At 39.8% G+C, this 60,948-nt stretch overlaps 1 protein-coding gene across 3 annotated transcripts; it reads left to right on the forward strand.

The window, feature by feature from the left end:
- The first annotated feature begins 13,741 nt into the window (after positions 1-13,741).
- Positions 13,742-60,687, forward strand: LOC125377720 (protein mono-ADP-ribosyltransferase PARP14-like). 3 transcript variants are annotated; one of them, XM_048391769.1, is made up of 27 exons: positions 13,742-13,960; positions 27,200-27,336; positions 27,822-28,923; positions 29,665-29,847; positions 30,002-30,313; positions 31,068-31,310; positions 33,354-33,593; positions 34,976-36,724; positions 36,910-37,186; positions 37,758-37,981; positions 38,655-38,734; positions 39,074-39,295; positions 39,919-40,134; positions 40,654-40,756; positions 40,887-41,024; positions 43,816-43,881; positions 46,966-47,148; positions 47,520-47,717; positions 49,372-49,539; positions 50,120-50,185; positions 50,704-50,886; positions 51,245-51,442; positions 51,995-52,149; positions 53,909-54,299; positions 55,241-55,401; positions 56,540-56,717; positions 58,238-60,687. In XM_048391769.1, the coding sequence occupies exons 1-27, from the start codon at positions 13,762-13,764 to the stop codon at positions 58,525-58,527; spliced, it is 7,662 nt and encodes a 2,553-aa protein (XP_048247726.1). In that variant the 5' UTR covers positions 13,742-13,761; the 3' UTR covers positions 58,528-60,687. The 3 variants fall into 3 exon arrangements, with proteins under 3 accessions (XP_048247726.1, XP_048247727.1, XP_048247728.1); XM_048391770.1 differs by having other exon boundaries at positions 49,378-49,539; XM_048391771.1 differs by having other exon boundaries at positions 49,399-49,539.
- The last annotated feature ends 261 nt before the right edge of the window (positions 60,688-60,948 follow it).

A 60,948-nucleotide genomic window follows, 5' to 3' on the forward strand; every position in this document is an offset into this window, starting at 1 on the left:
AATAAATAAAGCGACAAAACCCTTTCCATTTCCAATAGAAATCTCTACATAAAGCAGAGTCGATTGTACTATTCCGACTATATCATGAGCCTGTGTTTATGAATCACTAAGAAATAGTGATGATACCAGGTGTTCGCGAAATGGTGAGCGTATCCTGCCCCAACTGTGGCATCCGTCACAAACACATGCAGAGGCGTGTAAATTGTTCACCCGAAAAAATATGGGAACATAATTATACAAGGCAAAATAGGGAATTGCATCGGACATCATTTTTGGCACTGATGCGTCAAATTTGGAAATATCTTCCACATGTCTACCATAAAACTTTCTGAAACCTTTACTGAGGCCTTGAATGTTGTAACCTTGATCAAGCAACTTCTGAGCAAAGAGTTGTATGATGCGCTTTGAAATCTTGGTAGAAAGTGCATGCTCGATTGTATCTCAAAAGTTGCAAAATGTAAACGCTAAAGGCTGGAGCTGCTGGAATATTGCTCAACATGAATGGAAAGTTGATTTTTGGAAAGTTTAAGTCATCTCTCTTGTCATGCAGTCTTGTGGAGAGTGTTTTGTCACTCTTTATGCATAAATACCCCTATAATGAATGGCCAATGTGTATGAGATCAATAACCTGAAGCATAAGCCATATATATTATTTCCAGAGTATACAATAAGTTTTATGAAGATTTACTGATGTCTTGGTGGGATTTAATAAAAAACATTTGTATTCCTGCCGTTGGGATTTTTTTGCAAAATGTCTGGTTAAATGATAAAAACCACTAGGGGAAACGGTTGTCTACCAATAATGGTCTACAAAGGGCAACAGATTTATTAATGATTCATAAAAGGGACACATTCTCCCATATGTACAATTCACTTTGAAATACAACATTGAAATTAAATATCTTACCTATTTAAGTCTGATTCATTCTAAAACTGTCAGTTACAGGACACTCAGAAGCTGAAGAAACTTAGTTACCCTAATTAACCTTTAATTTTAATCTATTTCATTTGTTAACAACCTGAAAAGGTTCTCCATATTTCTATAAAATATTTATGGACAAACAAATTACCAGGAATCAACACTTTTAAAAATGGGAATGCCTGCTTAGAAGTGAAATCTACGAAGCAGATCGTAAACACAACTATCTTATGCTGTTCAGGTGTACAAAGTCATGTACATTTCAATGGTTTCACTATCAAATATTACATCATATTCTACCTTTATAAAGTGGAATACACTGTTTTGGTGAGTGTCAAAAGGTATCCAATATGGAAAACTGGCTCAATAAAGGGAAAACAAACAACGTGCGTAGGAGTACAACTTTGGTAAAATGGAAACATGGAGCCGCATCACTTCCTGCATGCATACCTGACACTATTGCGAACTAAACATGGAGACAGCTTAATTATTTGGGAAATCAAACCCAATGTCAAATGGTTGTCACAACATAGTCGACTTTCATTTCTTTTTGTGTTATTTACTTATCTTACATTAAAAGAAATAATTGATTTGCCAGCGATAGCACAAAGCTCGGCCAGCTGCTTCTGACATTGTGTTCACAGAGTGTGATACTTTAAAATATGATAACAACAAGGAGGAACAGGTTTGTAGTATAACCAGCAAATTCAAGAAAAAGTCTTTTTAGTTTAAGTTTTTATCACATAATGAATTTCATCGTTGTGGGAGAGCGGAAGGTCTGTGGTTCGATCCCCGTCCGCGTGATACCCAAAAGACGTTAAAAGATAATACTTGTTGTTACCCTGCCTGGGGCTCGGCATTAAAGGGATATAACAAGGACCGGTCATCAGGGAGTCGGTACACTGCGTCTGGGTGGGATATCCATGTTAAACGTCGGCTAGCATTATTAAACCGTTCACCTCACTCCATCGCTGTTGATCCGCCAGAGCTCGATGCGACTTTTGAAGTCATCTTACTTTTTGCGATTACGAAGTTGAGTTTGATAGGATTTCACGCATTCTTGACCGTATTATTCAAGTGAAATTACAACCTCATCAGCATAATAAATTTAGCCGCCTACTTTTACAAATATGTAAGAGTCTCAAGGGGAAGCAGTATATCCGAAATCATAGTTAAATATCTACCCATTTGCTCATGTATTCCACCTAAACTATATAAAGTACAGTAGAACATTATTCGTCGACACTGATTTTGAACAGTTAGTGACAAACATTATTCGTATAAGACCCCGTGAAGCCTAGGGTACATTGTGTGTATTACTAGAACTATTATTGATCCGGGATGTCCATTCTTGTTCAAAATTATCTTGCAATCTCCGAGTAAATATAACATCAGAAACTTTTTGTGCTATCCATACAAATCCAAATCCATACAAAAACAAAGCTTTTCTGAAAACTTACGCCTAGAATATATCCTCTTCATTGTCAGAAGTTTGCAACATAATGTAACAGTTCTTATCATACCTATTCTGTGGCAATCTCGTTAACCTAATCAAATACTTTATAATCCGGTTATATATGTACATATATATAGGGTATCGACCAAATTCTCAAAGGACTGCGTAGTTCGAGGCTTTCTATCCAATGTTTAGTCAGAATTTACAGAATTTAGTGTTAATGATTTCAATTGTTTCCAAGTTGCGCCACCTCAAATTTACGAGCCATATAAAAGTATTGGCTGAGTTTTGCAATCAAAGATTTTAAAGGCCGCCTGCATAGATATATCGGAAAAACGTATCTCAAATTGCTTAACACAGTGGGGGCCTTTTCTGCCTTCTTTGCCAAAGTATAAGATGCTTTTGAAAACTTATTTGAAAACCAGAAGAGATTAGACCTAAATATCTATAATATACTCAACAACAAAAGTTCCTATGACACCAATATTTTAGTGTATTTTTCAAGCAAGTAAAGTTTGGTTTCCAATGGTGTTGTACATGTATGGAATCAAGTCACAAAAACGCAACTGCAACAGAAAAGCATGCATTCCATGCAAAAGTTGACTTTTATGCAAGCCCCATGCATTTCACTACCCAAGAATGGGTATAAAAACATTAAGCGTTAACGGGATTCCATGTGCATTGTTTAGCATCGTGCTGACAACAACCACTCAGGAAAACAACAAAATTACGCAATTATTCAACATTACGAAATGACAGTGGTAGAGGAAAATCTCAATGAACAGCGCTACCGCGACGAGATAATCGGCCCTGTTGTTCTCCCGTTTTGCGTCGTCATGACCCAGGCATTACCTTTCAACATGACAACGCCCGGCCTCATATTGCTCGACTTGTTCAGGATTCTCTTCAACAAAACACGTGAATGTCATGCCCTGGCCGGCTCGCTCCCCTGATCTCTCACCAATTAAACACATGTGGCGCTCGGCATTAGGGGCTAAAACAAGGACTGGTCGGCTCGGAGTCAGTATACTGTGTCTGAGGCGGGTATTCATGTTAAACTGTGGCATGGTATCTCAGTGAGCTAGCACTATAAATCGGCATCAGTCCGAACTAGTACAAGCAGCCACACACACACACACACACACACAAACACACACACACACACACACACACACACACACACACACACACACACACACACACACACACACACACACACACACACACACATATGTATATATGTGTGTGTGTGTGTGTGTGTGTGTGTGTGTGTGTGTGTGTGTGTGTGTGTGTGTGTGCAATAATCTTTGACGCGACGTTAAACCAAATTTTACCTCACCTCACCACACCTCAGCTCTGGCATTTTTGTAATTCACTGAGGCAGTGATAATTTTATATGATCATAACATATTTCATAATTATGTTCCCATTGCACCAAAGGGTTATTTCAACAAATGTTTCAGAGTGATGAAACAGTTTTCTCAAAACATATTGATTAAGTATTACATTGATGATAAAGTGTCCAGTATGTACTGTTTATATTACTCTATACTAAAACCGAATGGGCATGCAGATCACTGTTTTATGACGTCATCGCCTATAGACCAGTCTCACCTCCAGTATCAGCAGGAAGTACTTTGGTAGAAAGTTAACGATTTGATCAAGTTAACCTTTTTCATATTTACAATCTTTTAAACTCGCTTCTGTACTCACGTGAGGGGCACCGGCCTTACCAGATGTGTTGTTCTGAAAAAAATACACCTTATATGTTAATGCTTATGGTTTTTAACCACTCTGCCAACCACATAACTTTAGTACGTTTATATTATGCAGACTCTGTTTAAAAATAATGTACAATAAACACAGACGATCAGTGTTGTTCAAATTAGTTGTATTGAACAAGAATACTCTCTCAAAATATACAATTCAATATCGTCACTGTATGTCATGTTGTCCGACCAGAGTGTGCACTTTGGTGTAATGTGGGAAATCCATTTCTGGTGTCCCCCGTGATAATGCTGGAATATTGCTAAAAGCGGCTTAAAACCACACTCATTCACTCACGTACGCAATGGTTGCAAATGGTTGAAGTGCCAGTAAAATCTTAAATACTGTTGTGGCTAGATTTTAACAGATCGGCGGCAGCGAATAATGTAGAGATATCCGCTCTTGTGTAAACATGAACGTGGCAGGCTTGAATATTCAAGAGGTTTCGGGATTGGACAGTTTCTAGAAGGCTGGCTGTATCTTTATGGGGGCAATAACAGGGCGATTCGAAGCCCTTTCAACGTGACTTGTTGCATATCTACTTGCCCGGTGCAGATTTGAAAAGTTGCAAACACCGACAGCTTTCTGACAGCTTCCAACACCATCAAGAACGACAGTGGCACAATTCTAGACATTTGTGAATGCATTTACATTAACTAGTCGTCGGGCGTGACTATCCGATCCATTTGGTCGCCTCTCACGACAAGTATAGCTTATTGGAGACCCACATTTTTACCCAAAAGGAGACAAGTGTAGGTTGAGAAGGCCTATACTCTTACATGGAATCCCCACAGGGAGTCAAGTATAGGTTGCGGGAGACCTATATTCTTACCTAGAATCCCCCAAAGGAGACAAGTATAGGTTGCGGGAGACCTATACTCTTACATGGAATCCCCACAGGGAGTCAAGTATAGGTTCCGGGAGACCTATACTCTTACAAGGAATCCCCACAGGGAGACAAGTATAGGTTCCGGGAGACCTATACTCTTACATGGATTCCCACAGGGAGTCAAGTATAGGTTGCGGGAGACGTATACTCTTACATGGAATCCCCACAGGGAGACAAGCATAGGTTGCGGGAGACCTATATTCTTACCTAGAATCGCCCACAGGTAGTCAAGTATAGGTTGAGGGAGACCTATACTCTTACATGGAATCCCCATAGGGAGACAAGCATTGGTTGCGGGAGACCTATACTCTTACATGGAATCCCCACAGGGAGTCAAGTATAGGTTCTGGGAGACCTATACTCTTAAATGGAATCCCCACAGGGAGTCAAATATAGGTTGCGGGAGACCTATACTCTTACATGGAATCCCCACAGGGAGACAAGCATAGGTTCCGGGAGACCTATATTCTTACCTAGAATCGCCCACAGGTAGTCAAGTATAGGTTGCGGGAGACCTACATGTATATTCTTACATGGAATCCCCATAGGGAGACAAGTATTGGTTGCGGGAGACCTATACTCTTACATGAAATCCCCACAGGGAGACAAGTATAGGTTGCAGGAGACCTCTACTCTTATCTAGAATCCTCAAAAGGAGACAAGCATAGGTTGCGGGAGACCTATACTCTAACCTGGAATCCCCACAGGGAGACAAGCATAGATTGAGGGCGACGTATACTCTTACCTAGAATCCCCACAGGGAGACAAGTATAGGTTGCGGGAGGCCTATATTCTTACTTAGAATCCCCCAAAGGAGACACGTATAGGTTCCGGAAGCCTGTATTCTTACCTAGAATCCCCCAAAGGAGACACGTATAGGTTGTGGGAGACCTAAACTCTTACCTAGAATCCCACAAAGGAGACATGTTTAGGTTGCTACAAATATATTCCTACCTGTATTCCCCACGGAGTAAAGTATTGGTTGCTTGAGACCTACAGTATTACATGGAATCCCCACGGAGAGACAAGTTTGTTAAACCCTGTCCCCAGCAATATACCAGCTACATGACGGCGGTCTGTATAGAATCGAGTCTGGACCAGACAATCTAGTGATTGACATCATGAGCATCGATCCACTCAATTGGGATACGATGACATGGATCAACCAGGTCAGCGAGCGTGACCACCCGATCCCGTTAGTTACGACAAGCATGGTAAACTTCACGGCAAGCATGGGTATATTCCGTGTTCTTGTTCCGTGTGTTCTTATCGCTGTTCTTGTTCCGTGTGTTCTTATCGCTGTTCTTGTTCCGTGTTCTTGTTCCTTGTGTCCTTTCGGTCGGGTAGCCTAGTGTTTTAAGTGCATGATTCCCGACATGCGTACAATGTGTGAAGCCCTTTTCTGGTGTCCCCCGCCGTGATATTGCAGGAATATTGCTAAAAGCGGCGTAAAACCATACTCACTCACTCACTCCTTTTGATGCAGGCTCCTCGGTCCGTCAAAACCATACCTCTGTTTCACACGTCAACGTCTAAGACATATTCCATCGTTGTGATCCTCCTGCATTAAGCTGGCACTTTGCAACTGGACGTTTACCTGAACACATTCTCTCTTTATGTCACCCGTGGAGATCCGGGTTAGAATAGGTCTTCAGCAGCCCCTGTTTGCCGTAAACGCGACGTTACCTGTCGTAAGACTTGACTAAAGGGATCGGGTGGCCACTCTCGCTGACTTGGCTGATGCATGTCATCGTTGATCGATGCTTATGATATCAATTACAGGATTGTCTTAATTATGTATAGACCGCCGTCAAATAGCTGGAATATTGATGAGTGCGGCGTTAAATAACAAACAAACAAATAAAACAAACTCCCTTTCTGGCAGATTGTCTGCCACAAAAAATACATCGTTAAAAGATGGCTTTTATATAATGTTTAGACTCATAGCTTTAATAAAAAAAATATCTGGTTTAGCATCTGTAACTGAAAAAAAATCCAGTCTCCATGGAAAATCTCAGGCACCCCACCTAAATCCCAAATATCAAATGGTCGGTCCATCAGGACTTGACAATATTGTATATATTTTGTGTATATCACCTCCAGCTCATTTAGTCAGTTGGGTCAGGAATAGATTGATTAATTGTGATGTCCTTTCACGCCGATCTGAACATCTAGGGTGTTAGCTTAATCATGTTAATACGGATAAACCCAAAGTTATGCATCTCTGGTGCGCAAACCTATCGATGCCACTTTGGTGGCATAATTATATTTTATAAATCGCAATTTCCCGTCATTTCAAATATTTGCTTTTGTGTTTGCTTTTTTAAATTTCCATTCGATACTTCCATTATACTTTCATAATTTCGATTATTCCCTCGTCATTTCAAGTGCATTTCAATAACTCGTTTATTTTTTCTCGTTACTTCGATTATTTTCTCTTTATTTCAAGTATTATAGAGAACAAAACTCGAAATTACGAAACAAATGATGGAAGTAACAAGAACAAAACTCGAAATTAAGAGAAATGATTGAAATAACGAGAATATGATTGAAAATAAAATTTGATAAATTTCGAAATAACGAGTAGAAGAAGAAGAAGTCTTTATTTGTACCAAGGCCACTTGTCCATATACAATACATACATTTGAAATAGTGTGGTACATGAAAAAAGGTAATGTCAGGTACAAATTTACAGGTTTACAGGCTTTTCATAATTACGTCTTCTTTCATAGCTGTAATACAGGTATTTACATAGTTTTCCAAGTAATTGTTTACACGAAGATGACAGTAGCGTTTTAAATTTATGCATATTTGGATTATTGCAAAATGTTGTTGGTAAATACAGATGTCTAATATCGTTGTAATATTCAAATTCTAAAGTAAAATGATATTCATTCTCTATACTGGTTTCACATATTTGGCAGAGTCGTAAACGTAAGTCAATATCAGCCCATCTCCCTTCGTTTACCTTAAGTCTTAGTAGCCCGGCTCTAAGCCTTATCAAAACATTTCGATATTTGATTTCAGTAATAATGGAAAGGCATTTTTCTGGTTCCAGGAGACTTTTAAATTCTTTATACAGAATGTACCTAGAACTAGCCTTGATAGTACTATTCCATGATTGGTAGAACATATTTTTCAAAACGTTTTTAAAACTATTCATGAATGATGGTTTGTCGCCATCAGCTTGACTGAGCCAAACTACTCCGAATCCGTGAGAAAATAATATGGAACGAATAGAAGAAGCATAGTTATGACGACCACACTTGTCGTTATATACAAGCATATTATAAGATTTTCTTGGTATCCTATCTTCGTCCATTTCAATCAGTTTTAGCCAATAGCATTTGGGGTTTGCAAACCAACGTTAAGAAACTTCTTACAAGCCATAATATGCACTTGTTCTATTTTTTCAAATCTGTCTACACCCCATATTTCCGCACCATATAAAAGAATAGGTTGAATCTGAGTATCAAATATTTTAAAGAAAACTGAAGTGTCAACAAAACCAATCTTCCGTAGATTGCGAAATATTTCCATTAAAGCTCGTTTACCCCTTGATGCTAGATCTGAAACACATTGGTTCATCTTTGATGTATATGTGAATACAAACCGAAGATATCTATAGGAGTTGGCGGTTGAAATACGTTTGCCTGTATAGAACCATTTCTCATGAACAGATAACCGCCCTCCTCGTCTAAATACAACAACACTCGTTTTATCTAAATTAACCGTTAATCCATGTGAATCTGCAAAGTTATCAAGAATATTAAGTTGGTTCTGTAAACCAGTTACTGTGTCAGAGACAAGAATAACATCGTTGGCAAACAATAATAATAATATTTCAAACAAGTCAGGAAATAATTGTACGCCGTGTTTCCCATGTGATGAAACATCATTTGACAGTTCATTGATGAAAAATAAAAATAATAGAGGGCTTAATATACAGCCTTGTTTAACTCCGTTAGGACAATCAAAATATTCTGTATAAATGTTATCATTACATCTCACACACGCTTTCACGGAGGCATAGATTCCCTTAAGTGCACTCATCATCTTTCCACCCAAGCCTACATCGTGCAGACACTCCCATAGTTTAAGATGATTTACTGAATCAAAGGCTTTTTTAAAATCCACAAAAGCAACGTATAATCTCCCTTTTCTTTTCGATAAACATTTGTTAACAATTGCATTCAACGTGAATATGTGGTCAGCAGGAGAATATCCCTGTCTAAAGCCTGCTTGTGTCTCGGGTAATTTACTTCTTATATTAGACCAGTTTGTAAGTCTAGAGTTTAAGACACTTGTGTAAACCTTACTAATTGTACACAATAGAGATATCCCTCTAAAGTTTTCTGGATTATTTTTGTTACCTTTCTTATGTAGTGGAAGGATAATAGCTTTCGTCCAGTTCTGAGGGAATAATCCAGAATAAATAACTTATTGAACAAATTTCGTAGGAAAGGAGTTATTACATTTTCACAACATTTTAACATTTCAATGACCACGTCATCAACACCAGGGGATTTGCCATTCTTTAAACGATTTATAGCCTTGTGGATTTCTGAGTCGGTAATCGGCGACTCCAAAACACGCTGGTCAATCTCATCAAGTATAAAATCTTCATCACATTGACATTCGACTTCAGCATGTAATACATCTGTACACTGAAAAACGTTTGTAAAATGATCAAACCAGCACTCTTTACTTATGTTATTCTTTGTTTCCCTACGACCTGATATACTCCGTAACTCTTTCCAAAATGTGGTTGAATCAGATAGAGATAGCTTTAGTTTTGTTCGTGTCATAAATTGATAGTTTGATTTTGCTGTTCTGCAAACATGTTTATACTTGTTTCTCATTTTACAAAAGATTAACTTATTTTCGTTAGATTTCTTCTCTTTGAATTTCCTCATGTATCGCCTCGCTTCCCGTTTTGCTCGTCTGCATTCACTATTATAAAACCCCGTATTTCGGGGTGAACTTTTAACACAAGGTACCTTCATACAGTCAGCGGCACAAAGAACAACATTAACAAATTTTTCGAGGGCAAGATTGAAATCAAAAGTTAAAAGATCGATGAGCTCGTTGAAGGATGGACATAGATTTGTTATACTTCCTATAAACACATCACGCTTACGAGGGTTCCATTTATATTGGTGTGTTCTGGTGGAAAGATAATCATCACTTGTAGATACTTTAGGGAGAAATATGTCCAAATGTAGACATACAGGCATATGTTTTGACTCAACTCTTGTATCCACAAACATGGATTGACAACAATTGTGAACATTAACTGAACCTATACAATAATCGATTACGCTACATCCTTGATCTGCTATGTAAGTGAAACTACCCTCTTTGTCTCCAGTTGTCCTGCCGTTGAAGATATATAAATCATGAGTGAAACACAGTTCCAGAAGCTTACGACCAAAAGCGTTTACAAAACTATCACATGACTGTCTCTTTTCTACTGGAACGGGTGGTTCATCGGGGAATGCTGCATTGTTGAGGCCACGTTGAGTTAGTGTCTCAGGTGGGTTGTTTCCCCCGCCTAGACGGGCATTCAGGTCCCCACAGATGATGACCTCACAGTCTAAGTCACTATGCTCAATCAACCACTGGTCAACCAATTCAATGGCGGTTGCCTTTTCAGCTGCAACGTAGAATGTTGCGCCGATGGGTGGAACATACATTCCAAATAATAACAGGTTTTTGCCAAGAGTTGAGAAATTATCAAATTTAATGCATACGACATTGTGTATATCTAATTCAATCTGTTGGCAGTGCAGGTCTATACGAGTCTTAACCAACAACGTTACACCGCCTGACAGTCTACCAGCCTTAGCTAGCCTATGAGCTTTTGCAATATATGTGTCATAAGCTGACAGCTGAGGTATGGATAATGCATAGTCAATAAATGTTTCAACTAGACATATAATTTCGAAGCCTTTTATGTAATCTAAAAAGTCTAGATCGTCTATTTTGGAAAGAAAACCTTCAATATTCAATGTAACTATTTTGAGGTTTGATATTGAAATGGAATGTTCTGCACCTGATAATTCAGAAGTGATGGTAGGGGCCGGGCCGTATCCCTAGCTACTGTTCGCGGTAGCACTGTGCTCGGAATTGCTGTTGGGGGCGGAGTGGACAGCTCTTAGAGGTTGGGCATTCCGGCAAACAGGAAGAGTAGTGGTTGGTTTAGCATGTACATATCTCCGTGTCGATTCGTGTCTGGATGTGACCGCGTCCGTGGTCTTGTGGTAGAGCGTCCGCCCGCAGAGCGGAAGGTCCGGGGTTCGATCCCGGGCCGCGTCATACAAAAAGACGTTAACAGATTGTACTTGTTGTTACCCCGTCTGGCGCTCGGCATTAAGGGGCTAAAACAAGGACTGGTCGGCTCGGAGTCAGTATACTGTGTCTGAGTGGGGTATTCATGGTAAACTGCGGCATGGTATCTCAGTGAGCTAGCACTATAAATCGGCATCATTCCGGACTAGTACGAGCAGCCACACACACACATACACGTGCATGCACGTCGCTATATAAGTGCAATAATCTTGGACGCGACGTTAAACCCAATTTCACCTCACCTCACCGTGTCTGGATGTGTTGTCATGGGTACCAGGTTTTGTGACCAGTCTACCATTTTTGTAGTACGCATCTAGGCCTTTGTCCCTCAGATCAGCTAGAGTCTGTCTCTGGTGCTTGGTTAGGTCGTTAGCAACGCCTATAGCAACACTCCTCAAGGTATGTCTGTGCTTCAGTACTATAATCTTCTCCTCCGTCAGAGAAAACTTAGCAATGAGAGGGCGGGGTTTATTGGGTTGCGGCTGTTTGACCCCTATCCGATGCGCCCGTATAATATCGGTGCGTTTCCAATCCTTTGTCTTCACATGCTCATTGAGCATAGTAATAACTTTATCCTTGCACATTTCGAAGGTCTCATCAGCTTCTTCAGGCACGCCATAAAATACTACGTTATCCCGACGACTGAAGGCCTCTAACCTGTCGATATCAGAGTCTTGACTAGATACCTTGTCTTCAAGTTGTTCAACTTTCTGATAGAGTGCATCTATATCACTGTAGATAGTCTCCTGTTCAAGTCCAACCCTTTCTACCTCTGAGCGCACTTCTGAAAGTGAGTTCTCAAGTGATGAACACTTGCTGCTAAGGTCGGTTAGTTGTGATTTAATTACACTCATCTCGGTAAACAGAGACTGTCTGAAATCCCGTAGTTCTGCGAGGATATCTGATTTGATCTCAGTCTTTACATTGTTCAAATCTTCCATAGTAACAGGCCCTGGGTTGGTCTCAACATCACCAGAGAGTAGTATATGGAGTCTCGTTACATATCCTGCGATGGGGAGACCGTCACAGTTGAGTAATGAAGTCGCAAAACATGGCCGACATGCATGACTTGTCACAGGGATAAACATAGTGACGTCACATACACTTTCGTGTTCATGTGGTAAATAACGATGAAGATCCTCAACGGCGTTAGAGAGAACTTGTTTGTTAGCTAGCAGAATTGCCGAAAGCATGAGGTGGAGTGTAAGCAAGACCATGCAGACTGATACACGCAGCGGTGTATCAGAGCACGACGTGTGAGGTGTGTACTCAGCGTCCATGGCGATATGTCTCACCTGTCGGGTCCCTGGAGGGTGGGTAAACTGCACGATCCTGGCTCTATAAGTCGCAAGATCGATCATCTTCTCTTCTCCAATCTTTCTAGGTATACCAATCTACTTCATGTACCAACTTTGCATTTTGGAAACAATTTGGTGATCAGTTATTTCATAATTATTTCATCTGCTCCAACGAATGCCAGCCAGCCAGATTCAGGGGAGATAAGTTTGCTTTTGTGTTTGCTTTTTTAAATTTCCATTCGATACTTCCATTATACTTTCATAATTTCGATTATTCCCTCGTCATTTCAAAACTCGAAATTACGAAACAAATGATGGAAGTAACAAGAACAAAACACGAAATTAAGAGAAATGATTAAGACATGATTGAAATAACGAGAATATGATTGAAAATAAAATTTGATAAATTTCGAAATAACGAGTAAATAATCCCCATTACGAGATTTCGTTATTTCTTTAGAATTTGAAATAACGAGAAAAAACTCGAAATTTCGAAAACAAAAAATAAAAAAACATGAAAATAATTTCGAAAACAATATACAATTATTGAAATAACGAGAAAAATATTCGAAAATGATGCTACCAAAGTGGCAACATTACGCTGTGTGGCTTTTATTAGCCACATCATCCACCAGACCCACACCCACACCCACCCACCCTCTCATACAGTTATGATAAATGTTGGCGTCCCACTCTTTCGCTGTGTTATGTTTTCATGACACCCCCCCACCCACCCCCCCACCCACCCCACACTCACCCCACCCCCACCCCGAAATCTCACCCCACCCCTTCTCATCCCCATTCCAAAACCTAACATAAATAATAACCAGTCCCTTACTCTCATACCTCCAATTACTACCACCCATTTTAGGTACACATACTTATGTGACAGAAAGGAAACTATACATAACAGACCGGTTTTCTTCATGGTGACATTCGCCCCAACTCGTCTGATTCTAGGTATCTATTTGCGTAGCCGCAACAATGCAACAAAACGAAAGAGAAAGTTACTTAAGGAATCCTACTTTCGTTTTGATAATATGACGACGTGTCATTTCAAAATGGCGCTTGTCTTGTAACAATGTCGAGGCGAGAGGAACTCACAACGCGATCTGTTTTAATTACAGGTCTCCCGGGCAATGTTAATGTCTTGGAGTTTGTGAATGCTTACTTATCTCAGATTGGTATCAAGACGTCAGCTGAAACTGTGGACTATGTCGGTGAACGCGAAGAGACCCAGGGCAAGCGCGGATATGTTGTGTTACTTAAATCAAGGATCGGTGAGTAGACTCTGATTGGGAGGTTATATGTAGCCGTAGTTGTTGTCACTGTGCATGTTGTGTGTATGATAAACTCAATACTGCCGATAACAGGAGTGATTAACAAGCCTCTAGCGACACGCCATTACTGACCCCTCATAACAGGTATGACTCAGTTGTTATTCGATTAACAGTGTGCTGCCATTCATATATTTATCTGATCACGCATTTTTTCTTTCCATTAATCAATATTCATGACAAGATTAAGTTAACATCCATAATCAAGTTACACAGTCTCGTTATAGGCACACACACGCACGCACGCACGCACGCACGCACACACACACGCACACAATACTTCAGTATTCACAATATTCCCAAAATCCAAAACAAATATATTCCACGATACAGAAAGCAAAAGGAGGATATGTCTGTCTTGCCTAATCAGAGTAATGGCATCGCCAATGACAACACAATGACACAGACATATGTATTTACTTTGTTCATAAATGTATATAATTCTTCTAATAATGAAAATGACGAATACCGAAGCAGTATACCTCTTCTAGTAGATATCTTTTGAAACACCCTATCGACAACCACGCAGCATCCCGTGCATCACGTGTGTATACTAAAACACGTACATAAACAATACAAAGTAACATCCCACCAGGTATGACCTAAGAGACACTAAATATAAAATGATATGTATAACGTCATAGATCAGAATAAGATAAATTAAGACATATACCCACACAATGTTTAATGTTTAATTCGCCCATACACACACACCATATCCCCCCTCTCTACATACACACACACACCACCAACACCACCACCACCACAACTAACAACCCCATCCCCAAACACACACACATACACACACACGCACGCACGCACGCACGCACGCGCGCACACGTCCACGCACACACAAGCGCCATTGGAACATTTGATGAATTAATGTACAAGGAGTTTAACATCTATTAAATATCTGCTGCATGTGTGTCAGTGCGGATGTCTTGTGTATGTAATGCATTTACGACCCGGTCGCTTAATTCATAAGATATACTATCTCCGGTAGCTATTTATAGACACAGCGACGCCACTCAAATGGGACACAGTGAAGCCCGGGTGTTTGTAAGGGGGAAGTGTTATATCACTTGATGTCAGGCATTGCTTCACACACGGGGTAGATCTCATTCGTGACCAACTCGTGTTATTCCGGGACAAGCCGAATAGCGACTCGTGTCCATTTATGCGACCGGGTTCCGTCTTACCGCAAACGGCATACCCAAAATAATTGTCAACTCGTTGCGTCATGGTTCACATATATTTTCACATATATCATATATATTTTCACATATATCATATATATTTTTAGATGCAATGTCAAAACTGATATGTAAAATCAAAAATTATTCCTGAGGGATTCTTTGACGAAGAACTTTAAGTCATACGCGCATTCTGATTGGTTTGTCGTATTTTCGCACATAACATTTATCGATAGGGGGACGAGTCTTCTTGCAGGTTACGGAAGTGGTGACGAATGGGGGTAGATCTATGAACGCCTCCATTCCTGATTGACATGTGTAATTCCCGTTCAATTGTGACCCGTCTGGAAGGATTTAATTTTGGCGAATGAACATCAGAACTACTTCAGACAAGAACGATAACTCTATTAGTAGTATAGGTAATGATGGTTCTGGACCACTTCCACTGGAGCCAGATTCATATACCTATACTGCTACTACAGGGGGGATTTTTTATGCCAAAATGATTATGCGATTCAACGATAGTCATGAGATTAAGTTAAATCGACTCTAGCTTACCACCACCTGGAGCCAATCATTGCTTTAGATGAGTCTAAATGGTAATAAAAATATTCTTTATTATTTTTATCGATAAAGTGAAATTCAACATTTTTATTAAGTTCTTCGTTCATTTTACTAGGAGACCAGACTATATAACTACACTCTTTTTGTAAATTGATAAGAAACAATTGATAACTGTATTTGGTTGGTTTGACATCACTGATATAATAAAAACCTTGTGGTAATTCTCTCCATTTAATAGCTTTCTCCATTATTATATATTTATGTAAGCATTTGTCTAAATGTGATCAAACGATAGTAAGCAATCTATTTTTAATCTCCAACCAGTTCTTTGGTTTTGGCACGGAATAATTGACGCGCTTGTTGCCTCCCCTGTTCTATGAACTTTTTTTTCTCATCCTCACTAATACCACTGGTCTTATGAGATTTTGATCGAATCTCCTGCCTCATTTCGTTGTATTTGGTGAGTTCCGACAGCACTAAACGAAACTCATCCTCGGACATCTTACAATCGGCCATTGCTGTCGAAATATGATCCTCAATGCTGTTCAACTTTGCTTCGGCGAGTATCCGAATACTATCGTGTTTTAATGCTTTCTTTTGTAACCTACGAGAAATGAATTTTATCGCTATTCCTGCCAGTCCCGAGACTCCAGCTGTTATTTCCAGATCGGTCCAGATCGGTCCAGATCGGTCAAGTGATAGGCTATAAAATAAAATTGTTATCGCTACCGATCAACAAAAACCAGGTATAAATTCAGATATTAACGTCGAATTAATAATGCAAACGATCACGGGAGAAAAGGGAATAGTCAAGCCGCAGTTATGTACTAAAACATCTTTTAATGCACAACCATCTACTAACGCACAAACACAAGTGTCACCGCATATTGAGGCTAAAAATCAACAATATATCGATGAAAAAAAAAACGCTTGTAGTGGGTGGAGTCTCGGTTGGTTTACTCATGATTTGGTGGTTAAATATTTCTTAGCAAACTGATTTGGTTAAATAGTTCTTAGCGAACACGTACAGCAGCCCTGCAATTGCTACAATCAACCCCCACAAGTTTTGACTAAGCCAAGTGGTGGTCTTAGCTAATAAATTCAATAGCCAGGAAACAACACTCCCTATTTTGCCGGGAAGTGCAGCCGCGGCTTTCTCAGCGAGCTTTCCCAGTGCTGAACCTAATGCTTTTAAATGCTTTTTTATCCACTCTTTTATAACATTTTTATCGTTAGGCGGTGTACCACCACCTGTACCACCACCTGTTAATACGAGAGTCAAAGTCGATATAATAAATCCCAACGCGGTTAAAATACTGGCAATTGTTATTCCCTGTTCTCTGAACAATGTTTTAATTTTATCGGCCAGTGTAGTATCATCGTTGAGGACTTGATCGATAGTTTCTCGAATACGACTGATTTGAGAACGAAGTGCCTTTCTATTACTGGAAGCCGCTTCGAGGCGGGCTGATCTTTAATCTTCTAAGTTACGCAATCTTTCCGCTACGCGGCGTCTACTGAACTCATCGCCCGCCTGTTCAAGTTTTGTTTTCTCTTGAGCTATATGCTTGTCGATTTCGGATATGTTGGCCATATTATTCATCAGTTCTCCCTGCATTGTTCGCATTGCCTTGTCAAGACCTCGTAATTCCCTAATACTAAACTCTGATACCTGTAACGTGGAATTATCGTTATAGGTATCTAAGATTTCTCCGAATCCGTTCGAGGCCACCATCGAGGCTGCTTCCAAATCATCTGTTTTACCGAGTTCAGTACGCACGGTTCGAAGAACCTTAGTAGTCTTCGCGGAAAGCCGCGAGTAGTCTACAAAACCTAATTTATCACGAACAAACATGGTGCCGTGTTTACCGGATATAGTAGACAAGGCTAGGGGTTTACGAGTACGAGAATTCATAAGATCAATATCCGGAGAGTCACGCAGTCGCAATATTCCTTTACTATCTATCGTAAACTTTGAATGGTCACGGCCTATTGGGTTAACATAATTTTTATCTTCTTTTAAGGCATCGTAATAATCATTGACGTTTGATTGTAAAAGTTCATCGTTAAGACTACTAAACCTGGTTTCATCAGTACCCTCTTCGGTTCGATTCGGATCATCAAAGGTACTTAGATCAAAGTCATTAATATCAAAATCAGTCATTTTTATATTAAACATATGGTACATGTTTTCAATATAACAATGTCCTCGCAATATGGACGCAAGTTAAACCCACAACGAAGACTTCGAGATCCATTAGGGGTCAAAGCAATTCGTCAGTCTGTAACTATAACTAATAACCCTAGTACCATCGATCAGAATCAAACGCTTCTGGTTCGCTTTCCTAATCTCGGCGCACACGATGTGTTAGTTCCGGGAACTGTCCGACTAGCATTTACGATTAGTTTGACTTCTACAGACGTTAACAGGGAGCCCGTTCAGAACATAGGTCGTGCTATCGTCAAGAAAATCGCCATTAAAATTAGCGGTAATGAGGTTATGAGTATCGACGATAGCGATGTATACTATTGTTACATGGATCTCTGGAGAACGGATAAAGAGCGGGAAAACTTACAGTACCAAGGTATTTGTAATAAGAACACATTGAGACTGCGCGTGGGCGCTGAAAATGGTGTTGATACCAACGAAAAAGATAAGGCCATTGCCGACGCATTAGGTAACCGATTCTATGTTCCCCTAGACTTTGAATTACTAGATTCCCACATGCCCTTTTATCAAGCATCCAAAGGCGATAGGTTAGAATACGAGCTAACTTTTAATGACTACGGCAGAGTAATCAGAGCTGCTGAAGATGCTAGCTATTCCATTGTCAATATCTCGCTGGAGTACGATATGATAACGGATCCTGAATTAACCAGACAAATTCGTAACCAGTATACGGGAAGTTTAGCCATTTTGTACGATCGCGTGCTGCGACATCGAAAGATCATGAGGGACAGAAAAGATACTATGTGGAATATCAATCTAAACGTTCCCACGAGATCATTGAAGGGTATTTTAATGTTGTTCGAGGACCCCTCCGATGCGTTTAAAAGAAATACCGAGAAGTTCTACAATCCCAAGATTGCAAAAGTAGAATTGACTATCGAAGGCGTTCCTAATCAACTATATAGCCAAGGAATGCTAGCGTATCACCAGTGGGATGAGATTAAAAAACTTCCTTCTATAAAACGTTCTCCGGAAGTTAACGCGGTCGTGAAAGATCTGTCTCTCGGGAGTGTATCGATGGGTGAATACCTCACCACGAAGTACGCGCTATGGCTCGACATGCGAACAACGGACGATGACCAACTACACGGCAGTGGGAGGAGAATAGAAAATGCCAGCGAGGGTGCCACCATACAGATAACGAAGCTTCAGGAATCAGCTGGTAAATTAAACATATATTTGTACGTGATTATGGATGCGCAACTTAATATACAGAATGGAAGATTCGTGCAAGCAATATTAATAATCTTTTACCTAAAGATCCGCACTGCGCTATCATATGCGGGCAAACCGGCTGCGGAAAAACAGCTTTTATTCTAGATATTTTAGAAAGTCATTATCGGGACGTTTTCGATCATATTATTATTCTGTGCCCAACTATAAGCGTTAATAAAACCTACCTATCGAGAGATTGGGTAATGAATGATGACGGGGTACACAGAGTCGATCCGGGCGATCGTTTACAAGACTGCCTCCGAGTATGTCACGAAAAATACAAAGGAGAATCAACCCTTTTCGTAATAGATGACTGCAGCGCGAGTAAAGAACTCACAAAAAAGAAAGATATGCTTTCGTATTTAGCATTCTCCGGTCGGCATACTCAACCTAGCGTTTGGGTACTTACTCAAAAATACAACTCTGTCCTGAAAGATCTCAGAGAGCAGACCAAATGGGTAGCGCTGTTTCATTGCAAAGATCGAGATTCGTTCGAGGAATGTTTACGCGAAAATGATGTCATTTATACCAAGGGCGAACGAGATAAAGTCAGAAAAGTGTTAGCGGCAACGAAGCACTGTAAACTCGTATTAAAAACCGATCAACCAGCTGCTTATGCAATTGCTTAGCAAATTATAGCAAAATTATAGCAAAAATGTAGCAAAAATGTAGCAAAATTATAGCAAATTGAACATTAGCGGTTCATATTACATAAAAGGTGGTTCGAAATCTTCATTCTTTTGCAACAGTTCATTATTACGGATTGTATTGGATATGTCATATTATATTATGTTAGACTTAAATATCTCCTTAGGTATTACATTATGGAATGCGACGAACTCATCGAACAAATGCTCAAAGAATCTGAGCCTGATGTAGATACACATCAACATGTAGATAAACATAGAGAAAGACTCGCGGCTTTGGTAGCCGGTGGAAAATGCTCTCAATATTTGGGAGAAAATTATACCATCGAAAAAATTGATAACATGACCGACGAAGAAATTAAAAAACTGTACGCGCATTACGAGTCTACGGAGTCTACGGAGCTACCATGACTAAAACGATATGGTTCCTATATTACAACAATACACAGTCGTAGCTAGTACGTTTCTCCCCATCCCGGCAGAACATCGCATGTATTTATGCGAATCTCTAGAGAAAGACCCATTCATGGAACACGCTATAAGCTCAGTGAGCTGTGAGTTTTATCATAGATTCGGAATGTTCTTAGCTCCGTTCACCACAGCTTTAATAACGGCTAGGTATTGTCAATTTAAACATACGTGCCCACTTAATAATAATAATGGAGACACAACAGATGACACCACAACAGATTGTGAACACACAACAACAAGTGAACGAGGAACAACAGATTGCGGAACAACGAGTGAATGAGGAACCACCACATGTGAATGAGGATGCACCACATGTGAATGAGAAAACAAAAAAACAACCCAGAGTGACAAAGAATCCTTTGAAAATAGCCGCAGGAAGAAAGGGAGGACTGGCGCGCAAAGCGAAATTAATAAATAATTTAAATATTAATCCGATTAAAACATGGACACTAGTAGGAGTTGCTGGTATAGCGGCTGTATGGTTCTTTTATAAGACCGGAGAAGAGAAAACGTCACCCCCGCCGCAACAAAAAGTTCAATTAGAGGTTAGCCCGCATATAATGCTATAAGAAGCATGACTACTCCAGTTACAGACGGTAAAATGTTGGTAAACGCGACGTATCATTCAGCGGTGGTCACCGGCTTGGCCATTGGCTATGCTCGTATGGCTAAAATGATTACTAAAGCCACACCTCCCAAACTAGATTTTAATGGATTTGATATAGGTATGATGATTCTGGATATTGGATTAGCAATGGCAACGAAGGATATGCTCATCAAACAAGGGCTTATCCCGGAAGACATAATGAAGTAATTAAACATTTGAATATATTATATTCATATAAAGATTTGAATATATTATATTCATATAAACATTTAAATATATTATATTCATATAAATATGGCAACAATTGCGATGATGGTCGGTGGAGCTGTTGTTAATGCTCTAGCTTTTTCGGGGAGTAATTATTTATTTTCCAGTATGAGGGAATCAAACGCTAAAGAAGTTGAAGAGGAGCGTAAACGACATAACGAAGCTTTAGAACAATACCAAGCAGCCCAGTTACAATATACACAGCAGAGAATGAAGAGATTAGACTTTATTCATGAACAATTGCTTAAGGAAGGACATTCAATTCAAACGTTTAAGGATGTTGAATCTGCCATGCACGAATACTTCCTCGTTTATGAGAAAAAACTCGACCCAATACCGAGACCAACAATGAGTCAGTTGTATACAACGTCAGAGGAACAAAAGAACCGAGAGGTCACATTTGTGATTATGGGGTTATCTGCTGTATTGATTTTCAGCTATTCAATAGTGTAGATGTGATTTACCTTTTAGACAAATGATATGATATGTGTATAACCATGAATCTATGCAAATATACACTCATGAGGAAATCGATTCAATGTCAGAAGCCATCGGTGGGTATTTACTGTGGCACTCACGCTTATAACATCAGAAAGGGTTTTAAAAATTACGTTTGTTCTGTATGTGGGATTGGAGTCAAATGTAGTTACAGTTTATGTAAGAGTCACGGTGCTGATAAGGTCAGGAAGCAGATTATTTATGCTAGGAAGAGAGATTACATCAATGTGAGGAATAGGTTGGGGAGAATACGTATTTATATATGAAAAACAACCATTTAGACAAATGAATCATTTTGTATATACCATTCAACCACAATGGTTTTTGTCAGAGAGTTGAAGGCTATGGCAAAGCAAAGTGGCCTACGTGGATATTCTCGTATGAGAAAAGCTGAATTGATTACCTTACTCGGTTTGGAATACAACAAACCCCAGACTGTTAGAGAACTCAAAGTTCGAGCGAGAAACAGTGGGCTGAGAGGTTATTCTCGAATGAGAAGAGCTGAATTGATAGCTTTACTAGATAATAATCAACATAATGATGATGATGATAATGATGATGTTGAGAATAAACAACAAGAATTAATATTTGTACCAACATCCGCCGGCGTTGGTAAATATCTAAGAGGTTGGAAGATGGATATTAATTCCAACATGGATGTTAACAATATTAAGCCCATCATATCGATTAAAATTAATGAGGAATTAGATGATTTACATAGTATAAAATACCAGCTGACGATTAAAATGTTATTGAGTAAAAGTAACACAGACGATAGCACCGAATATACCGAACCATATTTCCGAAGCAATCAAGAAGTTGTAACCGAATCCGATACTATAAACGCATCATTAGATACATCAATTCAGAGGATACAGGAAACTTTAGAACGCTGGACTAATAGAGGTTCGGGTTGGGGTGTGGATAAAATCGGTAGTTTATATTTAGATATAGCAAATTATATGCCCTTCAAAGGTGGATCTTATATAGATTTACCCCTGTATTATAAGAAGAAAAAAGACATAATTAACGTAAAAAATAAATCCGATGACTGTTTAAGAATGATGATAAGATCTGCATTGTTCCCCGTAGACAAGCATCCGGATAGACCTTCTAGCTATCCCCAAAACGATGGACTCAACTTCGATGGTATAGACGAACCTACACCAATATCACAAATTGATAAGGTGGAAAAGCAAAATAATTTAGCTATAAATGTTTTCGGACATTCTAAAGGAATTGTCGTACACAGGATAAGCTCCGCTCCGGAACATATTCCCAGAATCAATTCATTTCTGATCGAAAAAGATGGTAAATATCATTATACGGGGATAAAGAGTTTAAACAGGCTATTATACGATCAAACAAAACATGCTAGAAAGAAATATTTCTGTGAAAGATGCCTGCATGGGTACAGCAGACAAGATCTATTAGAAGCTCATAAAGAAGACTGTAGAGGCAGACCGCTATCAGGATCGATATGCCTAAAGAGGGGAAAAATATATTAAAATTTGAACATTATTGTAATCAAACGCCAGTACCGTACGTAATTTACGCCGACTTCGAAGCGCTTATCAAACCCATAGAAAATACCAACCATAATAATCAAGATAATAGTTTTACGTACCAAACTCAAGAACATATTCCTTGTGGGTTTGGATATATAGTTGTAAGGTATGATAGGAAAACAAACCCGCCTGTGATTTACAGAGGTCCCAATGCAGCGGGAAAGTTCCTAGAATATCTACAAAATGAAGAGAGAATAATCAGGGAAAATTTATCGTGTAAGAAACCCATGCGTATGACGAGGGAAGATTGGAGGGCCCATAAGAAGTCAACGAGTTGTCACGTTTGTAATAAACCCCTGGATGGGGATTCCGTAAGAGATCATTGTCACGTCACGGGTAATTATCGGGGAGCCGCTCATGACGAGTGTAACTTGAAACTAAAAATGAACTCTCAAACAATACCCATCCCCGTTGTGTTTCATAACCTTAGGGGATACGATTCACATCTCATTATGCAAGCTATCTCAAAGACCGACGGCGTTTAACGTGCATTCCTAACAATATGGAAAAATACATATCGTTCTCGTTGACTAAACCTATACATTATAGGGACAAGGATGGGAAATCTAGAATAAAGCAAAGTAATGGGCTTAGATTCATAGACTCCGTACAGTTTCTGTTATCTTCCCTGGACAATTTAGCCAATGCGAACAATCCCAATGACTTTGCGATAACAAATAAATATACTGATAAGATTACTCGTCATTTGTTGCTGAGAAAAGGTGTATATCCTTACGAATATATGGATGATTGGTCTAGATTCGAAGAAACTGAATTACCACCCCTCGAATCATTCTATAGTAACTTAACAGAATCTAGAATAACAGATGCCGATTATGGTACTATTCCAGTCCCGGACTATCGTGGGATGCATTGTTGAAGAAGACCGGCGTAGAACTTAAACTACTCACAGATTACGATATGCACTTATTTATTGAGAAAGGATTAAGAGGTGGTATATCGATGGCAGCTAAAAGGTATTCTAAGGCTAATAATAAATTAGTGGAAGGATACGATCCGAGTAAACCCGACACGCATATATTATATCTCGACGCTAACAATTTGTACGGATGGGCTATGAGTCAACCTTTACCCACGGGTGGTTTTGAATGGGTCAATGTGAATGATATCCATAATAATGATGCGAATAAAGGGTACATACTAGAAGTTGACTTGGAATATCCAAATTCCTTACATAAAGACCATAACAGTTATCCGCTAGCTCCCGAAAGATTAATGGTTAATAAAGACTGGATGTCGGAATATCAACACTCCTTGATGGGTAATAGTAGGTTAGCTAACGTAGAAAAACTCGTACCAAATTTGATGGATAAGACAAAATATATAGTTCACTACAGAAATCTCCAGTTGTATCTATCGTTAGGTATGAAACTTAAGAAAATACACAGAGTTCTAAAGTTTGATCAAAGCCCTTGGATGGAGCCCTATATAAGGTTGAACACAGATTTAAGAAAGATAGCTACTAGCGATTTCGAAAAGAATCTGTATAAGCTCATGAATAACTCAGTATTTGGTAAAACTATGGAGAATCTAAGGAAGTGTGTTGATGTTAAATTAGTCAGATCTAATGAGGAAGAAAGACTCAGGAAACTTATAGCCAGTCCGGCTTTTAACAGAAGCAAGATATTCGATAACGACTTAGCTGCGTTACATATGCAGAAGAGTAATATAAAATTCAACAGACCGGTGTACGTCGGTATGAGTATTCTCGACTTGTCAAAACACTTAATGTATGACTTTTATTACAACGAACTTAAGAAGCAATACGGCGATAGATGCGAAGTGTTATATACCGACACAGATTCTTTGTTGATGGAAATACAAACCGAGGATGTGTATAAAGATATGGCAGGAGAAAAAAAAATGTACAACACGAGCGATTATCCAAAAGATAATCCACTGCACAGCGTAGTAAATAAAAAGGTGTTAGGTAAGATGAAGGATGAATGTGCTGGGACCCCTATAGCGGAGTATGTAGGATTAAGACCTAAGATGTATTATATAAAGAAGTCCGATAATGGAGAGATAAGAAAAGCTAAGGGTGTTAAGAAGTATGTGGTAAAAAAGCATATCAAACACGAACAGTATAAAGAATCATTATTCAACCGTATAACGTTCAAACACGAGATGAACTCTTTAAGAAGTTACAATCACAGGATATATGGATTAGGAATGAACAAGACATCATTATCCCCCTTAGATACAAAGAGATGGATTGATAATGATGGTGTAACTACCTATGCTTATGGTTATGGTGGTAATACCGTACCGTCGGGAACTATGAACAACTCTTCTCGTACAAATGCCCTACCCGGTCCATCTTGAAGATAATAAAGAATAGGCTCTCCTTCTTTCGTAACCAATCGACTAATGTTATACGTCTTAAGGGACCATGTGGGATTGGTTGCGCGACGTAGGCCTCCTTCGAGTTCACTGGCCTGGTATAAATATCTTACCCTTACTCTATCCGGAAGTTTTTGTTCTTTGCCTCTCCTCGTTGCTGAAGATTCGGAAGTCACGGATTTCATTTTAATAGCATCGGATGGTTTCTTCCCTATTAATCTCGTCACTTCATTATTCAACGCTGATACAACGGCTGGTAATCGTGTCACCCATTCGGTTGATCTCAATCGTTCCGATTTCATTTCAATCCCATACTGATAGCCAAACAAACGTTCCGCTAATGTCCGGTTAAATCTTTCAACGATAGCTTGACTGCGGTGGGCCTCTCTTTCACCACGGACGATTTCGACATCGTGCTTTGTTAACAGTTTAGTTACCGATCCCATAAACTCGCGACTGGGATCTACTTGAAATAGCTTAGGCCATTTTAGCGGTCCGCGTTTATATATGCGGCTCAGTGCATTAGCTACTTCTGTTGAATCTTTTGAGGTTAATGGCTCAGCCTCTTTGTATCGACTAGCCACATCCACTACTGTTAAAGCGTATTTATACGTTTTGCGTTTTACCTTATCATGGGGAAGAAACAAGAGGTCAGCCTGATGAACTTCATTCGTTGTAAAAATATCAAACTTCTTCCTCGGTATATAACGCGGTGCCGGTAAATATATCTGCCACATCGCTTGTTTCTTTAACCAATCCTTGGCCACATCTTTAGATACCTTAGCCGCGGTGGCTAATTTTTTTATTGCTCCTATACCTTTCCAATATCCTCGTGGGCTATAGTAAATTTTATCCATTATTAATTAATATTGATGTTTCATTTAATACAACTCATGACTATCATTGAATCGCATCATCATTTACACAGAAAAATGCCCCCTGTAGTAGCAGTATAGGTATATGAATCTGGCTCCAGTGGAAGTGGTCCAGAACCATCATTACCTATAAAAATTTATACCATTGGCTCCAGGTGGTGGTGAGCTGGAGTCAATTTAACTTAATCTCATGACTATCGTTGAATCGCATAATCATTTTGGCATAAAAAATGCCACCTGTAGTAGCAGTATAGGTACATGAATTTTGCTCCAGTGGAAGTGGTCCAGAACCATCATCACCTATACTACTCTATTTCTGTTTTAGTCCAGTAGTATTCCCCTATTGCTGTTTTAAAAACAAATTAAACTGAATTAAGTTGGAAAGCCAAACAGATCGTCACACATAAAACTCAATGGAAAAGCAACTTGCTGTCAATTGAGCCGTAAACTGAATGCAAGCAAGCGCACGTGAGTGGATTTCATTCTCTCGCCCTGCATGGCCTTGTAACTGTCGAAATGATGCCATACATTTTTACGGATTTTTTTCATTTTTATCAAAGTACCCTTTCCCTTACATGCATTTACATGGTACAAGTCTTTCTGTAACATCTTGGTACAAGTGTATCAAAGTTGAATCACTGATTGGACGAAAAGTGACCTGTTCTCGTTGTCCCATCGCACAGATGCACGCAAGATACTGGCCGAGCACCTGATGTCAGAGTGTAGGTATGAGGGAGGCGTGTCGACAATATCGGCGGTGAGGTGTCCCGACGAGCTCATACCCGAACCTTGGCTGGAAGATCCTCCACGTTACAGCACGGTAATGATAACTCTTATATTTGAAAAAATAGAACTGTCATTTTTTCATGAAAAATACTTTGAGATCAGTGATTAAATGTGTAGCAATTTCAGTCGTAACGTTTGTACGTATGACAACAATATCCCTGATATTTTCAGGACAAAACAATATTTCATTGGGACAAAAAGTCAACATTTAGGAACATTGTTTGAAAAATATATGTGTTTAATTAACCATTATGTGTAGTGAAAAAGTTGATATCTTAATGAAGCTTTTATGTTATACTGGACCAGACACCTAATATCACGGAAGAAGGTCCACCATGTAACTCAAACAGCCCCCAACCCCTAGCAAAACACGATCCTGTGCCAAGCTCAGTTTCCGATTTTCTAATACCATCACATGCTCAAACAGCCCCAACATCCCAAAAACAAATTACGAAATCGCAACAATCCGAAGGGGACAGCCAATTATCAAACAATCAAGACCAATCTCCCTCTTCCCAGGTATCTCCAGGCCATGGATCAAATTCCCCATATCAGACACCTGGTATTGGGTATCTGGCGCATCTGCCAATTAGAGATCATCCGACTGCTGCCCAATCCTCACAGTTATCTCCAGAGACACCTAGAATTCCCCAAGGCCCACAACAGAATGACCAGGGACCCAGAAATCAAGGGCCACAGGACGCTCTTCAGAACATGATCCCAACCAGAGAACCTGGTGGATCACCAAGACTGCAACATATCGAATTCACACAGAACATCCAACAAGGACCTGCTCGACAGATGCACCTAGTAGGTCCTCCGCAGAACATCCAGACAGTCTTTCCTGAGACATATCCACATCCTGACACTGTACAGCCATGCAATTATGACCATTGGAATCTCCCGCAAAACCCGCAACACCCACAACACCCACAACACCCGCAACACCCACAACACCCACAACACCCGCAATACCCGCAACACCCACAACACCCGCAACACCCGCAACACCCACAACACCCGCAACACCCGCAACACCTACAACACCCACAACACCCACAACACCCGCAACACCCGCAACACCCACAACACCCGCAATACCCGCAACACCCGCAACACCCGCAACACCTACAACACCCGCAACACCCGCAATATCCTCAAGCAACTGGACACCCTCAATATGGCAATCCTGGGAGAATTCCACAACCAGATCCAAATAACTATTTCCCATTCCCACGTGGGACCTATCTACCACACCAACCACATCCAACACAGGGTCAGCACTACAAATTTCCAATACAAGGTGAACCATACCAAAATCCAACACCAGGTCAACCACACCAACATCCAAATAAACCCCAGGCATACCATCATCCACCACTCCAACCATACTATCAAGAACCCTATCCACCAGCTGAACAATATCCACCAGGAAGCTACCCAGGAGCTCAAAACTACCAACAAGGACGCCAAATGCCTTCTCCCCACCAATTGTTTGGGGCACATCTCCAAGAGCAGACATATCCTTCAACAATACCCAATCAACAACGATCTGCCTCTGAACACCCAGGTCCCCAACCTATCCAGGACTCACACAAACAGGATGAACTGAAGCGTAGAGGTATGGTATATCTGGCTCAATTATTTCGAGAGTTCCACTGGATATGTCTATGTTATACCAGATACAAAAGTTAAAAGATATTGATGTCACAGAATGAAATGAACACCATCTTCCACAATTTAGATATCTCGATCAAGGAACGCACAATACACATAAGAATCGAATGTAATATCTTTCCGATATATGCGCATATGTATTTTGGCAAGTCTCAATCAAGGTCAATTTAAGTCATATGTCGTCACAGTGCTAGACTGTGGAAAAATATACACGACGTCATCCATTGTTCATGACGTCACAAATCGATTACATTACGTAAGGCTGCCTTCATTTTTCTTCATTTTCTCTCATAAAATGTCAATGAATAATACACAGGAATCTACCTACCCTTAACTCAGAAGTACTGATGATCTGTCCCTCGTGAATGGATGGTGCAGGTCCTTCACGAAAGGCTCGGGATAAACATCATTCATTTACTCGAGACAGAGCATCAGTAATTCGTCGTAGCTTGTTGTCTAAAGAGTTCTGAGTTGTATACTGACATTGAAGTCCTTCCTTGGTTTAACGGGTATATGATTTGAGGCCTTCATAGCAATATAACTAAGTATTGTAAACCCCTGAAAAAAATTAATTGGCCACATGCTTACATGGTATTTTCCAGCTATTGTGACCCATCTGAAATTTTGGTTTTCGAAATATTTATAAATAAATTATTCATGCATATGTTAATCGTTTCATTAATAGCCACACCAGAGGACTGTCCCACTATCCTGGAAGTGAAAGGTATACTGCCCTCAATGACTGAGGATAGTGTGAAGCTGTATTTTGAAAACAGGCGGAGAAGTGGTGGAGGAGAGGGAGAGGTGGTTAAGGTGGATATGAAGAAGGGGAAGAACAAGGCTCTGGTCTTCTTCAAAGATCCTGAAAGTAGGTGTACACTTTTAAAAGTTCGTATTAACACTTGGTAGTAATAACACTCGGAACCCCATCTACATAAAACAATACTACAGTGACAGGCAAATTAGTCCCTTGGATTTTTATCGGTGTAATATGGAAATAAAGGAGGCCATCGTTTTTTTAGCTGCAGAACGTATCCTCAAAATGAAGTCCCATCTGATTAACAAACAACGTGTGGAGGTGTTGGCTTACACGGAACCCCCCTGCCATACGTCCGCTGCTGCTGCTGATGATGATGATGATGACGATGATGAAGACGAAGAAGATGATGACAAACAAGAAGAGAGCACTATTGAAGTCCGGGGATTTAAACCTAATACAAACCCTGAAACTCTGGAACTTTACTTTGAAAACACTAATAGAAGTGGAGGCGGAACGGTGACAGGAAGTGAAAGGAAGGATGATGTCATCTTCATTACGTTTGAGTCTCCAGAAGGTAATCTTGACTCCTATGTTTTTGTAATACATAATTGACGATGTTAAATGATTTTCGATGTTTGTTTACAGAGAATGAACTGAAGGTGAGGTGAAATGTGGTTTAATAGTACGCGCGTGCGTGCGTGCGTGCGTGCGTGCGCGTGTGTGTGTGTGTGTGTGTGTGTGTGTGAGTGAGTGTATTTGAGTGTATGTGTATACATTGTGTGTTTTGTGAATGTGAACGTCAGTCCATGTATGTTTTGTCATATGTGTTGCGTGTGCCTTGGCCTTAACGCAATGTCGACGTGTGTATGTCTGTGCGTGCGTGTGTGCGTGCCTGCTTGTACAAGCCCGGTTTAATAGTACGAGCCAGATGAGATACCATGGCTCAGAATAACATGGATACCCTAGTCACTCATAATATGCTGACTCCAGCCTTGTCCCAGTCCTTGTTTTATCCCCGTAATGCCCCGTCAGGCAGGGTAACAAAAAGTACCATCTTTCGTTGTAATGCGTCGGGGAAACGAACCACACACCTCTGAGGACAGACCAGAGATTCAATTGAAGTCATTCCCAGACACATGCATATTATCCAAGCAGAGTCTGTTATGGGTCTGTAATGTAAAGCATGAGCTTTAATAAAGTGTTCAATGCAATTATTACACTATTTTCAATTATTATAACATGATTAATTAGAGGTCACATACTAATGGTCTTATCTAATACAACAATTATATCATCTTGTTTTACAAATTCATTATTTCTGTGTTCAGTGGTCCAAAATGTACTGAAAAGGAAACACCAGGTCGATGGAGCAAATCTGACACTGAAGTTACATCGCCCAATACCTTGCTACAAGAACAGGTTTCTTGTGACTGGCGTGAGCAGCACAACTAACAAGGAGAAATTAATGCTCCTTATGGAAGAACGGGCACGTGGAAGCATCGTTACTGATGTCCTGTATGGGGAAGAGCCCGGGAAAGCATTGGTAACTTTTGAGGATCACAATTTCCCAGGTAAGAGATAACATTATACATATTGTAGCGCAGCTACGTATAATCTACAAGAACTACAGTACATGTAGTTAGTCATGTGGTGTGTCTGCTTGGATTGGCAAAGAAATGGAATTTGGGCAAGAAGTTTATCTTAAGCTTCAAATAGCCTCTTCTCTTCCAATGATTTACCCACCTGAATCAGAAATATAAAGAGTCCAGTGAAACCTTCTCATCTGTTTCATATCAAGATCTATGCTTAAAGATTCGGAGTAACAATATCTATCCAAGACTGTATGACAAGTAGGATGACTTCCACTTTCCAAAAGTCAAATAGCAGTTCCATCCCTTGAGGTCTACATTTCAGAAACTTTGAGGTACAATCAAGCAGGCTCTTCCTATGAAGATTTCAAAGAGCGTCATACAACGCTTGCTTAAAAGTCCTTTGATCTGGCTTACATTTCAATATTCACGGCTTGAGTAAAGCTTTCCAAACGTTTTAAAGTAAACACATGGAGGACAAGTATAATGTTCGATACCGTTTGCAAGGTTACTTTACCGTATGTTCCCGTGGTTATTTTTTAGATGAACAATCTATGAATGAATATTGCCTTTGCAATTTTTGTTCCACCGGTGCCACCTGTAGGGAATTATACGCTCACCTTTTCGCGAACAGGGGGCACGTGTGGCCCTGTCGTCTAAGGCGCCGAGATTCGCTGTGCAGAATTGCGTCCCTTGGGCACGCCAGAAACCTGTGATTGTGGGTTCGAATCCCGGTTCACCCCGATTATGTTTCTAGGTTTGTCAGCACCATACCCATGCTCGTGGGTTTCACCGAAGTGGTAAACGTCCGAGACCTGCATCACTTCGGGCTTTCCTCCCACATTAAGCTGACACGCCGCGATATAACTAATACTGCTGCGTTAAACCCAACTCACTCACTCAATATTCGCGAACGCCTTGTATCATCACTATTTGGTAGTGATTCATAAGCACATGCTTATAAGATAGTCGAAATCGTACAATCGACTCGAGATTTATTATGAATAAGGAAATGGTTTAATTTAGTTTATCCATGTCATTGTAACATTGAAGTGATTCATACAACAGATGCCCACCTAGTTGTGTTCAAATTAAGACGAAAGCTCATGTTTTCCCTTTTTCGTTATTACAACACTATTCTAACATCGTTACAAGTGTAACGGGTAACACTAATATCTGTACCTGAGGAGAAAATCTGTGAGGGGGTTTAACGTCGCGTTCACGATTATTACATCTTTATAACAACGTGTATGCACGTGTGTGTGCATTTGCGCGTGCGTGCGTGTGTGTGTTTGTACGAGTTCAGACTGATGTCAGTTGTATAGTGCTAGCCAACTGATATATCATGCCGCAGTTTAACATGGATACCCTACTCAGAAACAAGATACTTACTTCGAGCCGACCAGTTCTTGATTTAACTAGGCAGGGTAACAACAAACACCATATTGTGGTATGATGTGCCTTGCTGGTAGACACTGTCCACGAGACCAAGAGACATATTAAAGATGAAAATAGATAGATTATGAAACATTTAAATGAACTCAACGTCAAGCTATCTACGACCGCCTCCATGGTCTAGTGGTAGAGCGTCCACCCGGAGAGCGGAAGGTCCGGGGTTGAATCCCCGGCCGCGTCATACCAAAAGACGTTAAAAGATGGTACTTGTTGTTTCCATGCCTGGCGCTCGGCATTTAGGGGCTAAAACAAGGACTGGTCGGCTCGGAGTCAGTATACTGTGTCTGAGAGGGGTATTCATGTTAAACATGGTATCTCAGTCTGCTAGCACTATAAATCGGCACGGTATCTCAGTGTGCTAGCACTATAAATCGGCATCAGTCCGGACTAGTACAAGCAGCCACACACACACACGTGCATGCACGTCGCTATATAAGTGCAATAATCTTTGACGCGACGTTAAACCCAATTTCACCTCACCTCAATCTATGTACAAGTGTAAACAACATTCTATCGGTATCGTTTGATAGTAATTAACAATTATAGCTTCCTTATCATCTCACCTTTCAGACTTCGAAAGATTGCAAGAAGAGTGCAGGAGAAGGAAGTCTGGCGGACAACACATCATGGTTCATAAAGTACCTGTATGTGACAGTGTGGTTGTAAGGGGACTGAAGGCAGAGTCGACTGAAGACACTGTGCAATTATACTTTGAAAATATAAGATCTGGCAACACTGATGGAATCCCAGCTACAGCCTCCTTGCACAATGGTGATGGGTATTGCATTGTCAAGTTTGAGGATTATAGAGGTAATTTAAATTTCATCTGTTCGATGTAGTGAGTGAATTCGTATGGTTTAACGTAACTTTGGGAAGCATTTTAGTTATGTGTCTGCGTGTCAGCTTTATGTGGAGGAAGCCCGAAGTGATGCATGTCTTAGATATTTACCACTGGTGAAACCCTCAAAGGAATATAGAAATATAATCAAGCTGTCGGCTGGGCCACCCATGCCCAAAAAAATAGAAAACACATCGAGACATCACTACCAATATATCAGTACAGCCATACCGTGAGTGAGTGAGTGGGTGAGTGAGTATGGGTTTACGCCGTTTTTAGCAATATTCCTGCAGTATCACGGCCGGGGACATCAGAAATGGGCTTCACACGTGGTACCCATGTCGGGAATCGAACCTGGGTATTCGGCGTGCCATACCGCCTGGCATGGGTACAATGTAGCACGTGATGATGACTAGCTTAATTGAGAACTTCTCAACTTAATTATTGCCCTCAGCTGACTGTGCCAACCAGGGCCCCTTGCCTGGTGTGATATGATTGGCTTATTTTATATGAATTATGCATTTATGTGTTATGACTTTCAAACATCTCGTACATGTATTATATGAAATGTTGATAGTGAAGCGAATGCTTGGAGTCCTCTGAGTGTTTAAAGGATTGCAGTCCTATCCATATTTTGACTGTTTACAAAGCGTGAAGATCCGGGTAAGAATAGGTCTTCAGCAATCCATGCTTGCCGTAAAAGGCGACTATGCTTGTCGTAAAAGACGATTAACGGGATCGGGTGGTTAGGCTCGCTGACTTGGTTGATGCATGTCATAGTATCCCAATTTCGTCAATCACTGGATTGTCTGGTCCAGATTCGTTTATTTACAGACCGCCGTCATGTAGTTGGAATATTGCTGAGTGCAACTGTTTACTTTCTTGTATTCTCTGAGCAATAATGCCAACTTTGGCGTGAGACTCGATTTCTGATATACTGTGGAGTAAAACACTATTTATAATCTCTCTATGATTACGGCGTGTCAGCTCAAAGCCGGACGTGGTGTAGGTCGGGTGCACCTGGATTCGAACCCATAATCATGTTTCTGAGGTGCCAAAGGGACGCAAAACTGCGCAGCGAGTTGCGGAGCCTGAAACGATTGCGACACCCGTGCTCCCATATGGTATAGGTAGAATTGGTAGGGGTAATAAAATATGCATGTTCTGACACCTTTCCAACAACATGGGCCATGGCGGGATTATATCAGCAACAACCCCATACCCGATACCCTGCTGTGTCATCAAAGTTCGATGCAACAGAACTTTTGCTGCATCATCAATAAAATCATATATATTTCATTTATTGATCTAACTTCAGTCTGAAATCAGATGAATATGTGTTTTCTGGTTTCAGCCATAGATAAAATCCTTCCAAAGCAACACACGATTGGTGGTGCAAAACTGACTGTGACGCTTTACATGGAATGTCTTGGACTAGGCAGTGAGGATACGGATGGATCTTGGTACACACAACCAAAAACATTTACTGTTCAAGACCTTGACGAAACCAAATGTAGGTTTCTGCAAAACTCAAAGACCGATGAGGAGGAGCTGAAACGGGGACTGAAAGAGCGACATGCCGAAATCATATGGCTCTCTGTCTTTTCTGCAACGATGACATGCACGCTCAACAAGGATGCCCCAAATGCTGTCAAGTTAGCAAAATCTTGGAAAAAAGACACAGAGGACTATCTGAAAGGTTTTATTGATCAATTTAAAACTGAAGAATTTACAACCCTTGAACAGATGTGGGGGGATGTGAAGAAGAATTTGACCGATATCCCCAAGTCAAAGTCTGTTCTCGTTGATATGTCTGATGCAGAACATAAGGTGATAGTAGTCGGTCATGCCAGAGAAGTACAGCAAGTCGGTACCAAAGTGAAGGAAACTGTAGAAGGCGTAGAGAACGAATTCAAAAGAAAACAGAAGGAGATTACTGAGCCCATCAAATATTTGAAGCCACTTCAGCTCCAGCTCCTTGTGATGGATGGCTATGTAGCAGATATTGGGAAGCGGTATCCTGCAGATTTGAAAGTGACCGTCAATGTCGAACAAAACGAGATGATTTTCAAAGGTCAAGTGAACGAAATCAACGAGTGTAAAGTTTTAATGTATGAGAGATGTACGAGTTACAGTTCACACAGACTTACACTTTCCCAGGGACTGGTTTCCTTTCTAGATCAAAAGGACGTGAAGGCTATGGTCATGAACAAACTGAAGGATAAGAAGATCACTGGAGTATGGGATATTGAGAGCAAAAATGAAACTGTAATTGTCATGGCAACGACGGAAGAAAATGGTGCTTCTCTAGGGCGAACGCTCAAAGAGATGATCGTAGAGCATCATGAGCCAATTGATGAAGAAAATACCTCCCTTTTGTCTACTGACAAGTGGACAGCCTTTCAAAAAGCAACAGTGGACAGATATGGCAGTTTTGTGAGTCTAAACATTGACCGGAACGCCTCCCATGTTGTAATTGTTACCTTTGACAACACAATTAATGAAATCAAAGAGGAGGTTCGCAACTTTATCCTACAGAACTCGGTGTATAGGAAGATTGTGAAAATGCCCAGCCCAGTCTACAGATTCCTACGTGTGTATAGAGAAAGCGAGCTCGATGATATTAGCCATGCCATGGTGAAACTGGACTACAAATCGACACCACAACAGATAACAGTTAGTGGCTGCCAGGAGGCCCTTACCAAAGGTGTGCAGGATTTGACAAGTCTTGCAAAGAAGGTAATTTATAAGAAACACACCCTCAGGAAGTCTGGGATCGGAAGGTTCATCAATTCTGAGATTGGGAAAAGATACATTGGCTCAACAGAGAAAGAGAGTCAATGTATCATAGAAACGTCATTTGATGAATCAGTCAAAGTAAGAGTCGAAACGATTGGCGTAATACCTGCCTCAGTCTCTTCTTCACCACGGGGTAGAAACCCAACTGGGACCAGAGTTATCGCTAGCTGTGACATAGACTCGAAAAGAAGGCTTGATGTTGTCATAGGTGACATCACAGCTATGGAGGTTGACGTCATCGTCAATGCAGCTAACAACAGGTTAGATCACATTGGAGGATTGGCAAAAGACATAGCAAATAAGGGTATGTATATTGTTTTTATTTGATGCTTTTATAATGTATATTTGCTGTGATAGGACATGATTAATTCAACCATACAAACAACTTGTTGTGATTCTGTCAATATACACAACCTCATAACAATACCAGGCAATTTCAAGGATTCCTACATCTTCACATCGAGTTTACAATTAACATAATGTTATCAGGTGGACCTACAATTCAACGGGAGAGTGATGAATACACTAAGAACAAGGCTTTGAGAGCGGGGGATGTTGTAACTACTGGTGCAGGACGTCTCCCCTGTAAAATGGTTGCCCATGCCGTCGGTCCGTGTTGGTCTGGTGGTCATGCTGGGGAGGAAGGAGACCTGAAAGATGCCATCATGTTAAGCATGGAGAAGACAGACAGACATGGATACAAGTCTATTGCGTTACCTGCTCTTAGTGCTGGAATATTTGGGTACCCAGGAAATCTTGCTACAAGGTTAGATCAAGACTGAATGGTGTCGTCTAGATTTGTGTCTTTACAAAGTATACCTCACAAATGCATTATGTCTAAAAGAACGTCACGAATTGCCTTTTAGTTTGTTCAATTAACTAAAATAGAGAATATTTCAAAACGTTTGACATGTATGTTGTTGGAGTGAGTGAGTGAGTCAGTGAGTGATGTGGGTTTACGCCACTTTGGTATTCCAGTTATATCATTTATGTGCTTGGGAACGTTCAGGTGAATGAGATATGCATTCATGTCAATGAAGTTGTGTATGTCATTCGTACATGACACTTACGTTCATCAAGTCAAATCAACCTTGCCATCAACTGGAAACGCTGAACCCATTGAAATCCTCAAGTGTATGTTAGTCTCGTAAATGAGAAACCACATTTTAACTCATATGCACATACTATTCTAATGCTATTTTTATAACAAATAATAAGAAAATATGCACACGAATGGTGTGTTTTCGGGACGCTATTGCAGGAACATCTAACTACATTCAATATCTGATGTATCAATATCTTTATTACTAGATGATTAGTTCCATGTCTCTTTTCAGGCACATTGTTGAGGCCATTAAGAAATTCTTCACTCTGGAGAGTCCAAACAGCGGCGTGACGAATGTGTTCCTGATTGACATGAGCGGGAAAACCACCCAGCTGTTTGCCGAGGCTCTACAGTTCGTGTTCTGTGATCGAAGAGTGGCGCTGACACAGAGCAACAATACAACTGATTCACGCCCTCCAATAGCTACAAAACCCAAACCAGTCACTGGTGGTGTCCGTAAATATTTTTTGGAGTTGTTCGAAGCTTAAGATATGTAATATAACATGAGAGCTCTTTTTCTAGTGGTCTAGTTGATACAGCGTCTTTCCAGAGTGCGTATGGTCGGTGGTTCAATCCCCTGGTGTTTCATACCTAAAGACGTTAAAAGATGGTACTTGTTGTTACCCTGCATGGTGCTCAGCATTAATGGAATATAACAAGTACTGCTCAGCCTGGAGTCAGTATACTGTGTCTGAGTGGGGTCTTCATGATATACGCCAGCATGTTATCTTAGTTGCCTGGCACTATAAAATGGGCATTAGTCCAGACTAGTACCAGCAGCTACGAACAGATGCATGCCCATAGCTGTATAAGCGCAATAATCTAGAAGGCTAAACCTCATTCCACCACACACCCTCTTTCTCTCTCAACTATGAGTTATTTAACTATTGAGTTACTTGGGCTTTTTAAAGCTGTTTTTGACGGTATTCAGTGTTTAATAATTACACCTACGAGCATAGTCACGGTTCTGGCAACCCAAGGTTGTCTTTATGAGTTACCTTCACTTAGAATGTGCACACAAGTCAGTGTTTGTGGCACTCAGGGTGCTTACAGACAATTCCCTGTCTGACATCATGTTACTTGAATATTGATTTGATTAGTACATGGCTGTGTTTCTTTCTCTCACAAGGTGTCCTTCCAACTCAAGGACAGAAAGCATCTTCACACAGCAAAGTGACAATTGTCAAAGGCGAAATTGCGAAACAAAAAGTAAGTATGGTATATTAAGTGCTAAGCTGTGTAATATGATGATCGCTCTGTCTTGTGTAGTGCGTGTCTTTCAATTGCAATGCTTTGCGTGATGTATTAGAGTCTTAAATGGATGATGAAGTGAAGGAACAGTAATAAGGGTACTCATGTTGGCATCTACATTAAGCTTTCCTAATCAATATAAACGGTCTTGCTATTGTGTTGCTACAGTAAGTCAACCAAGATGTTATCTGATCATTGAAATTGTAGATATACACAGAAACACGCCCTAGCACCTTCTTTTTTATTTCATATTATAGCAGTCTTAAAGTGTTTGTAATCAGCAAGCATTTTCAATAGGCTGATGCTATCATAAACTCAACGTCCAACAACCTTGATCTTAACAACGGAGCTGTGTCCAAGTCGATCCTGAAAGCTGCAGGGAACACAATACAGGATGAGCTGTCAGTGAAGTATCCCCAAGGAATAAAGCCGGGAGATGTTGCTGTCAGTTCTGGAGGAGACTTGGGATGCCGTGTGTATCATGCCTGTCTGTCCACTGCAAGTGCCTCTAGTTCTGATGTAAGTTAACCCAGTTATTTTTGTATCTCTGAATCTGAAGCGTCTTTTGTAACCAACAATTCAGCCGTTTTGGTTTATTAGCCTGATAAAGTTAAGTGAGCTTATGTCGTGTCCTGTTTTGACCAGTGGCTATCATTCGTCGTCCGTCGTAAACATCTTCTCCTTGGAAACCATTCCAGTGAAACTGAACTTTTTATATGCTTCTTCCCACCAATGACAGCCCAATTTGTTCAAGAGCTAATCTGATTTTCACTTTGGCCGTCTCGTTAGCCATATTGGCAAAGCTATTTATTGTCATTATTCAAACATGTTCTTTCATAATAAAATAAAATTTGGTATACGTTTAGTTAGCAGTGGTGCTCCAAACATAGGTTCCTTTTTCACGATATTCAAAACTTTGATCCTATTTTTTACACTTTGACCATGCCTGTAAATTCGTAAAGCTCGTAAAGCTTCACACTTGAAACATCATCTCCTCAGTGACCACACCCCAATTTTTTCAAGAGGCTCGAATCCTATCTGACATAGCAACCATATCAAGAATCTATTTGTGGACATTCATGAAAGATGGTATTTGTTAAGATGGTATGTATTTTTCTCCATATTGCCTTTCCCCTGAACAGGTACTTCAGAATATCATTCTGAAGTGTTTGCAAACAGCTTCTGATGACGGATGCCGAACCATTGCCTTCCCAGCCCTAGGCACAGGGAACCTGGGCTATGCACCTGACTTCGTGGCTCAGACTATGTACACAGTTGTCAATAACTTTCAAGAGAGAAGCACCTCACTGGAAGAAGTTCGAGTAGTGATTTATCCATCAGACAAACAAGTCATCCAGGTAAGAGATAACACATAATTACAGCATTATTATTATTATTATTATTATTATTATTATTATTATTATTATTATTATTATTATTATTATTATTATTCCATCATTCCAAACTGACTTTCGCGTGAGATGTAGTATGGGTGTGATCAAACATATTTCCATGTGTTAGAAAACAACACCTGATGACAAATGACGAACCATTGCGTTACTAACCCTTGACATTGGGAACTTTGGCTCTGCAACTGATTTCATGGTTCAGACTATGTACACAGTTGCAAAGGAGATAAGGCTGTAATTGCATTCTATCACAACGCTTTGCGTGTCATTGTGAGTTTGTGACGTCACCAGTTACCATAAAAAGGTCGAAGATTCATGCGGGATGACCTGATAGAATCTCACACTCATACTGTTATTAAAAGACACTCGATGGAGATTCTTAATCTTAAACAAGGAATATATTTTATTTTGTGTTATTTCTGTACTCAAAGAGTATGTATGTGTTTTCTTTTTCAATCCTTCACAAAGGCCTTTGAAAAGTATAAAAGACTAATGGAGACAGGAGAGATAACTGAGCCAGCAGTTGGGATAAAGGATCGCCGTTCTTTCTTTGAACAACTGAACACTGAAGGTATGCAGAGACTTTTGTTTTCTCGGTTGAGGGAAACCATTTCTTGTTCTTTTGTTGAAATAGGGACAGTATCTCGTTCATTAAATTGTTCAGTTATATTTGAATACATACATTTTAACTTGTATTGAAGATTCATGGGTATCCGAGACTGAATCGGACGGACTTCAGATTGGACGGCTAAACGTTCAGATCAAACAAGGGGACATAACCAAGGAGGACGCTGACTGCATCGTCAACAGTACAAACCCTGACCTGGACCTACAAAGAGGTAAAACAAGAGCGGGTTGACGCTGTAGATCAGTAGTAGTTTGTATTGCTTGTTACCGTTAAACTGTTAGAAGGATATCTCGCTTTATAACACAGCTGTGATGTGTTCAGTTGTGAAAACCGTTTAGTATCTACTGCAATGAAACTGGAACGTCTTGGATCTGAAGACGTGTTGGGCCATGGTATAACTTGTTTATGGTATAGAACTGAAAAAAAATTGAACATTCAATTTCGTAATCGTCTTCTCGGTAATCTGAAACACTGATATAATATGTACAACTATAGTTGGATTCAGATTGCAGATTGCATTCGGCTCGTGTTGTACTTGGCTGGGATATGTTTGTGAGATGTTTGCATGTGTTTGTGTGATGTTTGCATGTGTTTATGAGATGTTTGCTTGTGATTGTGAGATGTTTGTATGTGATTGTGAGATGTTTGCTTGTGATTGTGAGATGTTTGCTTGTGATTGTGAGATGTTTGCTTGTGTTTGTGTGATGTTTGCTTGTGATTGTGTGATGTTTGCTTGTGATTGTGAGATGTTTGCTTGTGTTTGTGTGATGTTTGCATGTGATTGTGAGATGTTTGCATGTTTGTGTGATGTTTGCATGTTTGTGTGATGTTTGCTTGTGTTTGTGAGATGTTTGCATGTGATTGTGAGATGTTTGCTTGTGATTGTGAGATGTTTGCTTGTGTTTGTGAGATGTTTGCTTGTGATTGTGAGATGTTTGCTTGTGTTTGTGTGATGTTTGCACGTGTTTGTGAGATGTTTGCATGTTTGTGAGATGTTTGCATGTGTTTGTGATTGGTGCCACCTCCGGGGTAAGATGTGCTCACCTTTTCGCCAACACCTTTTATCAACACTAGTTCGTAGTGATTCTTTTGTTATAAACTGCGGGCAGAAGGAAGTACACGCATTCTAAATGTTATCAAAACGTTACTGGTCTGAAAACACTCGCCGAAACACTGCAAACTAAAGGTAAAAAATACATAGAGGTTATCACGCGAGTGTGTTTGGGGATGGTAAATATCCTGTATTAGGAATAAACATTGTATTTAGCGAGCCTTGGCGAGCTAAATACATAGTGTTTATTCCTAATACAGGATATTTACCATCCCCGAACACACAAGCGTGATAACCTCTTTATCATATAATGTCATTCTTTAATTCTGTGCTTCAAAATCGCTTTCCCTCTCTCACAAACATTAACCGAAACATTGCGAGTTTTCCTGGAATGCGCGCATTAATATTTATTACGTCACAGGGTAAGTGATGTGTCAGTCGGACAGTGACAGTAGCCAATATAGTTCCAACTGAAATCTATTTCTTATGCAGTGGCGAAGCAACATAAACGCAAAACAACAATTGTTTTTAATTGCCTTTCGCGGCAATCCATCGGTCTGTCCGCTAGAGTAACTGCCCTTTGTCAAAGGGAAGCTACTCTAACCCTAGTCTATGAGACGTCACGGCCACGGTCAGACGTTGTTGACAGTCGGTCTGTCCTGTCATAACGTATGAAGTGTAGTCAGATGTACACACAGCGACAAAACGAACAAGGTAACAATTCAAATATATTTCGGCCAAATCCAACTATTTTAATTTGTGGAGCAGGTTTCAAGCCGCCGAGATCTACAAGCACAGATATGGCTACTGATCCCGCTTGGCTAGGCCTCGTGCCCTCGAAAAATTGTTTCGAAATTTATATCTCCAAAGTTGCCAAAACTTATAAAATAGCAATTATCCCTGTAGTTTATCCAGATTCCCGATGGTTAATTCTGACTCGATCGCCGAATGACGAGGGCGACGCCATGATTGTTTATGAACAGTGAAAGTAGTCCCTACTTGACCTTTGATATTTGCATCTCTATCCGCATATGACCCCAACGGATATCGTTTTTATCCGTTGGCTTTATCCTGCCGAGAAACCTACCCATTATATGATAAAACATGATACCCGTATCAAATACATCACCATCGAATAGCAATTTCGTGTTTTATCCACTATAAAACTTTGTTGTATACTCTCTTTTGCCCGGCAGTTTAGTCAGCATTGTACAGTGGGTTTATGTAGAGATGTCATTTGTGATTATGGAAATGTTTGTGCATCCTCTCTTCAATACCCTTCTTAGGGGATGGAATGCAGATTATATACTTAATTTACAAAAAGGTACTGTGTGTTCCCAAATATACCTGTTTGCAACTGTGCCTTGGCGCTATTTCTATATTCCAACTTCTGTATTTGCGGATGGGATGAAACTTATACACTTAATTAAAAAAATAATTATGTAGAAGATATTTGAAATTGGTGCATGCTATTGTTGAACATCAAATATTCAAATAGTTCTTTGTGCTTAAGTATTTCAATACTCAAATCTTTCAGTATTAACAAGCTCCGACGCATGTTGCTCATTTTGAATGTTAAAAACTATATAACCGTGATATTACTTTATAACTTTATTATAATCTGTTTAGATTTGGGCCTAGAAACAGCACATACTTTACTGTCTTGTTGCTCCCTAGTAGGGATTTCGGGGTAGACTAGGTCCCAAACAAAATGCAACCTAAAGGGATTGGCGACAAAAGGGATCGGGTAGTCATGACTTGGTTGATTGCGATAGTGTGGGACAATGGTCATAATTTCGATCACTGGATTGTCTGGTCCAGACTTTATTACTTACAGAAACGCCGTCATATATCTGGTATATTGAGCATCGTTAGACAAGAAAAGTCAATAAATAGTGAGCCTATTTGCACATATTGACATATTGAATATTTCCACGATTTTCTGTTCCAGGTGCTGTGTCCGTAGCTATCGCCACAGCATGCGGAAAAGACATGACGTCACAGTGCAAAATGAAAGGTAAGGAACAAGTGCTTGTTTGGAAAAACAACGAGAATCGTTTTACATTCAAAAACAAGTATTCTTTGTAACTTGAATATGTGGTTCAATACAATAAATAGTTATGAAAAGGCTCGGTTTAATATAGCAGCTATTGGCGTTATGTGAAGTGCTGTTGGAGTTATAGGAAGACAATTAGCAACAATTGGGTCAGATGTTCCACACGTTCTGTACCATAATACAAGGACTCAAATAAACTAACAAAAAGTCTGTGAAATCTTTTATTACATATAACATTTCTCTCCTCCAAAATAACAGTTGTCCTGTTAACTTGCTAGACGTTTTTTCTAACCTAGATTGGTGGCACGGGTGGCCTAGTCGTCTAAGGCGCCGCGATTCGCTGTGCGGAGTTGCGTCCCTTGGGCAAGCCAGAAACCTATGATTGTGGCTTCGAATCCCGGTTTCTAGGTTTGTCAGCACCATAACCGTGCTCGTTGGTTTCACCGAAGTGTTAAACGTCTGACACCTGCATCACTTCAGGCTTTCCTCCCACATTAAGCTGACACGCCGTGATATAACTGGAATACTGTTAAAAGCGGCGTTACACCCAACTCACTCACTCACTCTAACCTAGATTGGTTTCGGTCTCATAACCTACATTTATTCCACACTCATGGTGCAGGACTACGATGTACATTCAGGTTCCACCTATAAATTTGTCACTCATCTTTTGCACCTCTATTATACCCCTGTTAACAATCTCTAAATACCATTGGTTAATCTGGACCACGTGACGAAACAACACATTTCAATGTCGACCCCCGAAATCATGTGACTGACACAGACCTCGAATATTGACTCGTCACATGACCAGTTTTGATCACATGTGATGAATATTGACTCGTCTGCTAGAAAACAACGAACAATTCACGGTTCGCAGCTAAGTTACTGTAATGAAATACAGGACGTTTTAAAGACTTCATCAACTTTTAAGTGAATTTCGGTATAACAAAGCGATAGAATATTTTGGACGAGGTAAAAATGCGAAAATAAGGACCCTCGGAAGCGACCGCTTCAGCGAGTCTGGCCACCAAAAGGGTTGGGTCCTAGGATCTTTGTTTTCGCACAGTGACCTCGTCAAGAGTAACTTTTTGTATAAGATTGCGTTGATGTCAGCGAAAAAAGGCGACTTTGGGATTGTGTAAGATACATTATGAATACTGAGAAACTCATATTACCTTTTTATATTGAGAAACTCATAGTAATATTTATACTGACAAACACAAATCACTCATAGTAATATTTATACTGAGAAGCACATAGTAATATTTATATTGAGAAACTCTTAGTACTATGTACATTGAGAAACTCTTAGTACAATGTATACTGAGACATTCATAATACTGTGTATATTGAGAAACTCTTAGTACTATGTATATTGGGAAACTCATAATACTATGTATATTGAGAAACTCATAATACTATGTATATTGAGAAACTCATAATACTATGTATATTGAGAAACTCATAGTAATATTTATACTGACAAACACAAATCACTCATAGTAATATTTATATTGAGAAACTCTTAGTGCAATGAATATTGAGAAACTTTAAGCTGCGGCTCCTGTAGTAAGTCAGCCATGTTCATACACACAGGTGTGATCGGCTGCGGCTCCTGTAGTAAGTCAGCCATGTTCATACACACAGGTGTGATCACCTGCGCCTCCTGTAGTGATTCAGCCATGTTCATACACACAGGTGTGATCAGCTGCGCCTCCTGTAGTAAGTCAGCCATGTTCATACATACAGGTATAAATAGCTGCGCCTCCTGTAGTGAGTCAGCCATGTTCATACATACAGGTGCGATCAGCTGCGCCTCCTGTAGTAAGTCAGCCATGTTATACACACAGGTGTGATCAGCTGCGCCTGCTGTAGTAAGTCAGCAATGTTTATACATACAGATGTGATCGTCTGCGCCTCCTGTAGTAAGTCAGCCATGTTCATACACACAGGTGTGATCGACTGCGCCTCCTGTAGTAAGTCAGCCATGTTCATACATACATATGTGATCGGCTGCGGCTCCTGTAGTAAGTCAGCCATGTTTATACAAACAGATGTGATCAGCTGCGCCTCCTGTAGTAAGTCAGCCATGTTCATACACACAGATGTGATCAGCTGCGCCTCCTGTAGTAAGGCAGCCATGTTCATACACACAGGTGTGATCGGCTGCGCCTCCTGTAGTAAGTCAGCCATGTTCATACATACAGATGTGATCGGCTGCGGCTCCTGTAGTGAGTCAGCCATGTTCATACACACAGATGTGATCAGCTACGCCTCCTGTAGTAAGTCAGCCATGTTCATACATACAGGTATAAATAGCTGCGGCTCCTGTAGTGAGTCAGCCATGTTCATACACACAGATGTGATCAGCTGCGCCTCCTGTAGTAAGTCAGCCATGTTCATACACACAGGTGTGATCAGCTGCGCCTCCTGTAGTAATGTCCACCATGTTCATACATACAGGTGTGATCAGGTGCGCCTCCTGTAGTAAGTCAGCCATGTTCATACACACATGTGTGATCAGCTGCGGCTCCTGTAGTGAGTCAGCCATGTTCATACACACAGATGTGATCAGCTGCGCCTCCTGTAGTAAGTCAGCCATGTTCATACACACAGATGTGATCAGCTGCGCCTCCTGTAGTAAGTCAGCCATGTTCATACACACAGATGTGATTAGCTGCGGCTCCTGTAGTATGTCAGCCATGTTCATACAAACAGATGTGATCAGCTGCGCCTCCTGTAGTGAGTCAGCCATGTTCATACACACAGGTGTGATCAGCTGCGCCTCCTGTAGTAAGTCAGCCATGTTCATACACACAGATGTGATCAGCTGCGGCTCCTGTAGTAAGTCAGCCATGTTCATACATACAGGTATAAATAGCTGCGGTTCTCCATGAAAAATATATGCAGTGTGTGTTCTAGGCAAATAGTGTGTTATACAAAGATATCTACGCTGCAACATCTTTCTCCGGTAAAAACGTGCGTGTGTTTATGGAAATTCGATAATTCCAAAGACTGATCAGAACCATACTTTATATATAGTGTACGAAATGAGGCAGAACGGTGTTGTCAGCACGACAGCGAAAGGTCTGAAGTGTAACTACGTCCTACATGTGGCGGGGGACCATTTTGGCAATGACTGGAAGAAAGTTGTCCTCACATGTTTGAGAGAGGCAGACGAATTGGGTGATGCGCGCTCAATTGCCCTTCCGGTCCTTGGAACAGGTAGGTTCAAGTTATTTTTTTCAAGTTAATAATGAAATAAGGATAATTTGGTGTTCAATGAATGAATATGTACCGTGCTAATATACCTATATTTATTCATATATATTAATGTTTCGTTCCCAAATATACTACAAGTCAACTATAGGTCACTGTATTGTGAGTGAATGAGTGATTGAGTGATTTATTAAGTGCGTGTCATTTTACGCCACTTTAATAAGTATTCTAGCAATATCATGGCGGGGACACCAGAAAAACTGCTTTACATTTTGTACCCATGTGGGGAGTCGAACACTTTAACCACTAGCCTACCCAAACCACCCTTAATAGTTTATGCTAATTATGATAACAATACCGTCACTTAATGCCACCAGGTTCTGGTCACGTCAACCCTCAAGAAATATCCGAGATCATGGTTCATGCCTTTGCCGAGTTCGAGCCTCAAGCATCCAACCTGACAGATGTACGGGTGGTTGTGTTCCAGAAGTCAATGTTTCTCACAATTTCGTCTCAGATGAAGGAATCAGTGAAATCATTGAATCAACAATCCACCATACGAACACCTAAAACAGGTAAGAAATAAGAGCGGGACTATTTGTCAATATTTGATATAGGATTTATTCCTTTGAACTTTCCTGTAACGTAGGATGGGGAGTGAGTGAGTGTGGTTTTACGCCGCTTTTAGCAATATTTCAGCAATATCACGGCGGGGGACACCAGAAATGGGCTTCACACATTGAACCCATGTCTGGAATCGAACCCGGGTCTTCGGTGTGACGAAGGCTATCCGACCGCTCCTTAACGTAGGATGGAGTCATTTTCACAGGTAAGTAACATGTTTCTTGTAATTCATTGTCAGTGTGTTAGTCAATACCAGGATAAAGATAAAGTACTTTATAGTGCCATAAGCACCAGGTAACATCAATGTATTAATAACACTGAATCAATAAATCAACATTTGTCTACTAACAAGAACGGGGTGTCGCCTTTACGATACCTGTGATGTCAAGACGGTAGTGGGTAGTTAGTTGTATTATATATACTGTTTATATTCAGGAGTCAGTAATAATTAAGGATCAAAATGACTCCACATGCAGTATCACAAACAAATATTGAACGTCAACGTCAGATACTGATCAGTCTCGATTATCTGTCGAAACAGATTCCACTGGTCGTCATTGGCAAAATAGTTTTAAACTTGTTTTAAATAGGTCACTGAAAATCAGGTATACATTTACCGCGAGTACAAGTGTATAAAATATTAATACTATCAACAGAAATTCATTTTCACGTCAGAGATACTCTAGACAATCAATACTGAAATGATTGCAATGTTTACTGGTTGCTCCAGTCTCAATTAGAAAATGTGACACCTTATGTTCCTGTTCTTATCGTTGATAAACATCTCTAGTTTCTTGGGTTTTTTTAGGTAACGTCTTGATGATATGATGAGACACTGATTGTTGTAAATTCAATTTTCCAGGCAAACTGATCATAGGCGTCACAAGGTCAACATGTGTTCGCGTGTGATAATGAAATAATTATCAAGGCTTCCAATCAACGTCAAAATATTGAATAGCTTAAATTAAAGGTACATTCGGTTTCTTTAGCAACTACTAGTACATGTTCAAAGAAAGTTGGCAAAATCACTTCCAAGTTAAACCCGTGTGAAGAGAAATATGATGTGATGAGCATGACCTTCTTGGTAATGGCATAAATACGAGAAAAGCGCACATAATATCTCTATGTTAGTGGCTGATTCATGAGGATTTTCTGCTCTTGATCCAGTTACGTGTAGATGCGTATACAGCCAAGTCTAACGGACGGGTGGCCAAGCGGATTCTTCCTGATCAAATCTAGTGTAGAGTAAATAATACCTCCATGAGGTGGTGGCTTGTAGGGGTACCTGCTGCCATTAAAATGTGTGATTCTATTAAACGTTCTGCTCATGATCCAGTTACGTGTAAATGCGTATACAATCATATTTATATAACGGGTGGCCCAGCGGTCTAAGGTGTCGCACTTTCGCTGTCTTATGCAAGGCATCAACCCCCGGTCCCAGTTTCCTTCTGATTATATATCGCTTAATTTGTCAGTGTGTCGTTGGTTTTTTAGTCGTAAAGACCTGTGTTTCCCACATCAAACTGACACGTCTTGCTACGACTGAATAGTGTTCAAAGCAGCGTTAACTTAATCTTGCTCGGTCTCTCATCATCTTTGTTTTAGTTCCAGGGGTTCGTGGGATTGTTTCAGAAGGTCCCTGGAGCGCCTCCGCCGGCTCTGGTAGCATACAGTTTGGAAATATTACAGTGCAAATGAAACAAGGGGACATAACAGAAGAAGACACAGACTGTATCGTGAACAGCACCAACATGGAACTGGACCTAAAGAAAGGTGGGGCAGCCGTTAGTAAGACTATTAGCAGAAAATAGGAGGAAAAGAGAGGAGCCAATTGATACCATAACCAGACCTTTGCAGTGCAATATATAAGACAGTTGAATCTATAGCAGAAGATAGCAGGACTATAGAGTAGCCGGATGGTATCATGTGAAGACAATTCCACTTACTTCCATTTAAAGACCATTAGCAGAATAAATGAGTAATATAGAGATGTACTGTACCGTAAGGTAAAGAACGTATTAAAGAATTAAAGAATGTCAGGGAAATAGTGAATATTTTACTTCCACATTAAGATCATTAAAGGAATTGGAAAGTATAGGTACGTTTTACTATCACAACTTCACCAGGGACCTACATATGCTCCTTTAAATAAACCTGATAAAGATATACATTTTGTTTTACTGTACACTATTTTTAATCAACGATAACACCTGTATTTACATGATATGCCTGAAGTTGTCTCAATGGATACTTAAGGAAATGTAAAGGTAGACGTGGCTTAGCAAAGAAGAATTACATGATAAACTGAAAGAGGAATGCCTTACGTGTGCTGTGTATGGTATATTTCCTTAAGGTGCTGTCTCAAGTGCTATCAGGAAAGCATGTGGCAAAGATATGGAGTCGCAGTGTGCAAAGAAAGGTGAGATTCATATCGATTCTCTGTGCAGTTGTGTAAGACACTTGCTATACCCTGGAGTTGTACATTGTAGATAATATAACATTTCAGGAAGACTTCAGATCTTTTATGTGGAAATGTTACATCAATGTAACATTAATATTAATGTAATCTAGCATTCTGAATGTCATGTGAATTATGTAATCGCTCGTGGTCGGTGTTACACAAGTAGAAAACGAAGCTCACGTCATTGTGAGTATCTATCAAAAAGGGTTTATCCACTAGAATGTTTTGTTGATATGAGTGAGAGAAGTTGAGTTCAGTTTCAAGTCCATGGGAAACATCCCAAAAGCAATCATTAGCTCCGGCACGTGAGTATCCAGATTTCAAGGGAATCCGATCCCAATGCATAGTTACACCCAGTATTGTCAGGCCGCAAGTACATGTTCAAGTCTGGATTGGCACAACTGGTTTCTTTTACTTAACTTCTTTATCGGTAGCATGACCAGAATGCATGCTTGAATTTACATTTGCTGTTACAGTTGATGACATGAGACAGCATGGCGTTATCAGCACGACATCCAAAGGTCTGAAGTGTAAATACGTCCTCCATGTGGCCGGGCACCATTTCGGCAATGACTGGAAGAAAGTAGTCCTCAGCTGTCTGGAAGAGGCAGAAAAACTGCGTGGTGCACAGTCAGTAGCATTCCCTTTGCTGGGAACAGGTAACGTGGCTAGAACTGGTAGCAGTCGTTGTGAGTGTGTTAATATTTTACATATTATTATTGGTAATGTTTCATCCATGTTTGGATCAGAATATATGTTTCGTTGTAGTTCTCAATCAACAAATGAAGAATATTGGAAAATATAACAGATTTAGTGGTCGTTTTTCGGAACTTGAAAGAAACAGCAGTGGTCAATAATGATAAGAACAACTACAACAACAACAATAATAATAAAAATAATATTAATAATAATAAAAAGAAGCTGAAGAGATGTGCAGCAGTCAGAATGTTCCTTTCATAGTTGTACTTTACATCTATATGACAGCTTCTATTGTATCAAGCAACATTTTCTGTACAGGCATCGGTAATATACAGCCTGAGGATATTGCCAAGCGTATGTCACAAGCATTTGCTGAGTTCGGACCTCAGGCTGTTAACATCAGCGATGTTCGAGTAGTTGTATTCCAGGAAGCAATGTTAAAACCATTTGCTGCAATGGTGAAACACTCGGCAGGCACAGGAGGAATACCACAGGCACAATCTATCATTACAAGAGGTAAGTATTTACCAATAAGGTGCAGGGGTTGTATTTGTGCTGTTAACGATTGCAAAGAGATACCCCATAGGAAAATGATCTTTAATAATATTAAATAATATTTCAAACAACTTCAAACTTTCACATCCAAATTCTGCCTTGATATTAGTTTTGTTTTACACAAATTATGGTTAAATGTATTCTACTTTAATTTCCTATAAGAGATGTGCAAGAGAGGGAGAAAGAATTATTTTTTTCTTTGGACCCATCAGACACAAAAATCTCATCAAGCTACCCTAGTTTGTCTGAACAATTAGTAGTTGGAAAATAGGCCATGTCGTCATTATTGTCATTATTTTCAGTTATCCATAAATTTAACTGATTACAGTTACTTTTGTGTTTGAGTATTTGCTGAACTAATTTCCTTATTATTATTAACCGTGATGGAATGACCTCGTTGCATTCATAGGCGGGATGGAAAGGGTTTTGTCGTTTTATCTATCAATAAGATAACTGCCTTTACGCTTCCCAAGGATTGGTAGGTTCCATCTTGTTCTTCGTACATTTCGTCAGGCACCACTTCGACAGGGAGGGTTGATCTCTTCTTCTTCTCTGACCAATCAGACAACATAGCCAATGGTATAAGGAACCTGGAAGCACTATGCAAGGAGGAATGGATTACAGAGACATCACAGGACCAAGTGATAACAAAACTAACAGACCATCAGGTTACGACATTCACTTCACAGTAGCAATGTCCATTATTTGAGTTTGGAACATGTGTATTGCCATTAGAGGTTTTGCAAGAAGACAATACCAGCCTTCAACAGTTACTAGTCAAATATGGTCCTAAATCCCGTGAACAGCCTTATACCAGTTAGGATCACAACTTTACAATCATTATGGATCCTGTCAAAACATTTGATAAAATAATGGCCAAAAGAGAAGATGAACCTGTTGAATGTATTTCGGGGTGGCTTAAGTCAGTATGTGATGTTGTCTTTGGTAGAATGAGAAAAATGAAGAAAATAAAACTAGGAAACAATATTGGAATAACAAAATGAAACTTGATGCCATTGATGAAAAGTTTATAGTAGATCCAACTGACATTGCCTCAAATAACTCTGCCATTGTATAGAAGGATCACTACGCATTCAATGCTTAATCAAAGAGCTTGCCATAAGTGACATCTCAAATAATGCCACAAATAACTGAAGAAATATGCCAAAACCACGCATTGGATTGGCAACACGGGCATTTGGCCAAGCCATTTAACTTAAAGCTTCCGGAATTTCGATTATCTGGTATCGTTAAAAAATATTAAAATACCCAATTTCCTTCCACTGATTTACCCACCTGAACTAGAAATATAGGAGACCAGTGAGCCCGCCTCATCCGTCCCTTTCTGTCCAGCAATATTCCAGAAGTTCCAGGCCTTGGTGTCTACATTTCACAACGTTTGAGGTACAATCGAGGATGCTCTTTTTACGAAGATTTGAAAGAGCGTCATACGAATCTTGCACAAAGGCTGTTTGATCAGCGTTACAACAACCACGTTCTTAAAGAAGCATTAGATAAGTTTTATGGTAGACATTTGGTCCGTCAATGAGCAAAATGATGTTGTACCATATATTCCTGTGTGATTTATTTTTCAAATGAACAATTGACCTGCATTTGCAATTGTTGAGGGCAGGATACGCTCACTTTTTCGTAAACACTATTTTTGTAGTGATTCCTAAACAAATGCTTATGAGTGAGTACTAGTGAGTAAGTGAGGAGTGTTTTACGCCGCTTTTAACAATATTCCAGCAATATCACGGCGAGGGACACCAGAATCGGGCTTCACACATTGTACCCATGTGGGGAATCGAACGCTTTCGGCGTGACGAGCGAACGCTTTAACCACAAGGCTATTCCTCCAACCCTCTCAGGCTTATGATTTGTTGTTTAACGCCAAACTCAGCAATAGTCCAGCTATATGACGGCTATCTGTAAATAATCGAGTCTGGACCAGACAAGCCAGTGATTGACATCATGAGCATCGTTCCAAGCAATTGGGATACGATGACATGCATCAACCAAGTCAGCGAGCCTGACCTGCCGATCCCGTTAGGAGCCTCTTACGACAAGCATATGATGCTTATGAAATAGTCGGAATCGTGCGACGGACTCTGCTACATATTAATTATAATTATTGAAAAGGTTTTATCGTTTTTGTTTGCAAATGTATTTCTACAAAAAGACCTCTCAAATATATGTTATTATTTACTAGCCTCTTCAATCCACTTTTGTTTCCCCCTTTTATAATTTGTTGTGAATTTCAATTTCATTTGAAAAAAAGTCTTAGATAAATATTCAGATTCTTTGGAATTGTTATTTGCAGCATAATAAATATACTTTCGAATCCCTAATTGTTGGATTAGAAGTAGATACCCTTAGGATATCGAGCATCCTGACGATTTACTGACACAGAAAATATACTTCCAGATTGACTCCTTGCATAAACGCTTTGATGTGGAGCTAAGAGTCGACAGAAACAAAGGAGCTATAGAACTGACAGGACTGAGAGGTGAGGTTGGGCTTGCCACAGGAAAGGTTTTTCAATACCTACGTGACATTGAGAAGGAGGAGAGCGAAACAGAAAAGGCGACCCTACTCTCTCGAACAATACAGTGGGCCTATTTCAAGAAAGACAGTCCTTCCGATAAGAAGGACTTTGGTAAGAAGGAAAATGCAGCAATCGAAAAGGCATTTACAGACAATAAGAAGTCGTGCAAGGTACCTTTCATGAAGACCAAGATCGAAATCGACTTTTCGTCCTTGGAGGGAACAGCAGCAAAGAAAACATACAATGTCATGCGACGAGACCTTTTGCAGGGTGAGAAAATAGTATTATCTAAGGTGTATCTAAATATACTAACGGAATAATTAACTGTGCTTCACATAACTTTCATTAAAAATAAATTTACTATGAAGTTATGTAATGCAGTTTTTAATACATATTATTTAAGACATCTCCTCGACTATAAGGTCGAGATTCACAATTTACACGCGCACGATTAGGATCTTTGCGTGTTCGTTGGGAGCATGATAATTACACACGTGGTATTTGTCATGTGAACAGCACACAATAATTGTAGACCTATCGTGCCCATGAAAACGTTTTTGTTTAACCGTAACAAACGCTTATGCAAAGCCAGGGCTTCAATGTCTCTCGTGTCTTCAATGCACCACCGCTCTGTATCAACGCATATGGTAGTCACATCCGATTGTGGCATTGTTAATTGAGCTGTTACACCACCACTCTGTGGGGGCGTGTGGCTCTGTCTCCTGTTACCATGTATAGGTTATGTCAACGAATTCGTTGTGATAAAACATTGATCAGAGGAGTGATCAAATATTATGTTGTTATTTTCAATAACATAACGTTTACACCACTTTATGTGAAGCACAGTTATACTTTTCCGATAGTATATATAGACACTGGTAAAACGCCATCTGACAACTAAGGCGACGTGTTTGAAGACAAATATATTCAATTTCAATGCCACGATGAATAGGAGATTATTTATTTCTTTGTGATTAGAACACGGTGGACAACAAACTGTCAACCCTAATTCGGCATACAGTATTAGCAGATACAGCCATTCATATTTTTCTCAACGATGAGGTCAAGGAGTAGTCTGTTTAAGCAAATACATACGAACCACACTTCTTAACTACACACTATCCTTACGTGAAGAGAATATATACATTGTGACATTCGTGTAGGTGTCATACTTAATTAAATGTATTTATATCCTACGTGTTGTTTTTCAGAGGCCAAACAATCAATATTTGACCTACCTCCGAGCTGGCAGAAAATGGTGGATGATGTTAATATTGAGTGTTTTCAAGTCGCAGCTGGCGGTGAAGAGTTTAAGACGGTTGAACAAACATTTATGTCAACTATCAACAACAGCAATGCCAAGGTTCTTCAGGTACGATACCACAATCTCTATAAAACGCACAGTCGATGAACTTGAAATATCATGATAGTTTTTCCTTGCCTCTGCCTCTCAAAATACAAATATACGCGTAAGCTGAGGAGATTTCCCTTTTAAGTAGGTTCTTGAAAAGCTGTTAAAGTTCGTAAGTCAATATTAACTAAGATCTGATGACATTGACTAAACCTTTACTGAGACTTGTTCTAGATGCGAGAAATAACATAGATCCACGTAAATCAGGAAACGTCTGTTTGCAAATCGGTTAAAATTTATTAGGTCAAACGTCATATGGACCTCTTTCCCGATGTAAATGATATCCTCCGGGTGAAGATAGTCATTGAAATTATAAAGTCTTTGACAAAATCGTAGTAGCAGCGGGAAATTATACATAAGAACATAATATCAAAATAACGAATAACTTTATCATATGCATGTATTTATGAATTACCATCCAATAGTGACGATACGATGTAACACGGACATGATCTGACACTCTTTACGATACAATGGCATAAAGATATATGGATGTTTTTAAACCCAACACACTCAATGCTATCTGATGTATGGTTCACACGCGGAGGTGATTCTATTTCTGGAACAGTGCATCATTAACCTCAATATTTATAACACAAAACTAATGATAACATGGCATATTAGGCACGGACATGTTTGCATAAAATATGTGCATCTATCTATGGAAAGAACTTTTTACATTTGTAACAGAAATAGTAGATTCCTCTTGATCGTCATCTGAATGTCGGATAGAACACCATCTCCGTTGTGTATTACATATGTGCTGGCTGTATGTAGAGTCCTCCCATTAAAATAAATTTCTTACCTATGAAGACCTTATCATAAAACTAATTGGAATTTTGTATGGAGACTAGATAATTTTCAGCTGCAGTGGTAAAACCAGATTTTTTAATCAAAGCCATGAGCTAGAATAATTTTAATAATATCAAATGGTCGCTCCCTTAGCAACTCAACGCATTTCAACTTGCACATTATAGTCTGCCAGGACGTGACTTGAAGTGTACCCTTACAACCTTTGCAGTGGTTTGTAACCTACGACGTTGACTAACACCTTCCCTGTTACTGAAAAGTACCATCATACATTGCGTATTTGTCATAGGTGACTCGCATTCAGAACAGATCTCTGTACCAGCAATATGCGGCAAAAAGGAAGCAACTGGAAAAGCAGAACCCCCAGGGTACCCAGAACGAGGCATGGCTGTGGCACGGTACCAGCACAGATGCTATAGGCAGCATCAATGCACATGGGTTCAACAGAAGCTATTGTGGGAAAAATGGTATGTATTGCTTCAGACAGACAGGCATATATGGCCAAAAGGCCAATAATACATCGCATATACAATGATATAGTTAATACTTGCTGCGCAATCTTGGCATTATAGTTTCGTAGAGTATAAGACGGGTTTACAGAAATGCACTTCATAGCAGATATATATGGGTTTCTTCGCTCTCAAGTGAAATACGCGGTACAATAACACGGATAACTTAAGTAACATATTCACACTTTCGATTTTAAGTATATCATACAACTTTTCCCGAGATGGTCCGTTTTTTAAATACGGTTGCATGTAATCATTTCTTGGACTTGCATATTCTGGACATATTGATAGTACGTGATATTCATCTTAATTAGGGGTCCCCCGCCGTGATATTGGTGGAAGATTGCTAAAGGTGGCGTAAAACCATACGCCCTGATTCTTCATTAGGGTGGTTAGAGTATGGACAGGGTGCATATTCAATTGCCGTGTTTTTTTGGAAAATCTAGCTGCTCTAATGTTAACATTACGTACATTGCAGCTAAATTTGGGTAACATTCGACGGAGATTGTTTTTCATTACATAAGGTAATGATGCAATTGAACTTTTGATTTCAGAAGAATAATTTAAATAATTTGACTTATGAATTACTCATGTTGATAAATATCTTTACATCTTTGTTTCAAAATATTAAGAAATACCTTTCTGTCACCTACATCTTGTGCAAGCTAGACATGCCCCAAATTATTAAAATGGTATTCGTCAGAAAAAAAACACGGTTTTCGTCCCCTGCATCATCTAATCTAATGTGTAAATCATAACATTGTCTGGAGTTTCTGTTAATGGTTGTCTGGTAAACCGTATCCAACAAGACAGAACTCTACAGTGAGCATTTATGAACAGCTGGAAGCGACCACATTCTGTTCAAACAACTTCACTTGCAGCTTTGTAACATGTGTGCAATAGAAATTTTATATGAAGTTTATCAATTGCCTCACTACAATTCCCCTCCTTTATCAGTCACAGCAATGGTTGAACAAGCATCTCTAGTATTCAATGTGGTGCCAAACGAGTGTACATGGTGAAGGCCCAGACTAACACTTAGTCTCTGAAAATATATGATTTTGATAGAAACAAATAATTCCATGTAAATTGAAATGGAGCCCCAGTGAGATGGGAGACTTGCTTCATTTAGGGCTTGTTCATCACAGAAAGGCCTGGGTGGAATGGAAAATAATATGGTCTAGTGACTGTGAGAAAGACAGGGACTGTGGAAGGCTGTGAGGCCGGAAGCTTGAGATTGCATATTTTTATATATGTATTTGAATTCCTCATTGGAAATTATCACAAAAGAAGAGCGATTTTTTTAAGAACAGTAAATGTGCATATGTTTTTTTTCGGATACGATTCACGTTACACATATTTTACTTGTGAAAAGTACATAATGACACCTTTAGATATACACTGTTCGTAGCATTCAAGGAATGGCTACTTGCTCTTAATATTCCAATGGGTCTACAGATAACCGCTTCCAATTTCAGCCACCGCCTACGGCCAAGGAGTGTATTTCGCTGTTAATGCCGAATATTCTGCCCAAGATACATACTCCAGACCGGCCGCACAAGGGCAGAAATACTTGTACCTGGTTCGAGTCTTGATTGGTGAATATACTTTGGGGAAACATGGGATGAGAGTTCCACCGTCCAAGACAGGAAGCACTGGCACTGAGCTGTATGACTCGGTCGTGAATGATATTAACAATATTCACATGTACGTTGTGTTCAATGATACACAGGCTTACCCAGATTATCTGGTCACATTCCAACCTTGAAATGGTGTAAATGTGTTGACAAGTTTGTATTTGTTAGAAACCACTTGTGTTGAAGTATAATGTAACCTTTCAGTAAAGTTAGAAGTATCAATATTTTATTTGAAATTTTTGAATATCTCACATACATTAGTTATTCCGTGAGCAGCAGCGCTCGAACCTGTACATGTATTGTTGTGAGTGAGTATGGTTTTACGTGTTTATTGAAATAGTATCACATTTAACCTCGCTGCAGATATTTTCTTATTTCAAAGTGTAGTTGTAGTTATAGTAATATTGTGTATATTTTGAAATCATATACATCACGTACCTATGCAAAATACAGGCGCCTTGTGTGCGAGATTGAAGTCTCAATCACAACAAATTTCACAAAACGAGTAAAGTGTACAGTTTTAAATGGGGAATCAAACTTGCTCTCTGGCTCGTACGTTTGACTCAATAACTAAATATCCAAGCACAAGGCTTCTATAGTTGAAGTTCGATGATGGTAATAAGATATTCAATACATCATTTATCTTTGGGTGACAAAGATAATATTAAAAAAACATACAAAAAATTCAGAAGCTGTTTACATATTTACTTAATTGTTTGTCTGCTTAATAAGGTTGAAATTTTGGGAAATGAACAAAATATTTTACTGGTAGTTACTTTTATAAAGCTGGCCTACATGACAAGAACTCCAAACTTAGGCATGTACCTCGAAATGTTGAATGTCCCTCGCCAATTCTCAGGAGGTTGTAATAGCTCAAAGCTCGTAGATATTTAAAGGTTCACTGCGTCAAACAGCAGGTGTTCTGTGAAAGGGGAAACCGAACAATGTATGTTTCACAACATTTGTTTTCAGAACAAGTATTTCTTCAGTAGAACCTGAAACGACGAGCAGAGGGAATTTTACAATAATTCATGTTTAAAGACATATATTGCTCTATTGCTCTGCAACCGATTGTCCAAATACTATCAAACTATATGAGGGGCGGTCGGGTAACCTTGTGGTTAAAGCGTTCGCTCGTCACGCCGAAGTCTCGGGTTCGATTCCCAACATGGTTACAAATGTGTGAAGCCCATTTTTCGTGTCCCCCGCCGACAAAGCGGCGTAAAACCATACTCACTCACTCGCACTAACTTTATGTTTCTGGTGCTTCTGATGCTTGACCTTTTTATGTATATTTACGTTCGTAATTGATCATATGTCATTTGTTTGCATAGAATACAGTGAGAGTTGGCATTATGTATCAACATCGTTTGTTGCATCTTTTTTGAGTGCATGTCAAAAATCACGCGGCTGGGCCATAGTTGGGGTTTTAGGTTTTGTTACAACAAAGTTACGTGAACTTTAATGACAGTTGGATAGACACAATCATTTTGCTAACACTCCAATAATTCGAGTATGGGTACTAAAACGTCCCATAATTTTCACTGAAAGGTCCCCTCCTATAGTTAAACAAGAGTGGTCACCCTCCCATAGTATAGCATAGCGTAGTGAATATCACTTGAAGATTAGTTTGAGGCATTAACTTGATCGAGCTTTGTTTTAAGTAGGAGAAAGTCCTCAAAGTCCCTAACGGCCTCGAACAAGCTTCACGTGCGAAAATAATCGCGAGATTTCGGACATTCTCCTTTACTTACACATGTAAGATACAGCGAAAAGATATTGAAAGAAGCGTTATTATAATACGATGATAAGCCCCATCCACTGCCTTCACATGACAACTGGAGGTAGTAACAACAATGTTAATAAACTGAGCTAGTATCATGTGGCTTCATGTTAGGATACCAATACCAATAAGTACCAATAACCTCCTTGAACCATTTGACCAAAAAGAAAGAATGAGAAAGAACGAAACTTGATAAAATTAATATCTTTTTATGGATAACAACTACTTCTTATTCTTTTTGACGAGTTACGTTTTGTATACCAATGCTAATGATTTAATGCTATGCTTGTCTGAATGCTAGGTGAACTAAAGCTATGATATACGTGGGTTGAGTGCTTATGTTTCCTGTATAGCCCAATGGCAGGCCGATCAAATGAACCTCCATGTATACACATGCACAAAAGTTAAGCGCAACCCACCATATTTGTGAGCTGTTACTTTTGGCACTTAATGATGACTATTATAACGAGATGTACGATTGTTATAAGCCGTATATGTAAACCTCATGTGGTGCAAAAGTTGTCCCAAAGCAAGTTAATCTTGTGTTCCAAAAGAATAAGAGCAGAAAGGAATTTTACCGAAGACCAGAAATTGAAGGATTAGAAAACATTGAAAAACTTTTTTTGTCATGTAACTGTCATGATATCAGCAGACCATATCAGGTGTCACATAGACACCCTAGGGAGTGCCCCATTAGATGCTCATGATGTCAATCACTGGATTGTCTGGTCCAGACTCGATCATTTACAGACCCCCATCATATAGCTGG

This window comes from Haliotis rufescens, unplaced genomic scaffold (genome assembly GCF_023055435.1).
Source record: "Haliotis rufescens isolate VD_foot unplaced genomic scaffold, xgHalRufe1.0.p SCAF_97, whole genome shotgun sequence".
In the NCBI taxonomy this organism is placed as follows: domain Eukaryota; kingdom Metazoa; phylum Mollusca; class Gastropoda; order Lepetellida; family Haliotidae; genus Haliotis; species Haliotis rufescens.

What these genes read in the sequence shown, in the direction of transcription:
- LOC125377720 (XM_048391769.1), top strand. Translation starts at nt 13,762, where the DNA reads ATGTCGAGGCGAGAGGAACTCACAACGCGATCTGTTTTAATTACAGGT. An exon ending in TACGTTTGAGTCTCCAGAAG is followed by an intron (nt 30,314 to 31,067) that starts GTAATCTTGACT and finishes TTCTGTGTTCAG; the next exon opens with TGGTCCAAAATGTACTGAAA. An exon ending in GTCACAGTGCAAAATGAAAG is followed by an intron (nt 43,882 to 46,965) that starts GTAAGGAACAAG and finishes CTTTATATATAG; the next exon opens with TGTACGAAATGAGGCAGAAC.